The sequence below is a fragment of the Pteropus medius genome, unplaced genomic scaffold (genome assembly GCF_902729225.1).
Source record: "Pteropus medius unplaced genomic scaffold, Ma_sr-lr_union100, whole genome shotgun sequence".
Classification (NCBI taxonomy): Eukaryota; Metazoa; Chordata; class Mammalia; order Chiroptera; family Pteropodidae; genus Pteropus; species Pteropus medius.
In genome coordinates, this window is record NW_024349519.1 from 1,607,273 (window position 1) to 1,677,338 (window position 70,066).

The window sequence follows — 70,066 nt, forward strand, 5'->3', positions numbered from 1 at the left end:
GTAATTTTTAAAAGCTTGTTTACAGCATCCAGCGCTGGTGAAGTTTTAGTTTAAGAGTAATTGTTAAATCTTTCTTTCACTTTTTAAAAAGTAAGTTTTGTTATATGACTTCTGCAGGCATCCAGAACTTGTTTTGAGAAAGGTCATTTCAAATTATTGAGTCTTCATTATTACCAAAATAAAGAAATTTGAGAGAATGCCCTTTAATAAGAGACACTGTTGAATGGAGTATAAGGTAATTCCTTCTTTCTTGAAGATGAATTCTAATAATAAAACCTTGACTTATATTTGTGCATGTCACAAAGGGAGTTAGACAACTAGTTGTGACTGTCTAGCACATCTGTTTTTAAATGATCTTGTCACATAAATTAGACTAGATATTCATAGTAGTTGGGATGCTCACCCCACCTCAAATGATTTGTAGTAAATTCTCATTGTAGTGTCTTCCATTTATAAATTCTGCTTCCCAGGCTGTTGATTAAATCCTCTTCTGATAGGGTACAATGAAATTAATTTCATTTTAATAAACCTAATACTTAGGTTATTGCCTCAGTATTTTTAGGGTTGCAGACATAGCTCATTTTCCTGAAGAAATAACCTTGTCACCTTGTTTAGACATTAGATATTTTTAAAACCTTTTCGTATTTTCTGATAGTGTTATGTTTTGTTATTTCTGTAATTTGCTGGTTTTACTCATATTTTGGTTTTTAATTTTTGTTCACATTTATTTCAGAGTATTTTGTAGTTATACTTCTCTTATATACAGGTAGTATTAGCTCCTATTTATATATTATAAGAAAAAAACTGTGGCAGAGGTTACTTGCTTTTAGTCCTAAAGTTAATGATTTTATTTCTCCTGTGTATTTTAGTGGCCTTAACAGCTAATTTTTAAAGAAAGCATAATTTTTGGATTTAAAATTAGTTTGAGTATGTAATTTGTGTGTATTGCCTTTTAAGGGAAATAACTTAGTCAAAATAGAAAAAGTCAGGGTATATAATGTAGCTTGTTCTTGCTGTTTATATAGTGATCACATAAGACAAATGGCACTAAAAATTTTTTAAATTTGCAGTTTATCTTTTTAATTTTGAGTTGACTCAGGCAGGAAACAGTCTCTAGTTAAACTGCCATTTAACTCGTTTGCTTATGTGACCTCAATCACTAGAATAAATTTTTAAAAAGTTCTATTTATAATTGGCAGTAAAAGTTAATAAAGTTGATGTGGATCATTTAGATATTTGGTAATTAGGGTTGACCCAGGGTGTACTGTATTTTGAGACTGTTGTCAAGAAAATGAGCTGAGGACACTGTCTAGCCATTGTGACCAGTGTTTGAGTGCTCATGTAAACTCTAATATGTAGGAATATGTTTTGAAATTAGAAGTTGTAATTGTTTATCTTTTGTACTTTATAATTAAAATATATTAAGATACATGCTACTAAATTGAACACTGAGTTGTCCTGTTAAGTGATTTTTCTGTATTATTAGATGGAATTAGAATGTAGATTAATAAAAAATTTTGTATAGCTTCACTTTTTAAATATAATGCAGATAACTAGGAGAAATAATGAAACGTCTTCCTTGTTATCGTCGGATCATACATTAGTCTCTATTCTTAGAGATTTCCTTTTTTCTTAATAACATAACTTCAGCGATATGTGTGGAAAGATTCCTGTTAATAAGGCCATTGTCTCATCAGTGACTACTTCTTAAATAACAAACTTAAGTCTAATCTCAACTCTTTTCTCTTTTTAAGCTTGGGTTTTATCGTTGTGCTTTCTTATACTTTTCTGACTTCTCTGTTTTATTGCAGACATGCTGGTGTCTACACAGCTGAAGAAGTGGCCCTGATTATGCGTGAGAAACTAATTCGTTTACAGTCTTTGTACATTGATCAGTTTAAACGACTTCAGCATCTGCTCAAAGAGAAGAAGCGACGGTACTTACATAATCGCAAAGTGGAACATGAAGCTCTAGGCAAGTTTGATGCCTGTTCCAACAAGCTAGTGCAGGTTCAACATGTGAACCCACATGTTGGCAGTAGTTAGATTTATCTCTGTCTTTGTACTTGGAGTGGAGGAGAATTTGCTTTTGAAACTACCTGTCTTATGGCCAAAGATTTTTTTGTTAATTTGGAGAAATGTCCTTGATTGATTGCTCCGCAAATAACATCTTGAATGTTGTGACTACCCAGGTAGTAGTCTCCTAACTGGCCCAGAGGGACTTTTGACCAAAGAACGAGACAATTTAAAGCGCCTAAAATGTCTTCGGCGGTATCGTCAGCGCTATGGAGTGGAAGCCTTACTACATAGGCAGCTGAAGGAACGCAGAATGCTGGCTACAGATGGTGCAGCCCAACAGGTAATTTGTGTATATATCTCTAAGGTGTATACATTTACTTTATTTATGAAGTTAGGGTAATTGTCAAAACACTGTTGTACAGTCTTGGCTCTAACATCTGACTTATTGGATGTGGGGTATATTGAAAAGAGCACTTATCCCGAAGTCTGGAGACATGAGTTCTAGTCTTAGTTCCCTTCTGACCAGTTATGTGCTTGCACTAATAATGTGTCTGGGCCTCTGTTCTCATCTGCAAATTGAGGGCATAGATTTCTCAGTTCTTTGGTTCAGAAATTCTTCAGTTTAAAAATAGGGACAGGTTAATAAGCCCAAATTCCTGGGAGTCTTGTTTTAGAAGGTGGGAAAATAGAATGATAGGAGCAATGAATGTTAGAAAGTAAGGTTGATAGAAAGCAGAGTTAAGTGATCATTCTTAAATTTGTTTCTTAAGCTCTTGGTCTCTGCTTCACTAAGAGTAATTCTATTTTTATGTTTTATTTGTTGAGGTTTCACAGATTATAATTTTGAAAATAGTTTTGCTGAAAGATAAAATAATTTGAAAATCATTAGGCTGTATTAAAAGTTTATAATACTGACAGGTGAATTTCAGGTTAAGATTGACTTGGGCATGAGATTTTTAATTTCTTTTTTCTTATATATCATATTGGTGAATAATGTTGAATTTTTTAGCTTTTAAAGCCAGTGTCATTAGTGGCAACATTGTGAAACCCTGCCTTAGAGTTTAGCAGTTTCCAAGAATGAATTGAAAGAAATGGTTTTATTCGAGGCAAAAATACCCAATTTACAGTTGTTAACTAGTCTCAAAGATAATTGATAGGTTCTTTGGGTGATTTTTGTTTGTTTATTTATTTGTTTTGATTTATCTGTTTTCTCCATTTTAGGCCCATACCACTCGTTCCAGTCAGAGGTGTTTGGCCTTTGTGGATGATGTTCGTTGTTCCAATCAGTCTCTCCCAATGACCAGGCATTGCCTTACCCGTATCTTTTTACTCTGTTTAATTTGCTATCTAGATTGAAGGCTAGTGGGAATCTGATGGTTTGCTTAATTGAAGGTCTTTGTTTTCCTTTGGCCCTGAATCAAGGCCAGCAGTTTGCTTAAGCTGTTGGTTTCAAGCAGGAGCCTAAAAAAAGTCTTTCTATGGTCTGTTGGCCGTTTCAGATCTTAGGTAATGTAATGGTCAATTCATTAGAAAGAAACATCTGAGTCATTTGTGATAGATGTGGGTTAATATCTATTTGTAGTCAGTTAATATTGGGATTCCAAAATACAGAGATCCTTGATTTAATTTGTTCTTTAGAATTATGATACCATTTAATCCAGTTATTACAAAAATTACTGTGGGTGTTTCTATCAATAACAGGATTGTTCTAAACTGTGTGAGCTTCCTTTGAATATTATTCTTTCATATGGTCAGGGTCCTAACTTTTATTTTTAAGACTTCATTTAAATTGGAAATGTGTTGTTTCCAAAAATGGGTTGATTTGCCCTCAGTTAATTTGGCTTTGAACCATCATAGCATCTTTTGATCCTGCTATGGGACTGTATTTACTATTGGGCTATAAAACTTTTTGAGCTGTTTATTAAATTGTGAAAAGTATGTCTTTATTATGGACATTGATTAAGTTACTTTTGCTGTAAAAGCATTTGTTAAAAATGATCATTATATTAAAGGCATAAATATTGCTGGATTTCATTTTCATGGCAAGAGATAAAACATTTCGAAAGAATATTTTTTAAAGTATTAATTTATTAATGCAACAAATGTCTGCTAAAGGATTACTGTCCTTAAGATATGAAATGCTTATGCAAAGTAACTAAAAACTAAAAGCAAATGTTAAAAACATAATTAGACAAAGGCTGGCTATGGACAGATTTAAAAGTAGAAGTGGCTGATAGATGAATAGTGCTTATCACTATAAATAAATGAAATAGGAAATAAAAAGTTTTTTAATCATAAATTTGATAATTACATGTATATAATGAGAGTGAATTTCCAAAGTTGGTGACTGTAAGGTGAAATGGGCCCTTCTAAATGCTTCCAGTGATATAAGCTTTTTAGAAAGCAGTTTAACAATATTCATATTCTTTGATATGATAACATCACCTCTGGGAATTTATTTTAAGGAGCTAATCAAATGCAGACCAGTATTTTTACTTAAAATGTCTCCAACTGGAAAGAGCCTTAAATTTTTCAGAGATGGGCAATAGAGAGGAAAATTGATACAACCTAATATGGACTATGTTCTGGCATTAACTAGATTTAACAAAATTTATAAATTACATGGGAAAATATTTGATAGCAACAAAAGTAAGACATGGAAATGTGTAAAGTATGTTAACTTTACATATTTACATATTCCAAGTATGTAAAACATACATGGAACTAAATACTGGGAGAGAATATAATAGAAATGTGATTATTTTTGCATGGTGGGTTATGATTGCCCTTTATTCCTCTGCTTTGTACTTCTCAGGTTTTCTTCATTGAGCTTGAATTACTTTATAAGGCAAAAATACCCAATTTACAGATGTTAAGGAATATTTTAGACTTTCTTACGGTATACTCAAATCATTTATTAGAATATTAATATTTTTAAAAGTAAAGTTGAAAATGAAATGTATTTGAAAAGAGAAGGGAAGTGTTTTTTTCTTTCATGCTCTTTTCCTTTCCGCTTTATAGTTGCCTAAGTCACTTACCCTTCCTTAAGTCCTTATCTCAGAGAAAGATGCGACTGCCATTGGTGACCTGTTAACTCTCTTTACTCTGGTCTAATGGAGACAGCACTGGACTGAAAGTGAAGGACCCAGACTCTAGTTGTAGGTCAACCATTCCCTTCTCTTTTTCTCTGTTCCCATATGAAAAGAAAGCGGGTGGAGAAGGATTGCGGGGGGTTGCTTTGGAGAATATGTGGTATTAAATAAGACTTGTGAAAGTCTTTCAAAAAGATTTGGTTAAAACATTTATTTTAATGGATTAAATTTTAAATATTAACAATGTAAAGAAGATTGGGCTTCTTAAGCACATAGAGACTGCAAATCTGTTCCCATTAGATTCCTGTTCATTTGATTGTTCATTTTCATTCAATAAATATTTACTTTGTACTATTTACTGTTCCTTTTTTAGTTTTCAGCTGGGGGCCATTTTATTCCCCATTTGGCAATGTGTGGAGACATTTTTGCTTGTCATAACTTAGTTGGGGGTGCTACTGACATCTAGTGGGTAGAGGCCAGGAATGCCGCTAAACATCCTGCAGTGCACAGGACAGCCAGTGTCATTAGTGGCAACATTGTGAAACCCTGCCTTAGAGTTTAGCAGTTTCCAAGAATGAATTGAAAGAAATGGTTTTATTCGAGAATTTTTATTTGGTTTAAAAATTACAATGTACATTAGACTTTTTAGGTTTTAAAAATGACCTTGAAATTTTGAGAATAAAAATTACTTGTAATTTCATAATCCTGGATACAATCAGTTCATAGAAAATTGTGCTTTCTTATTTAGAAATAAGCCCAAATTTGAAGTAATAGGAAAATAACCATGTAGTTAGGATCTCAAGAAATGGTAATACTTAAGTAAAATATATTTTGTAGAGTAACTTGAACTGGAATGTTGTTGTTTTATCTAATCGTGATTTCAATTTTGATTCATCTTACAGAGCTTCTTTGCCAACTTGGAAATAATAGCCCTTTTCTGCTTCTAGCCTTAACAAAAGTCGTTAGGGCTCTTGGAGCGTTCCTGGAGTACTTTCTTTCCATGGGTCCTCATAAGCAAAATTATCTTCTTCCCTTTCTCTTTGGCATCACAGCAGGACTCCCCTACACTAACACCCCTGGTCCTCCACTTTACCTCCCCAATCCCCCCTCCCCCAAAATATAATAGCTGCTAATTACTATTACTAGAGCTTCCATTTTCCCTAGTTCCCTGCTGCTTTAAACAGATTTATCATGTAAGCGTTTTGGAAACAGGGTTGGAAAAGTTTTTGCAAACTTTGCCAGTCTGCTTAATAGAGCAGGTACAACATTGTTGTCTCTTGACTCTTGGAAAGGGTTGGTGGAGACCTCTGCCAGCTATTTGCATTTGCCATGACATGTTTCTGAACAGGTGTAGATTCCTACACCTGTTGCTGTTTGCTTAGCACTGCCTTTTCACATATTTTGTATTTTCCCCGTGAGGGAGAACAAAGTTAGTGTTTCTAGTTCAGATGGCTAAGATCTTGAAATGGAGGTTGAGGATGTTTTAAATTACTGATAGCTAGAATTAGATGCTAGTAAATGCCACTTAATTTTGAGAAGTAACTTTTAAAGATTGCTAACTGCATTTGGTTCTGTATCAAATGTAACCACAATTGTGTAGTCCAGACCTTGAGTTTTATATGGCAGACACCGCCTATGTTTTATATCTACCATAGATCCATTTTATTTCCCTTGACCATTTTTCTACAGATATTTGTCAGGACACGAATCAGGTTCTCTTCAAATGCTGCCGGGGGTCTGAAGAGATACCCTGCAACAAACCAGTTCCTGTAAACCTCTCTGAAGATCCCTGCTGCCTACTGCATTTCCAATTGCCTCCTCAGATGTATAAGCCCGAGCAGGTACTGTCTGTGCCAGACGATCTGGAAGCCGGCCCCATGGATCTGTACTTGAGTGCTGCTGAGCTTCAGCCCACTGAGAGTTTACCTCTGGAGTTCAGTGATGTAAGTTAGAGAAGCTCTGCTCTGGTTGGCCTTTGAGGCGAGGCCTTATTTATTAATGGTGAGAATAGGTTAGTCTTTTGTGGTCAGGATAGTTGATAAAGTTTTTGAAATGATATGTGTATGGCTGTATTTGTATGTTAGCATATTCATTGGCAGAAGCATATTAGCATATTAAATTGGCAGAAGTTTTTCTGAGAGAATGATAAGGGAAATTATAAACTAAAAGAAGTTGGAAAGTCAAGTTATGGTTAGATTTGGTGTAGCCAGGAAATTTGGTACCCATCCACAAGGTGAGTGATTCACTAGAATCTTAATACAAACCAGTTCTGATATCTACTCTTGACAGTGTAAACTTGATTTTCAGCTCTGTAGTAGGGTTTTCATTTTCAGATTAATGTGTCTGCCAGGAAATGACTCTGAACTTAATCTCATGTTACTGGTTTTCAGTTTTGGTATGTTATTACATACTCTGTTGTGAATGAACTGGAACAACAGTGATCTCCTTGAGTATTTTTTTTTTATAGCCTTCTAAGTATGTTTACTACCCTACCTCCTTTAGCTTATTCCTCGATTGGTCTCAGCCTATAAACCTAGCTTACATTTTATTTGTTTCTCTAATTAGCACTTACTACTATTTGACTTTAGGGATCAGTTGACATTCCGTCTCTTTCTTGGCACTTTGCTTAATCTTTAGCCTTCTGGATAAAGGTCTTCATTATTTATTCTGATGATAAATCTTCTGAATTTCATAATAAATTATTTTGTGTAAAACCACGACATGTTTAAGGTGACAAATCTAAGTGGAAAATTCAATATAGGTTGCAAGATTTTTGCTAAGGGTACAAGCAATATTTGGGTAGCCTGGAGGAGGGTATTGCTCACTAAAAAAGATATACCAAGGTAGGGTAGTATCTGAAAAATAAAAAGTGGCATTAAGAAAAAACCAATTGCAGTTTTTCCCATAATTTCTCCTCCCTTTTTGGGGGTTGTATACTGTCTATAGGTATATTAAACTTCTGATTTATATTACTTTATAATAAAATTATAATTTTTGTCGTAATCCTGATTATAATTGCTCTTTAAAAAGTTTTTTTCACACAGATTCATAGAATATAAACTAGAAAGGGACCTTGGAGATGATATATTCCAGTATCTCTCAAACTTTTCCAATGAGATTATATTGTAGTAAATGAATAGATAGCCCTAGATCGATAAGGACAGATTTTTTTTTACTACATTTTACATATGAAGAAAACCAAGGTGCTTTTTTTTTTTTTTTTAACGTAGTAATACAAGGAGCTTTATAGGGTCTAAAAAATAACCTAATAATCACTATATCATCAAGTTCTTTTCAAATATTAATGCGTTTATGTAGAAACTAGCACGTTGTATATAGATGTACTAGGTTATTAATGTTTGTTATCTGTTAATTTCTAGAGTCATTTTCTGTTTTTACCAGTTCGCTTTTCCCCCATTCATCTGTTTTTACCGTGTTGATTTTAAATGATGTTTTCTTTCTCAAACCTTTGATAATCTAGGTTTAAGAAAACATAACTTTCAGTATGTTTGAAGATTATATTCTTTACTCTTTGGAGAATATTTACACAAAATATTAAAGATTGTAAGATGTGACCATAGGCAAAACTTACATTTAAGGAATCTTAAATTTTAAAAATATTTAAAAATATGTCATCAAATTTGTTAATGCATATATGTGGCATGGATTTCTTAAAGAATATGAGAAGTAACTTTATTTTTGAGAATCTGAGAAGTTTTGACCCTTACCTTTGTTAGAAGTCAAAGTGATAAACAATCATCTCTTTATAATTGGTCATCTAATATGTTCATATTAATGTTCTTTTGATAAACTACATTGGTCATTAAAAAGTATAGTTTTATTCTTAACCTTTGGAGGTAAAAATTGTTCAGAAAATATTGAAACAAAATTCAGTTGTAGAAAAGAATTTTTGTTCTCCCATAAATTCTGGATATATTTATTAGTATACAGTTTTTTGGGAAAAAATAATTTCTTAATTATATGAATTTCACCAGGCAATCTTTTTACCTATATTTTGCCTTATATATCATTTCTATAACTTGGTAACAACTTTGGTAACTACTTATGAGAGGGCCATGTATTGGATATTAACATGGTTAAAAATTCAGCCTTTTATTCAAGATAATACACTTGCCTGTTTTCTGTGCTTTGATCCAAGGATGTTTGGCAAGTAACAACCTAATACCTTTATCCTGTTACTTTGAGCTTGCTCTTTTTATGTGTGTTGGTTTTTGAGATCAGAACAAAAATGAATTCTCAGTGTCTTGATGCTTGCGTCTCTAAACATTCCTGTTAATGGTAGGCATTTCTGCTGATTGTTTTTTCCTTTCTTATTTTAGGTATCTTTCCTCAATTTTAATTCTTATAACAGACAACACTGAACATGTGAGAAAAGCCTTTTCAGGATATATTTTCCTTTGAAAAGATTTCCATACCATTGTCATCTTGAGACTTGGAAAACTTTTGCCTCATCACTTAAATGGGTTCTTCTAAATTCCAAGTTAATTATTTATATGATAATATAATAATTGTCCATATTAAAAAAATTGGAGAAAATAGTTCACTCTCTTAACGATGTGAGAACACTATAGTGGCTGGATGTTATAGAAGTTTCTAATAAATCCAGAATGAATGTTAGGTAGCTGACTATCCTTTTCTTTCTGCTTCTGCTTAAATTGAGCATCTTTAAGGCCAGTACATTCTTGATGTATATTCTTCACCTTAATTATTGTAAAGGTGTGATTCTCATTTCTGATGATTAGCACACCAAAGAAAGGGAAAGGATTTCAAACTCTTAGAGTTATTTAAAAGAATAAAACTAAGTAAGCTTCTCATGAAGCTAGATTACTGGAAACACAGCCTCTGTAAAGCGGATTGGGTATTAGGGGAGTACAAACTCTTGGTTAATTTTCACTCTTAGATAGGAGAGGTTAGCTATAGACTCTTAGAAAGTGGTGACATGAAAGTCAGTTTGACACATCGAAGCTTTGCAATGCTTTAGGCCCTGAATCAAGACCAGTGGTTTGTTGTAGCCATTGGTTTCAAACAGGAGCCAAGAGCAATGTCATTCTATGGTCTTTGGCCATTCAGGACCACAGTGGGAATGGCCAATTCAATTGGAAGAAACAGTCTATAGAATATAATGTTTCTTTTTTACAGATCACTTGGACTATGTTAGGTTTAAGAATCAGGCACTTACTCTGTGGGGATAGGGACTTAACCAAAATAGTATTTCATAGCCATTAGGAGGGATTTTGAGTTTTTTGTCCTTCCTCATTTCTCTCCTCTTTCTTTTTCCCTTTCTTGCTCCCTGCCTTGCTTGTGGTTGTTAGAACATTAATCAAGCAATCTCACATTATCCAGTCTTTTAAGACAGTATTTCATTTTAATTTGCAGTTACGCTGATAGTCCATGTTAGAGTCACCACTGGTGAACTTAGATGTTGACTACAGTTAGTCTTGGAATATGCTTTTTAAAAAAATAAATACTTATTGTAAAATATTTAGCATAAAATTTACTATTTTACCCATATTTAAGTGCACAATTCAATAGTGTTAAGTACATTGACATATTGTGCCACCATAATCACTGTCCATTTCTAGAACTTTTCCATCAGCCCGGAGACTTTGTACCCATTAAACTATAACTCCCACTTCCCCTCTCTCCCCAGGCCCTGGTATCTACTGTTCTGCTTTCTCTGAAATTTCCTACTTAAAAAATATGCTCTATAAAGCTACTATAGTGGTCTGTGTTTTATTCTTGGCAGCAAGAAAAAAAATCTTAGTGCTTTTGGATCTTGTCCCATTTGTTGGACAATATGGGAAAGTCTTTTTTGATTCATGGTAGGTAAGGGGTGAGGGAAGTATGGGAGAATTGTTTTGAGTTTTGCTGAAAAGTATGCCAGCTTTAGCTAATTGATTCCTTTGGTATTGCTGATAGGCTTTTCTCTTTCTTTTCCTAGGACTTGGATGTTGTGGGTGACGGTACACAGTGCCCTCCTTCACCCTTGCTTTTTGATCCTTCACTAAACCTTGAAGATCATTCAATCAAAGACATTGCTGAAGGCCCAGTGGATATTTTGGCAAGTGAAGAACAACCCCAGCCAGCCTTTCCTCGTATAGTGACCCAACCAAGCAGAGGGTTCCTTGCTGGCATGTACTCCTAGGGAGTGGGCTTGTCATCGCACATAGACAGTAAAAGTTCCCCAGATGGTAGTTCTTCAGATGGGCCCTTAGAACACCTAATGGCTCTAGGTTCTCAAGTCTCAGAGAGCAGGACACAAATTTAGTTAACTAGAAAAGGTTGAGACAAAGAATCTAGGTAAAATATTTCTTTTAAGGGAGAGTTCAGCACTGGAATTGCTGCTATTATAGAGGAAGGATAAGTAATGTGATTTGGCTTCTTTCTTTGAGATTTGGATGAGATACCTACGGCCCTGACTGAAAACCAGCAGTTATACTGTAGCTGTTGGTTTCAAGCAGAGGCCCAAAGGACCATCTTCCTGTGATCTGTTGATTTTTCTGGAACCTCAGCAGAGAATGGCTATTTCATTTGGAAGAAACAACCCACAGCTCTCTCTCATTGGGAGAGCCTCAGGAATGCTGCAAATAATGACTTAGGATTTCAGGGGTCAGGGATAGTTAAGTATGGGGAAGAGTAACTGCCCAAAATTATTTTATTTCTGTTGTCTTTTTCTTGTTGCTATGATAAATGGATCATTTCTAAGTCAGATTTTTATTCAGACCACAACAAATGAATTTGTAACCAAAATGACTCTCTTTTATCAGGGCCAGATGCAGATGACCGGAGATGGGCGCAGATTGCAGGGATCTCGAAGTTCTGAGAAAGCCTCTGCACCATTGCCTCAAAGTGGAATAGCTACTGCAAATGGGAAGCCAGAACCCACTTCCATCAGTTGATAGTTTGTTTTGGGAACCATTTGACTTTGGAGGATTTGAATTTCCCATTCTTTAAACAAGTATTTCTGACCATCTCTTATTAAAGGACAACCCAGACTGCTTTGTTTTTCTTCTGGGTTATTGAGTGCTGTAATCAAACATAAACCAAATTGTTGGAGAAGGGACCAATTGTGTCTAAAAGTTGTGGATGTCTTCCCACTTGGGCAAGGAAGAGAGAAAGGTGAATCTGCTGCTGGGATTGAGCAAAGATTTGGCAATCTGTGCCTAAGAGGGGGGAGAGACATCTTTGTAAGAAGATTTCCCAAGACTTGGAACAAATCCACATAGGCGTTTTGGTGGAAGCTGTGTACCCTTGGAATATTGATGTACCTGCTTTCTGGTTATCACTATTTAACAGGCTCCATTTTAGCCTTTCCTCACCTCTCACCTAATTGGGTAATCTGAACCTCCTTCCCCCTTGAACTCTGAACTATAAACTCAGAAAACAGCCCAAAGGACCGGGCCCTCCTTAACCATCTATCTTGCCTCTAACTTTTGTAAATTTCTGTAGTGACTGTCTTATGTAAGATACCATAAAAAGTACTGTATATAGTTTCTATTAAATGTTAAAATGTTATGAAAATATGAAACAATCACTTGAATGCACGTTTTGTTTGTATTTGGGAGGGTATGTGTGTGTGGTGGGGCTGTCCTTAGGGAGCTGTGTCAATGGAAAGGGCTAAATGGGAAAGATATCCTTCCATTCCAAGAAGTAAATACATTTTCAGTAAATGACTTTGGTTTTGGTTTGCAGGATAATATAAGAACCTGTAAGAAGTAAATGGAAAGGGATCCGACTTCCTTATTAAAGCCTACCAGTTCCAAATACCTTCCTTTTTGCCCTCTTCTGTGCCCCCTATTTCCACTCTTTTCTATTTCATAATGCCTGATTATCATTTAAAATTCTCTAGGGCTAGCAGTCTATATATAACTCCCAGAGAAGTTGGGCCTGATGCTGAATCACAAAGGTAGGCATAAATTGTCTAAAATCATTTTGATGATGAAGGATTAAAATAGAAGTTCAATTAGGGTTAAGTTACCTCTGCCCAAAGTCTATTTTTATAATACTTTAAGAAAAGCCAAAAGATTGCTTTCTATAAGAAATGAATTGAGAAACAAGAGTTTAGTTACACCGTCACCTTGGCTTTAGTTTAAATATCTGTATTCAGAGAATGGTTGAAAGTAACTCAGGAGGCCGGCCCATCAGATGAATTCCTGAGATCATGTTTAATGAGTCTTACGGTACACTGTTTTTCAGTTTGTGGTTTCCACTGCTTTCTTACCTGGTAATTTTTACACTTTATACACAAGACAAACATTACTTCTTATGCAGCTATGGACAAGAACATATCTGCTCCTGTGACAGGTCTAGAAATTAGAATATCCTCTTTCTTAAAAAGCGATATGCAAACCACTTGTATCCACCCATTAGTCAAGGTGATTGTTTTGTAAATTAACAGGCCCATAAGCACTTTCTGGGATTGGGGGCAGGAAGTGGTGGCCAGGGAATCTGCGTTCTTAGCACCCTAGAAATTTGATGGCCACTTGTTTGCAAACCTAGCAGCAATGGTGAGTTTTGAGAAGGTCACATATACAGTGGCCACTCTTAAGATTCTGGCTTCTAATAGGGAAAACATGATTTGGTAGGAAGATCCTCAAGCTATACCATATCTGAGAAAGTATGTTGGCTGTTAGAAGAGATGGCCTAGTACCCCTTCTGGGTTCAGTTGTAGTAGCAGCCTGAGAGAAGTGTGGCCTTGTGACATCTTGTAGATCTAAAGGTGAGAGAGCTGGAGGCTGTTAACTGTAGTAGGTTCTCTTGAAAGGACCTTTGGGTAGCATACTCCAATGGCCTCTACAGTTCACCTCTTGTGCCAGATCAATTCTTGATGCACGTTCACAATTCCTGAGGAGCATAGGTTAGAGGATTGTTAACACCTCCCATGGCTGTAATTTGTCTTGGGGCTGCAACTTGTCACTTCCCTCCACCAAACGTTCTAAATTCCTTTCATCCTTGGTTATCACATTGGTAAGTCTTGGTAGCTTACCTGGTGGTGTGAGCTTTTATTCCTGAGGACTGTTGATAATCATACCCTTCTCAGGCCAGTTGCTGCACGTATCCAGTTAGGCAAGGGAGTACCAAGCTACACCTGTGATAGAATAATCTCCCAAGATGTCCATCTCCTAATCCCTGGGTCCTGTGAAAATGTTACTTTGGCCAAAGGGACTGTATAGATGTGGTTAAGATTAAGGGCTTTGGATGGGGAAAGTGTCTTGGATTATTCTGATGGGCCCAATCTAATTACAAGTCCTTAAAAGCAGAGAACCTTTTCCAGCTGACAGTATGAGAAGGATTTGATGGTAGTTTTGAGATGTGGGGGAACTAGGTACAGAGACCAGGGAGGGATCTCTAGTTGTTAAATATGGCCCCCAGCTAACAGCCTGCAAAGAATCAGACTTCAGTCCTATACTGCAGGAGACTGAATTTAGCCAACACCTGAATAAGGAGGAAGCAGACTATCCTAGAGCTTACAGAAAAGACCTGCCCATACCTTGATTTTAGCCTGAGGCCTGTTCTGGGCTTCTAACATGGAAATGTAATACATTTTATGTTTTTCAAAGCCACTAAAATTGTGGAAATTGGTTATGGCAGAAACAGAAAACCAATATAGCACCCAAGTTGATGACCTGTTTTTCCTAGTACTATTGTATGAAAGAATCCCTACTTGCTCCCACTGATCAATTACCTGCAAAAACAGGCTCCTTTCCTGCTAGTTCCTGGACACAGTTAAAAGTGGCCTGGTGGCAGCTCTAGCTTATAGTTCAGCTGGATCCTCGCTATGTCTCCTGGCAAGAGTGCACTGCTGCACTTCCTCCGCCTCCCCCCCCCAGCCCCACACACACTTTGCGACCAGGACCTTGCAGAGCCAAAAGCTGGATGGGAATACCCTGGTGGGTCACTGGGTGTGTTAAATAGGGCTGTTCTGCTTCCATCTCTTGGTCCTGAACCTGTTTATTCCTCTCAAGAGAATGTAGCACTTTATAAAGATCTCTGATTTAGTGCATGTATTGTACCCTGAAGGATGGCACCCCTCCTTGCAAAGTATTTTCTCTAGGCTGGTGTTTCAACTGTACCTTCAATGGGTCTCTGAGGCTAGCTACTTCTGGTTGGAGCAGTATGTGATATGACCAGTGGGTCCCTCTGCTATGCAGTGAATTTCATGGTCAGGTGCTGTTGTATGAAATTTCATGCCTGTGGTGCTGGCCTCTAATGACCATTCCTTTCCCAAAGAGGAGCTCTGTCTGTATGCAGTGGAAGTGGCTCTCATCCTATCACTACCTACATCACTACTCTACAGACTTTAGCCCCAGGTTTTGTTACTCTATTTTCTGAGATTTTATTTGAAGCATGTCATGAAATCTTAATTCTAGATGTTGCCAACTTTAGGAATAAGATTAGACTAGCCCAGGAATAAAGGCTAATCTGGATCTGCTCTAAAAAATCTTAAAAACAACACTTGAAAAGATTAAACTGAAACTCAATATCTATCTTAACTGTCTACCATTGCAAAGCCAAAACTCTTTAAAGGAAGACAACAAAATTCAGACACTCAACAACAGAGCATCCATAATGCCCAATATCCAATAAAAAATTAGTGGAAATGCAAAGAAACAGAAGTGTGACCAGTAGGCAGAGAATAATGAAGTAATAACAGCAAAATGTCAGAGTAGGAAACTTAGATACTTCTTCCTCCATAGAGACAAGGCTTTACAATAATATATGAATCAGCTTCCTTTGTGAGAAATCCAGAAAGTAAGAGATTCTTGTTAGATTTCGAGAGTTTGGACTCTTCTGCTTTAGCTACTATCTGGCTGCCCCTTTTACCACTCTATAAAGTGACAGATTTGAAACAATGTAAGTGGGTAAAGTCCAGTGCTTCACTTCACTAAAACTTGGCAAGACCCAATGGGATGGGAGACCCTGCTACTCCCAGGTTCAGTGAGTGGATGAAATATCCTGCCCCAACACTCCTGCTGGTGACTCTATGAAACTAGCCTGCAGCTTTCCATACTAGCTGGAGTGAGAGCTGCCCTGAGTCTGGGGACAGTGGCACCAACCTGCTCTCCAAATGCTTACAGTCCCCATTTCTTACATCAGAGGAAAAATGGTGGATGTTTGTAGGAATAAGCCATTTGTGGTTTTGTGAAAGCGAGCTCCTCAGACTTGAAAGCTTATGTTATTTAGGTGTATTCTTGAAAATAGATACAAACTTAGTCTAATCTTTTGAGACCAGCAGACCTCAAACATGGATAAACAGAAAATATTTATATTTTTGGCCTGGAAGTGGTGAAGGCTGTTTTGTATATAAAATAATTTTCTTTTTGGTATAAGATCATTCAAGCATGAAGCCTACTCCACTGAAGCCCAGCAGGAGAATTCTTGGCATTCATTCATGAGAGCCCTTTCTTCCTCTCACATGGCATGGCATGGCATGATTGGGAGGAAACACCCAACTCCTGACCTCTTCCTTGGGAAAGAAAAGAGTTGAATGTATACTCAATATTCTGACTTTTGGGGGGTGCTGCCAATGCACTGGTTTCTGTCTTGCTTGAATCTAAGCACTGATAGCAATGAGATGATATGTTGGGAGACCATTGAGAACAAAGGCAATCCATGGCTTGGTCCAGCACCAGAGTCTCCAATATCACAGACAGACACTAGATGGAACTCCAGTACCACAATTTTCTACAGCTCTGGAGAAGCAATGCAGACAGACACGAGGAAGTGATCTTGAGTAGAAACTGGCAAATCTCTTTATTAGGAGATTACATGTGCAAACTCAGAGAATACACATTCCTAGAAAAGGCTTGAGAAGTCTCCAGATTTTGTAGCTGGGCTGACTGGCAAAAGTTAGGCTACAAAGACTGGGAGAGAGAGCTGAGTTTTCAAATGCTGAAGTCCCATCAGAAAATAACACAACATACAAAGAAACAGGAAAACATGGCTATTAATAGGATCAAATTAAAACCTACAGAAACCAATCCTAAAAAAATGGTGGTATATGAATTACCAGACAAAAAATTGAAAATAACTATTATAAGGATACTCAATGAATTAAAAGAGAACACAGATGGACAGCTAAATGAAATCAGGAAAATGATGCACAAACAAAATGAAAATATCAACAAAGAGAAATTATGAAAAAGAACCAAACATAAATTCTGGAAGTGAATAATACAATATTGGAATAGAAAATACACTACAGGAACTCAACATCAGACTTGACCAGGCAAAAGAAAGAATCAGCAAACTTAAAGACATGAATTTTGAAATTACCACGGCAGAGTAACTAAAAAAAAAAAAAGAAAGAAAATAGCTTAAGAAACTTATGGGACACCATCATGAAAAACAATATATACATTATGGGAGTCACAGAAGGATAAAGAGAAAATGGCAGAGAGCCTGTTTGAAGAAATAATGGCCGAAAAGTTTCTAAATATGAAGAGAGAAATGGACATACAATTTCAAGAAGCTCAAAGAACTTCAACTGGGATCAATCTAAAGAGACCTGGATTAAGATGAATGATAATCAACTTGTCAAAAGTCGCAGACATAGAGAATCCTGAAAGCAGCAAGAGAAAAGTGACATGTCACGTACAAGGGAGCTCCTATTAGATTATCAGCCAATTTCTCAGCAGAAACCTTGCAGGATAGGGGGAATAGAATGATACATTCAAAGTGCTGAAATTAAAAAAACACTTGCCTAACAAGAATACTATATCTGGCAAAATTGTCCTTCAAGAATGAATGGGAAATTAAGACTTTCTCAGAAAAACAAAAACTAAAGGAGTTCATTATCAGTAGAACTACCCTATAAGAAATACTGAAGAAAGTCCTTCAGTTGGATGGAAAAGGATAATAAAGAGCAATACAAAACCATATGAAAATAATAAAACTCTCTGTTAAAGTTTAATATATAGACAAACATAGAATACTGTAGTATTGTAATATAGGCATGTAAATCACTTTGAAATCTAGTATAGAATTTAAAACATAAAAGCATAAAAAGTAATTTTAAGTATATGTTAGTGGGTACACAATATGAAAAGAGATATTTTCTCTGACTACAAAGGGAGTAAATTAGGAATCAATAGCAATAAAACATCTAGAAAATCTGTAAATATTTGGAATTTAAGCATTAATATTTTAATTGAGATATAATTGGCATATAACAAACATTATGTTAGTTTTAGGTGTACAAGATAATGATTTAATATTTGTATATGTTGTGAAATGATCACCATAATAGTCTAGTTAATATCCATTATCATGCACCAATTCCATTCTTAGGTGTTTATCCAAGAGTGAAAGCATATATTCACATGGGACTTGCCCTCAAATGTGCATACCAGCCTTGTTTATAATAGCCCCATGGTGGAAATAACTCAAATATCCACCAGCAAGTAAATAGGTAAATATATTGTGATCTGTTTGTATAATGGAAAACTCAATAATAAAAAGGAATGAACTATGTTTACACACAACAGCATTGATGAATATAAAAATACATTGAGTGAAGGAAGCTAGACACAAAACACAATATTGTATGATTTTATTTATGTGAATTTTTAGAACAGGCAAAGCCCATTAATAGTTATAGAAATAAGATAAAAGGTTACCTGGTGTCAGGGAGGAGGCAGACTGCTAAGGAATATGAGGGAACTTTGAAGTGATGGAAATGTTTTATAAGTTAATTGTGGTGTTACATGGGTATATATATTTATCAAAACTTGTCAAACTGTACACTTTAAATAGGTGCATTTAATTGTATGTAAATGTTCCATCAATAAAGGTATTTAAAAATCCTGGGTAGAGGAAAGTTTGAATTGTTAGAGCTCCCACTGTTGTCTATTCTTGAAGGAGCTCTTACCACTTCTAAGACTAGAAACCCATGTTATAGTTTCCACGGTGCCCCTAACTCAGCCACTCTGAAGGAGGTAAATACAACAGGGACTCCTGACATTTTCTGTTCTGCCCTGGTTTTAATTGCTTGAATTCAAATCTGTTACTACTTGCTGTTCATGTCCCTCTTTTGGGTTTTGATCTCTCCTTCTTACTCATATACTTCTCAACCAATTTGTGAGTCTTGGTTCTGATTTCCCAATGCTTGTCACATATCTGGGAGGTTGCTCTTGTTTTCAGACAATTTGATTCTTTGTAATACCAGCATTCACCTGTACCCCTATCTACCTTCAGAGTTAGAAGGTGGGAGTTTTATCTTTCATTCCCTACAGTTGAATATTTGGAAGTTATTCCTCTGTTCCAGGTGCTGTCCTCCACCATTTTCATCTCCATAGTTTCTGATTTACTTCACTGATGACCCCTGCCTGGAATTTCCAGGCTACTTCTCTCATTGGAACTCTTCCTTGTTTCCATGGGCATCAGAGTATAGGTTGACATGGGTGAGGACATTACATATTAGTGCTTATTTTTTTATTCTTCATAAAACTGCCATGTAAGACTGAACAGGTATTTCCAATATTCTTTTTAAAGGGCTAGTATAATCACAGAAAAGGTAGAAACTTAAATTACAAATTTGATGTTTTTATTCCTTCCTAACAAAAGCATTTAATGCCATAATTTTTTCTAAGCACTACTTTAGCTGCATCTCACAAATTTTAATGTTGTATATTTTTTAGCTCAAAATATTTTAAAAATTTTCTTAAGATGTCCTCTTTAACCAGTTTGCTATTAATTAATTAATTAAAATCATTGGGGTGACATTAGTTAATAAAATCATATAGGTTTCAAGTGTACAATTCAATAATACATTGTATGTATATTGCACTGTGTGTTCATCACCCAAAGTTAAATTTCCTTCCATCACCATATATTTGACCTCTTTTACCCCTACTTCTCCCCTCACATCCTTTCCTCTGGTAACCACTAATCTATTGTGATGTCCGTGAATCTGTTTGTCATGTTTGTTTGTTGCTTTCAGTTTTATATCTCACATATAAGTGAAGTCATATAGTTCTCAACTTTTTTTGTCTGACTTATTTTGCTTAGCATGATTATTTAAGGTCCATCCATGTTGTCACAAATGGCAGTATTTCATCTTATGGCATGGTAATATTTCATTGTATATATATATACCACATCTTTTTGACCAGCTGGTTACTTAGAAGTGTGTTCTTTAATTTCAAAATATTTCGGGGGATTTTCCATATATTTTTTTGTCGTTTTTTAGTTTGATTCTGTTATGATATTTTATTTTTGCTTGTATGTTACTCTTTAGTTTTATTTTGTTCTTATTGGAATTTATATATTTCTATTTTTTTTGTTTACTTGAAAATTTAGTAATACATTTTTAATAAAGTAATTAATATCTTAACCATTCCCCTGTAGAATACAAGGCATTAGGAAACTTTTACTCTAAATATTGCCTGACTTACATGCTCCTATTTTTAATAATTTTAGTTTCAAATATCTAATCCCACAAACTACACTTTGTTATTATTATCTTTTGTTGTAGGTAAGGTGTCCTAGGAAACAGATTCTGACTTGAAGATCGGTATGCAAGAAGTTTATTGGAGTATACTTTTGGAATCAACACTTGCGTGTGTGCAAGGTGGGGCGGGTGGGGAGATGGGAAGCTAAAGGTAGTAGGATTGGTCAGAGGGACAAGTTGAACTGTGGTGCAGCCACAACAAAGTGCTGAGCCAACCTCATAGGAAGTTGGAGCTGAGATGGCCATGCAGGGTGGTCCCCTACCGAGGCAAAGGGGCTCTCTTCCTCTGAGACTAATTCTCAGAGAGAGATTCAACCTAATGCCTTCTGTAGATAACCATCCTAGCAGCGGGGGAAATGAGTGCTTTCATTTTGTAAGGGGTGGCAGAAGTTTAGTCTGTGCATCTTATTATCTACTATAGTCTATTCTTGACTGGATGTGGCTATGTAAATGTTACTTCAGATCTCACTGAGAACAAGCCAATGATTTTATATTCTTATGAGAGAACATTACCGTTGTTGTTGTTGATTACGTTATGCCTTCAGCCATGGCAGAGGCAGATAGCTTTCCTGGTAGTTTCTCTTTGCTAGAAGCCAAAGGGCCAAAAGGGAACTTTCACATCACTTTGGAGATGATATGATTATATACTTAGAAACTCTGAAACATTACTGAAAAAATACTAGAATTTATAAGATAGTTGGTGAGGTGGCCATGTAGAAGGTATATTTACCTTTTCTCCGTGCTAGTTATAAATACCTAGAAACTGAAAGAGGAAAATATTCACATTAACAACAAAAGTGTCATATATTTAGGAATAAATTTAATTAAAAAGCATTGACTCCATATGGAGAACACCATAAAATCTCACTGAAGTATATAAAATAACATCTGAACAAAAGAAAAAATATATATTCTGAGATTAATGATTTAACATCATGAACAATTACTTTTCTAAAAATCATTATGTATATTGTATGTAATTCTAATTTGAATGTTAACAAGTTTTTAGGGGAAATTAGATAAAATATATTAAACTTTGTATGAAAAAAGAAATTAGAATATGTTAGCATATTTTGAAAAAGAAGACTAGCATAATAAGAATATATAGACTATAGAAGGAGCATAATATAGACATATTAAGGGCCATCTATAACAAGCCACAGCTAACATATACTCAATGGTGAAAGGTTGGAGTCTTTTTCTCAAAAATCAAAGGAAAAAGACAAGGGCGTCTACTCTTTACCACTCTTATTCAACATAGCACTGGAAGTCCTAGCTCGAGCAATTAGGGAAGAAAAAAAGGCATTTAAATAAAAAAGGAAGAAGTAAAATTGTCTGTTTGCAGATGATATGATCTTTTATATCAAAAATCCTCAAGACTCCACCAAAAGATTGTCAGACCTAATAAATGAATTCAGTAAAGTTGCAGGATACAAAGTCAACATACAAAAATCAATTGTGTTTCTACACACTAACAACAAATTATCTGAAAAAGAATAAGAAAACAATTATATTTATGATAACATCGAAAATAACAAAATACTTAGGAATTAATTTAACCAAAAAGTTGAGAGATCTGTACACTGAAAATTATAAGATTTTGATGGAAGAAATTGAAGTAAACACAAATAAATGGAAAGATATCCCATGTTCGTGTATTGAAAAGATTAATATTATTAAAATATCCATACTACACAGTCATCTACAGATTCAATGCAATCTCTATAAATATTCCAATGGCATTTTTCGCAGAAATAGAAAAAATAGTGCTGAAATTTTATGGAATAACAAATGACCCCAAATAGCCAAATCAATTCTGAGAAATAACAAAGCTGCAAGCATTACACTTCCTTATTTCAAACGAAATTACAAAGCCATAGTAATCAAAACAGTATGGTACTGGAATAAAACAGATACATGGACAAATGGAACAGAATAGAGAACCCAGATATAAACCTATGTATATACATTCAACTAATATTTGACAAGGGAGTCAGAATACTTAATGGGAAAAGGATTGTCTCTTCAATAAAGGGTGTTGAGAAAATAGGATGTTCATATGCAAAAGAATGTGGATTGGACTCTTCCATTGTACCAGTGACAAATATTAACTCAAAATGGATTAACAACATAAATGTAAGACCTAAAAGAAAATGGGAAAAAGTTTTTGACTATGGTCTTGGCAATGATTTTTTTTTGGAAATGACACCAAAAGCACAAGCAAAGCAAAAATAACCAAGTAAATTTATATCAAACTAAATAGCTTCTGCGTAGCAAAAGAAACAACAAAATAAAAAGGCAACTTATGAAATGAGAGAAAATATTTGCATGTGTATACTGATAAAGGGGTTAATATCAAAAATATGAAAGGGATTCATTACAACTCAATAGTAAAAAATGAACCAACAAATCCAACCAAATATCCAATTAAAAAATGAGCAGAAGACCTAAATAGACAATTTCTCAAAGAAGACATACTAATGATCAACAGGTACATAAAAAGGTGCTCAATGACACTAATCATTAGGGGGATGTGAATCAAAACCACAATGAGATATCGCCACACCTTAGAATGACTATTATCAAAAAGATAAGAGAGAAGTGTTAGCAAGGATGTGGAGAAAAGGAAACTCTGTGCACTGTTGGTTGAAACGTAAATTGGTGCAGCCAATTTATCCTGAGGAAATGAAACCACAACCTTGATGAGAAATTTAAATCTCCATGTTCATTGCAGCATTATTCACAATAGTCAAGATGTGGAAACAACATAAGTGTCCATTAATGAATGAATGGATAAAGAAAATTACACACACACACACACACACACATATACACAAAGGAATATCAGCCTTAAAAAAGAAGGAAACCCTGCCATTTACAACAACATGGATGAAGCTTAGGGCATTATGCTAAGTGAAATAAGTCAAACAGAGAAAAACAATTACTGTATGATCTCACTCATGTGAAACTGAAAACATCAAACTCATAGAAACAGAGAGTAGAATGATAGTTGCCAGGGATTGGAGGTGGGGGAAATGGAGAGATTTTGGTAAACGGTACAGTCATCCAGTTATCAGATACATAAGTTCATGGGCATCTAATGTACAGCAGTGTGACTATAATTAACAATATTGTATTACATTCTGCTATGAGAGTAAATCTTAAATGTTCTCATCACACACACACGCACACACACAAACACGCACGCAAATGGTAGTTATGTGAGGGAATGGAGGTGTTAACTAACCTTATGGTAGTAATCATTTCACAGTATATACATGTATCAAATCTTCATGTTGTACACCTTAAAACTTACACAATGTTATATGTCAATATATCTTAATAAAGCTGGGAAAAAAATATGAGAGAAAAGCACAAATGTAGCAAATTGCTGAGAGTGGGTGAATCTATATGAAGGGTATACGTGAGCTTATTATAATATTTTTACAATTTTACATAGTTTAAAAATTTTTTTTGAATGTAAAAAGTTTGATTAATTTTCTTAAAAAAGAGAATAACAAGGAAACCTTGTCATACTAGATATCAAAACATATCAAAAGTCACTACAATGAAAACAATCAGGTATTTGTATTGGAATAGACGAATATGACAAGTTGAACAGAAGAGGAAACCCAGATAAAATTTCAGGTGGATTAAAAAGTTTTAAATGAATAGCAAAACAATATGTATGTATTGATATAGATGATAAAAAATGTGGATGGATAAATGGTAGCCTGTTACTATGAGGTAATGGGACAATGTACATCAGAGAAGAAATGAAGAGCAAAACCAATTCAAAAAGGAAATAAGAAAAAGTACCACATCAACAAAAAACAGGGTGTAAGATTCTATCAAAGGTGTTGATGTAAAGTTATAGAAATAGATATTTATTTAAAAATAGATACTTTATAAATTAAAAATGAAAAATCTATTATGATTTGCATAGAAACTTTTATTACATTTTGGTAATTACATACATATCAATTTGTTTTAGCTAATATATTTTTAAAAATTTATTTATTTTTATTAGTTTCAAATATACAGCACATTGATTAGACATCTATATAGTTCATCAAAAGGATCCCTGCAATGGCTCCCTCCCTCCCCTGACCTTCCATCTAGCCAACGTATTCAAGCTAACTGCATTCCCTATGCCATGCTGCCTGCCCATCCTCATGACCATCTATCGGCTACTAATTTGTACTTCTTTAACCTTTCACCCCATTCTCTCAGCCTCCCAAAAGCCCTCCCCACTGTCCGTGACCAAATTGTCCACTATATTTGTGAGTCTGTTTTTGATTAGTTGTTCTTTTTATTCCTTAGATTCCGCATATAAGTGAAATCATATAGTGTTTATCTTTCTCTGTCTGACTTAAATACCTTCTAGGTCCATCAAAGTAATATCTTTTTCCATCCTCTTCCTTTTTATATGTAGGGGTCTTGTTTTCTTATCCTTTCAGCCACTCTGTCTTTTGGTTGGAGCATTTAATTCTTTTCCCTTTAACATACTTATTGATAGGAATGTAGTTGCTACCATTCTTTACTCCCTTTTTTTTTTTTTTAACTGTAGAAAAGAAATATTTTATTAGAAAGGAAAATACACTTCCAGAATTGGAAGTGGGCCTGAGCAAGAGAAGCGTGGCTCAAAAGGCCTATTCTTGTTTTTTGATACATGTTTTTTCTTCTTAAAGAAGTCCCTCCAACATTTCCTGTAATACTGGCTTGGTGATGAAAAATTCCTTTAGCTTATTTTTGTCTGGAAGGCTCTTTATCTGCTCTTCAACTCTAAATGATATCTTTGCCGGTTAAATTATTCTTGGTTGTAGATCCTGGGTCTTCATCCTGTCGAATATTTTTTGCCAAGCCCTTCTGTCCTACATAGTTTCTTTTGAGAAATTAGCTGCCAGTCTTATGGGTGTTCCCTTATAAGTAACTGTTTTTCTCTTGCTGCTTTTAATATTCTTTCTTTGTATTTAACCTTGGGCATTTTAATTATGATGTGTCTTGGTGTGGACCTCTTTGGATCCCTAATTTTTGGAATTCTGTGAGCTTCCTGAGGTTTTATGTCCATGTCCAACACCAGGTTAGGGAAGTTTTCCATCATTATTTCTTCAAACAGCTGTTCAGTATCTTTTTTTTCCTTCAGGTATGCCGATCACATGGATATTTGGACCCCTAATAGTGTCCCATATTCTCCTTAACTTATTTTTATAGTCTTGGCATCTTATCTCTTGCTGTTCTGATTGAGTGTCCTTGGCTTTCCCATCCTCTAGATTGGGCATGTGATCCTTTTCTTTATTCACTTTCTTTATTCCTTTATTTATTCCACTTAATATACTTCTCATCTCAAATAATGTGTTCTTCATTTCAGACTGATTCCCTTCTATAGTTTCCATTTCCATTTTTATGTTTTTTTATTCTTTGTTGAAGTTCTCACTGAATTTATCTACACTTCCCAAAAGTTCATTGAGCGTCTTTATAACCAGTGTTTTGAACTCTGCATCTGTTATATTACTTGACTCCATTATATCTGAATCTCTGTTCTCTTCTCTCATATGGTTTCTGTTTCTTTGTCTTCCCATTTTGGCTGCCTTTCCGTGTCTGTTTCTATGTACTAAGCAAAGCTCCTCAGTCTCTCGGTCTTATTAGTGTGGATTTGTGTCATAGGTGACCAGTGAAACAGGAGTTCAGTTGCAGGACAAATTTAGCCCAAGCTTCTACTCCTCCAGGGCCACCTATTAAGATTGAGCAAGCAACCCACAGATGCTGTGCTTATAGCTGCCTCAAAAGGCCACACCAGAAACTGAGGCCAGCTGCCTCCAGCTTGAATTTAAGTGCTGCTCAGTAAGAAGCACCTGGCTCGCTGAGGACATACCTGGTTGTGTCTTGGATGGGGCCATGAGTTGGAGGAGGTGGGGTTTCAGGAAATCCTCTGGGCAGAGTGACCTCTGTTATCCAGTTTGACGACGTCAGGGCTATGGCGGCGCTGTGTCTGGCGCACTGGTGGGAGGGCTCAATAGGAAACAATAGATATCGCCGGTAATTCTGTATAGAGCGAATCTCGCTTAGGCCCTCACTCCGACAATGTTTTCCTGTAAGTCCCTGGTGCCCACTGCGAGCAGCCAAATAGGCACTGGTGCTCAGAGTGAGCAGGTCCGTCACAGCAAAAATCTGCTCATGGACCCGGCCCCTTTAGCAGGTGTCTGCCGCTGCCGCAGCCTCCGTGTCACTCAGCCACTCGGGACTGGGCAGCCTTGCGTCCTCACCCTGTCCTACCTTCTGCCGTTGCAGGATGATTTCTTGGATTTCTCCCTAGTTATATGGCTTGTTCATCTAGATCCCAGGTGATTTTTTCCTTGCCGCTGCTCCTTGTTTCTGTTACAACTTTGATTTGGTCGCCAGAGTGATGAACAGAGAGCCTCTATCATCTATGCCATTTTTTTCCTCCCCCTGTTTTAGTTAATATTAAATTTACTTTTAAAAATTATTATTTATTATTATTATTTATGCCTGCAGCACCTGTCTTCCTAAGTGGTCTCCCATCCACGTACTAACCAGGCCCGACCCCGGTTAGCTTCTGAGATCACACATCGGGCTTGTTCAGGGTGGCATGGCTGTAGACCATGGGCTGTGGCTTTACTGGGATGTGAACCCAGGATCTTCTGTGTGTAAAGCAGTATGGAACCATGTCCTGTTTTAGCTAATATTAAATGAAAAAGGTAATGTTTATTTTAGTTAGTATATTTTAAAGTAATTTGTGTGTTTTTATTTAATTTGTATATTTGAATTTTTTTTGTTGATACTATTCCTAATTCACAAAAATAAATCAATGACTCATATAAGCACAAAAGTAGTTACAGAAATAGTAATGCAAATACAATGATTCAAAATAATCTTATATACATTCAAAGCAGGCCTTTGGTGTGGATATAGAATGTGAATTCACGGTATTAAATGATTTTGCAAGGATGTTTGCACAAGCAACGAAAAAAGAAAGTGCCAATAGAAAGCACTCCCTCTCCAAATCTTATTTGCCTTAAAAAACTCTCTAATTTAATTAAGAATTTGTCTGAAATTTGGATTTTGAGTTCGAGATCTAGCTTCATTGTTCATCTGGTGATAATTTACCTGAATTCTGCGAGGAAATAGAACAAGATGCGGCTATTAACTATAAAAAGTAATAATCAACATTATCGTGGCCCTTAGGGTGTTTCTCCAAATGGTTGCCTGTGCTCTCTCTATAAACTACCACTCACCTACAAACTACAGTTTCGGATGACTACTGCCAAACGTGTTTTGAAGCAGATGCTTATGATTTCTTATTCTCTAGAATTCCCCCCAAAATGATTGGTTTGAGAAACTCTGATTTTAACCACACCACCTAAGAGAATGAATATAACTTCCTAGTTTATATCTGAAAAATCCAATGTGTTGTAAATGCCTCTTCAGTGCCTTGATTCAGATCTCGGCCTGCAAGCAGAGCACTTAACTAAACCTCTCTGGAAAGGGCGATTTTGGCAGAAGCTTTTTTCCGTTAGCTGTGCTCACTTCTTTCCACACACTTCCTCTTCCAGTGCGGTGATCATTGTTTGCTGTTCTTCTTTGGTCTATTTCCAAGAATCTACATCTTTCTTTGAATGTTTGTAATTGTTCCCAGCAGACATCTTCTATCTTTTTTTTTTTTCCAGATGACCCCCAGATATACTATTTTACAAACATTTCTAGGAAAATAATGGTTCCTCTTGTCCGAGGCACATTTATTTTCTTTTCTGCACTCTGCACTTGTGATTCCTGACCTGGATACTGCTTTTTATTGCTTACAGGGATGGGCAGAGGTGCAGCTAAATTATAGGTAAACAGGCTGCTGTCATAAGTCTCGACTTGACTGGAAGTGTAGAAGTCCCTGTGATTCCTGATACGCTGGCCCACTATTTTCTTCCATCACAGGTGCTTAGTACATAGCCCAGGACAGAAGGAATTTATACCAGACTCCACTATTGAAAGACTAGTGCTCAGGACTAGCTTTTCTTATTTGTTCCTCTCTTACATGGTTCAAAGTCATCTTCTCATTCCAGTCAAATTCTCAACCATACCTCCTTAGTGTGATGGAATTTCTGTTCCTGTTCTTCATATACCCCTCTAATGCCTCTGGGTGGAATGGAGAAGAAATGCAGTGGCAGCACTTTTTCTGTTTCTGAACATAAGAAAGTCCTTTGCTATAAGGACTTTCTGCTCATCTCTCTTGGTACTCCAAGAACCTCCAAACTTGTTTTAACCATGTTACTTCATATACTGGTTATCCACAGTATAGAAAATGAGATAAAACTGAGAGGAGTTTGCCCTGATTCTGAAGAATTGTAGGGTATAACAGTTTGCAATGCCTTCAGTTTGGAAGTCTTAAATAGTTTGGATGGGATGGATAACCCCCTGAAATGTAAGAAATCAGGTTTAGAGGATGAGCCTTGGCATGAAGGATGCTAACAGCTATTGATACTATGACATGAAGTTTGATGTCAACAAGTTGAGGGAATTATTCGGAACTAGTACCCTCAACTCTGCTTACTCAGGCGCACTGATCTTAAAGCTCAGATCCAGATCCAGAATCTTGTTTTATAAGCTCCATATATATCCCAGTCTAATCTTAACATACTTAAATTCCAGTCTTTTCATTGTCTTGGCTCACTCTATTTTTAACCTACAGAGGCTAACTTTGAGGGTGTGTACAAGTTTCTATACAACAAATCTGTTACAAGTTATTAGTTTTGGATTTACAGGATGTTTTAATTAATGACAGTGTAAAATCAGATCATTTAGTAGCAGTGGTGGTTGGGGTAGGAGCCTGATAATAGCTCATAGGATAGCTAGATACCGTCAAACACACTTTTCAAGTTCTCCATTTTCCTGAAGTAAGAAGTCTCTAGATCTAAATTGTATCGGATTCTCAGAGTCTGTGTTGCCATATTCTATCCTGATTCTTGAGCCCTCAGCCATGAGCCACCATATCTAGGGACTTTTCCTGGGCTTTGTACCATATCTGGGTTGACTGGACAAGTGCCAGTTCTGATCCTGGGACCATAGCATGTGATGACATATGCTCACACTCTTTTTACGTATTCTGTATGTCTTTAGGGGAAAGGGGAGTTAGCCGTGGACTTTTATTGTGTGCTCTGATTGCCTCACTCATATTATCCCTGAGGCCCCCTTTGTTCCTGAAGTAGGCTGGGGACATGCCACTTCCTAGAACCAACCCTGTGAGAAACAAAGGTATAAGCAAAGCCAAATGAGAAAGAAGATCATGCTTGGAACTCTCTCTGGACAAAAAAACAAACAATACCTGGTATGGACTAGAGATTAGGAGGGGGAAGGAAAAGTGTGGTGAAATTACGGAAGTAAGTTGGCAGGCTCACGGTTTCTGTGTGGCACAACCAATTTCTCTTCATCCTCTTCCTGGATGTAGGGCATGATGCCAGGGCCCCTGAGGCTTTCTCCATGAATAAAAGGAGGTGAAGCTGAGTGGTGCCCCATTTCAGATTCTTGGGGACAGCCAAAATGATGTCTTTCCTCTCTCTGCTTCTGGTGGGCATTCTGTTCCCGGCCACCCAGGCCAAGCAATTTACCAAATGTGAGCTGTCCCAGGTGCTGAAAGATATGGATGGCTATGGAGGCATCACCTTACCGGAATGTGAGTTTTCTGCTGCCTTGCTTTGTCCCATTTTTCATCTGCTCCTTTCTTTTACCTTCCTTTTCCTTCTCTTTTTGTTTTTGCTTTCATTCAATTATCTAATAATCCTCTTATCTTCTCTGCTTATCTCTTCATTCTTTTAATACATTTATTCTCTTACCTTTTCCATCTTCCATTGTCTAATCCTTTTTGGAACTTTTATTTTATTTTTTTTTACATCTCATCAAGATACTCTGCTTTGCTACATTTGGAGATTTTCTGGAGAACTTTATTCTCTCTGGGAATACATGTTCTTATTTATGCTGTGCCTGGATATCTCTATGATAACTTTCTCATTTTTTCCCTCAGGGATCTGTACCATATTTCATAGCAGTGGTTATGACACAAAAACCATAATCAACAACAATGGAAAGAGAGAGTATGGACTCTTCCAGATCAATAACAAACTTTGGTGTAGGGACAATCGGAAACTTCAGTCAAGAAACATCTGTGGCATCTCTTGTGATAGTGAGTAGCCTCTTTTACCTTGCTTCTCTGTTTTTATGGAGTCTACCCCTGGGATAATCTCCTTTTTGATGTCCAGAACATCTCTGGATTCACTGCCTTTGACTCCACATCAACTGTAGGACTTGAATTGACAATACTGAGTAAGAGGCAGTTAGAATTTTTCAGGATCACAAAATCCCCAGATTATCTTCTGAAATTCATGGGTTGGTGATCTGAGCTGTCTGAGAATCTTGAAGTGTAATATCCTGCATTTTCAGAGTAAGTTAATGAAATTGATAATTCCTCCATAGATGCTTCTCACCTAGGAGGAGGCATTACTGAATTGGCTTTCTCATATAGAAAGGCAACAGACATAAGTCTTCATTTCAGAGAAAGACCAGACTTACTGGATCCAGGGAAGAAGGAAACTCATTACCTTTCTGGATAATACTTAGCACATTCATTTTGTTCCCTGTAATTCCTGCCAGAGTTCTTGGATGATGACCTTACTGATGACGTGATGTGTGCCAAGAAGATCTTGGATAGTGAAGGAATCGACTATTGGTGAATCCCCATTCTATTTTCTACTTTCTCCTTCCCTTCTTTCTTCTCATCCCTTTAGCTTCAGCAAGACTCTCCTTTCTCCCTGTCTTATGGTAATTTAATCTAGAATATAGTCTCTTAAACAACACTCATAGAGCAGACTCAGGTTTCCAATTTTAAAACCCCCTCACTCCACCCTTGTTTGGCAATTTCCTAACAAGAGTTCCCTAATAGAGGGCTGAAGCCCAGCCTCCTTTCACCTGGACTCAGACATCTAATTCTACTTGTTTAGTCCTAGACCCTAAAGCATCCTTTGGTATTACTGTATACTTTTCTAGCCCTACAATTTTCTTGGAGCTTTAAAAATAGACCCTACCCCATTAGGTGGCCCAGTGTCCCTTTCCATCTGGCTAGAAGGCTTTCTGTAATTTTCCCATATTCTTCCACTTCGGTACTCTTGGGGATAAAGCTAGATGGAAGTTTGAGCTAAGATCCAGTCAACCAACTTGCTCTGTCTCCTTTCCATTATCAGGTTGGCCCATAAACCACTCTGCTCTGAGAAGCTGGAACAGTGGCGCTGTGAGAAGTTGTAAACGCCTGTTGTCCTTGCTGCTTCTGCCCTCTTTATGTCCCTGGAACTCTTCTTCCCCTACCTCGGTTCACATCTTTCTACTCCCCTGAAGCTAATTTGTCTCTGAGACCTGTAGTGACACCACTGGACAGTTTGAGGACTATTCTCCAAGGGTGTGTGACTGGTGCACTGGACTTTTGACTCTCGCTTAGGTGCCCTGATGGCACTTTCACTACAACAATGGTTTCCACCTCTATCCTAAATAAAGGGCCTGATTTTGAGTGACTGGCTTTATTTTCTTCCTGAGGGGAGAGGGAGGAAACAGGGTAAGTGGGTGGACACTAAAGCCATAGTTCATGGTTTCCTTTTATCTCTACTACAGAGGAAATAAACTGGACTTAGAAAAATGGAGGTTCTTTTCTGTACCAATTCAATTTAACAAACTTTTATGAATCACCTAGCATATTCAAGGTACTATAGAGGTGATTCAAAGTTTGGCTAAAAGTGTTAGCAAAGGACTAGCAAGAGAGATGAGATAAACAATAAATAATTATAATACAAGGGATAGTGTCATAAGCATCATGAGAGAGGTTAGAAATGTGCCCTGAGCACTCATAAGAGGAAAGAGAATTCATATTTGGGGGTATGTGTGGGGAAAAAAGGGATCAAGGAAGAATTCATGAAAGGAGTGGCATTTAAATTGGTTTTGAAGTAAGGGTGGGATTTTGACAGGTGGAGATGTGGGATGGGAAAAGGACAGCAAAGGCAGAGGGCTCCGAGAATCTGAAATGGGTGACTTGAGGGGGCTGAGCGATTCCTCTACCTTTGAGACAAGGAAATATCCTTCACAAAGAGCTGTGAGAGGAACTGTGTCTGGTAACCAGAGGTAAGAAAAGAAGACACGGTCAGCTCAGCAGTGGAAGAATCTGAACGCCTGGGGCCCTTTGCTTTGGACCCTGCACTTTATTACTCCTCCTTGCTGCTTTGCTTGGTTTTAAGGAGGATTTTCACAGAACTTTATGCATTCTAATGATTATGAGAAATATGAAAGAAGGAAAATCAGGAGATTTGAGTCCTAACGTCTGTTTCTGCTACTTGTTAATGGTTCAAACCTAGGCCAGTCATCTTTGACTTCTATACTTCAATTTCTTCATCTTAAAATGAGAGTTTTGATCTAGGTGGTTTTTCTGAGATCTCTTCCTCCTTTGACAATCCAACATTCCAAGACTCCGATTTAATTTACCACATTTCTGAATTGCTGAGTTATCTTCTAATTTCTGTCTTCTTCTTCCTGCTTTCCTAAGATGTCTAATATAGCTAATTACACTTCTCTCGCCGCCTAAACCCGTTGGGGCTTTACGCAATCAGTCCTTACTTCTCTTGTTTCAGAGACCAGCAGCTCCCAGATGAGGCTCCCATGGCCTGTCTAGGGACCTAGAAGACCAAGCAAAGGGTGGAGAGGCGAGCCTTCCTCTATATTTAATGAAAACAAACTCTCAGGAAATAACTTGATATTCATCATATATTTTAGTGTGAATTTAAACACAATGTGATGTGTCTCTCCAGGATATTGAATGTCATTCTCTTCCTAATTATGGGACACAAGGTTTTTCCTCAAGTCTGCAGTGTTTTAGGAGTAACCCCTGTGTATGAGCGGATGGGAGAGGGAAGGGTTGGATGGCCATTCCTCTCACTGAGCTCACACATCTTTTATTATCTTGCCACAGTTATACCCTCAGGGAGTCATATGCTCTGGAAAATATAAGGGGCCAGCTCCATCATGTGGCCAGAGCAGGAATGCAGCTGAAACTAGGGTTGGTTTTTTTTCAGCCCCATAGCCCCAGCCTTCATCTTACAGAGAAGATCAAGGAATTTCACCTGTAGGTATATCATATATGAGGCTAGCTGTAATCTTTACAGGCTGAAGATTGCTGAAAGAAACTGACAATAAATTTACTTGCAGAGAGGATCTTAATATGAGAGTCAGAGGATCAAGGAAAGAGATAAGTCAAGGAGCTAGCTGAGAGGTAATCTTGACTAACGCAGAGCTCTTGGCCTTTGGGTAGAAAGAGGACTTGGAACAGCTATTGTTTTCTTCCTGAGAACTTTTTTTGGGAGCTGAATGGGAAGTGGGATGACAGCTGAGCATTCATTCTCCTCATTCCTCTAGGCCTGGAACGTCTTGAACCAGGCAGAGAACTGAAGTGGTTTAGGCTAAGGTGGGTGGTGGGGAGGCTCAGGGAAGAGGCTGCTAGATTTCACACCATTCACAGAGCTCTGTGTGAGGAGGACTCAGGACAACGCCCCCAAATATGGATTCTCTTTCTTACTTTCTATCCCAATTTTTCCTCCCTGCTGTTTTTCCCTGACATCTATATTGTTGTCAATTAAAGAATTTTACTGGATAAAATTAAATGTTCTTTTTCATATGTTCCTTCTCTCACTCCCCCTTCTCTCTCATTCAGCTCCCCCAGCGCCCCCCCCCACACTTATCTAAAACTAATTGAAAACCTATTAGGTGACAGGACTATTCTAGACACTGGGGATACAGAAGCTGTTAGACAGAGGCTTTGCTCCCAAGATTTATACTTTAGAGGAGGATATTCACCTCTTCCCATTTTCTAGGATCATCAAAGAGAAAGGACTCTTCGGACGCATCCATTATTCATTCTTTACTTTGTCAACAAATAGTTATTGAGGATTTGTTATTTTGCAAGGCTTTACTTTAAATGTTACTTGCTAAGAACAAAGACAACAGGGGACACTATTTTATTTTATTTCTTTCTAAGTTATGGAGTTATAGTTCTTGCCAGAAATTTTTTGGGATGAGAACATAGGAGAAGTTGGGTCTTATAGTACCAAGATGGGACTCTCCAAGAATGCAGTGAGATATTTTCTAGTGGTTGAATAGGTTGATTTACACTTTGTGCATAGGCAAAAATAAAAGAGAGAGGGAGAGACAGAAAGGGGAAAGGTAGAAAAGACAGGAAATGAGAGGAAAAAGCAATAGCTGTAGAAATGGCTGGTGAATCTGTGAGGATTTTCTTGTGTGGTGACTGGGCCCACTGTGGATCGGTGTTATCTGGTCTGTGAAAGTTTCCCTGTATTGATTGACTAGGCAGGGGGGCACTGGGGTCAGAAGAACTAAAGCTTTTTTTTAGGAAAGAATGAATGCCGAGATAGCTGAATGATGATAGCTCTTCCTGCCTTCTCTTCTTTCCCATCACTTTTCCTCCTGGTGAGGCAGTGGAGCCTGGGTTAGAAGGTAAGTCTGGGTTTCCTGGCCAGCATCCTCCTCAGAGCGGCCTTCACCTCCTGGTTCTTCAGACTGTAGACGAAGGGGTTTAACAGTGGGCTCACCACACTGTACTGCAGGGAGAGCACTTGCTCCAGGACTGAGTCAGACGTTGGAATCATATACCTTGAAGGGAATTGCACAAAGGAATAAACTTAGCTCAGGACAATGGCCACAATACTCTTGGCCACCATGGTCCATCCTATTCTAGAGACTCTGCAAAGAGGGTCCTCAGAGCTGAGTTGACTGTCACTGGTACAGCACCTAGAAATGACTGTATGATAAGTGAGAAGTCACTCGTTTCTGCCTTCAAATGCGTTCAAACATGAATGATCTCATGCAAAACATTATAGGAGCTACCCCGAGATAAAAGGAAGTTCTGCAGCATATCAAGTATTGCAAGTTAGAATAGAACTAATAATAATTTCATGCATTTCTGTAGCACTTCATTCTCTTCAAAGTGTCTTTCCTTAATAGTTATAATGATAATATGAGGATTTTTAAAATCTTCTTTTTTCTATTATACAACTGTATGTTTTCATCTTGTGATGACTATTCCTTGCAAAACTGTATACTTAGTCCAATAATGCTGCCATTGTTCATAACATTCACTGCTCTGGAAATTACCCTCAGAATAATAGCACATTATTTTTATAATGCTAAATGCAACAAACGTTTGTCTTTTTAGGTGCATTTTTCTTTGGTTTAGGAAAGAAGCAAAGCCTGGTAAATAAAGTGGAAGATAAAATATTAAGCACAAGATAGAAATCCAAAATAATAAGATTAAAATTTTGGATGATTTGTTAAGTATCCCTGGGAGTACTTCCCGAAAAAGCATTATTATTATTATTTAGCAATGATGCCATCATCATTGGAAATCTTCTCTGTGGGTTCTGGTGTGCTTTGTTAAAAAAGATATTCATTTTACTATCATTCTTCATCATCTAATTTATCTCTGCTAACATTTTTGTGAGGTAGGTAGGAGAAATCTTATTGTCTTCTTATGGCATATGAAGAAACTGAGACAGAGAGAAATGGGGAGATTTGTCTACAGGCTCAGATGAGCACTTCTAGACTATTCTTTATCATCCTTTCCCACCCTGACCTCTCTCTAAGTCACAAGCAGGTGAGAAAAGCATGGAGCAATTTGTACAAATCTATCTCCATTTTACTAATAGAGAACACAGACCATAATTATTGTGTCTCTTAGTAAGTGGGGACTCATCAGCTAGAGCTGTTCAGGTTTGAGAAAAGCATGGTAGGAAAAAACATGAGATTTGAAGTCAGTGAGACTTGGTTTAAATTATGGCTCCCTTAATAGCTCATTCCAGGACCTTTGAGAAATTACCTGGTTACTCCTGAAACTCAGATTCCTTACCTGACAATGGGTTTAATAATATTTCTTTTGTAGCATGATATGTAGTAAAATTGATCATGTAAAGCAGCTGGTGTCTAGTAGGTGCCTAATAAATAGTTATAGTAAATAGACTTTGGAGGCATCATTTTCTAGCAGAAAAGAAACATGGCATCTGTTTCTAGGATGACATGTTTGTTTTTTGTCTTGTACTGAATAAAACTCTACTAAAGGTTCCCTGATTTCCTTTTGAGGACTCTCAAATCATAGGTTCATGAAAGTAGGAAAATCTTTAGCCTTTGTATAAGTTCATTTTTCAGAGTAGACCACTGAAACCTCAGAAAGAAAATGGATTTTTCATAATTCACACAGCTAGTCCAGAGCAGAGCTGGAACTAGAACTCAGGCCCTTTGAATTCTAGTACAATTATTTTCCTGCTACTTTGCAACTCTTTGTTCTACAGGCCAAGACCACTTTAGACTGAGGAGTATCCTATATTTACATTCAGGTGGTATAGTATGGCATACCTGAAAAGTCCTGAACCATAAAAGATGGTAACCACAAGAAAATGAGAAGAGCAGGTGGAGAAGATCTTGCTCCGACCAGTGGCAGAGTTGATCCCCAGGGCTGTCATGATGATACGAGTATAGAAGCCCAGCAATAGGACAAGGGTGCCGAGACCCAGGATCACCATGGTGGTCAGAATGGAGGCAATGCTAACATAGGGGTAAGAACAGGCCAACAGGAGCACATGGGGAAGCTCGCAGGAGAAACCGTGGATGAGGTTGGGGCCACAGAAGTGCTGCTGAGCCAGAAGGAAGGTGTTAACTAGGCCAGTCCCCATTCCTATGGCCCACGATGCTCCCACCAGGCTGGTACAAAACTTCCTTTCCATAGTTACCACATATAACAGAGGGTGGCACACAGCCTGGAACCGGTCATAGGCCATGACTGAAAGGAGGCAAGCTTCTGTAGCTCCAGAAAATATGACCAAGGAGATCTGGGTGAAACACTGAAGGAAGGATACAGTCTTCCACTTGGAAAGAAGGTTCTCTAGTAGTTTGGGCACAATGATGGAGGAATAGAAAGCATCCAGGAAAGAGAGATGACTCAGGAAGAAGTACATGGGAATGTGGAGGTGGGAATCAGCTCTGATCACCAGCAGCATCAGCAGATTCCCCGTGAGGGTCAGGAGGTAAATCACCAGGAACAGAACAAAGAGTACTACCTGGACCTGGGGGTTGTTGGATACTCCTAGGAGAACAAATGCAGTGATTGTGGTTATGTTGCCAACTTCCATGGAGCATTCAAGTTTTCCTTCAGAGGGACAAGAACAGAAAAGAATACTTAAATGGGTTATCAGTTTCAGAACATGTCTGAGGATAAGGCATTGTGAGTAAATCTTCACGGCTGACCCAGGACAGATTATGTAGCAGCAGCAACCCTGCCATGTCAGATCTCATCAGCCCTTCCCAGCTCAGGGCAGTAACCCATTGGCCAAGATGGGAAGGAAGAGTGTACAGAACTAGACCTAGAAATGAAAGAAGAGAATAGAGGTCATCCAGACTGGAGACAGAAAGAAAGGGATTTAGGAACAGATGCCAGAGCACCGAGAAGTGCTATCTGTCCTTCAGTTCCAAAAGGAACCAAGTTCAAACCACAGGAGGGCTGACCAGCATAGTGAGTAAGCAATAAACATTTTGGTTGACTACCTGGCTGACAGACCATGATGAATATTTGAATGATCAATAAGGGGGTTGTGACACCTGATGATGATATAAGACCTTTCTTTACCACTGTAAGTCTGTGAATAAAAAAAAGTCTCATTAGAAAAACAATTTGGGAAAATTGTATGGTTTCTAAAGTCCATTCCAATTTAGAAATTCTAAGGATTGAGGGACGATCTTCCTTGGGTATCTCTGGTACTAAGCAGAAACTCCATCTCCCCTTCTGTGTCAACTCAAGGAGAAGTGGCACACAGGGTGTTGGTTTCATGGAAGCCAGGCAGGAAGAAGTCCTCAAAATAGAAGTGAGGGCTGTTGCATATCAGTTGCTCCACGGCCTTCTCATTCCAGGATTTCTGTGAATCTGTAATCTCCACTGTTTGCACTGTAATCTTAGGACTTAACATGAGAGTCCATGAAAACTGGCTTATTCTCTGAGTTGGTACCAGGAGATTTGGATAAAGCCAAGTCAAACTTAGACCATCTTCTGTACATCATAAATATGGTAATAATAATAATACAATAATATAATAATAATAATAATAATAATAATAAAAAGATAAAAGAACACTGAGAACACCTGGTAAAATGGACAGTTATAGGATTTAGTCTAGACCAGAGGAAGGTAAAGTGGTCACCCCTCCCTCCTTAACAGGTAACTCAGGAAGATGATAAATGAGTATTTGATTTCTATTCATGGCTTGTACACTCATCGGTTCCCTGAGCAGATAATTTTAAGAGAAGATGGATTTGAATGAGAAGGAGATTTTTCTTCACCTGGGCTCCCTAGGCTAAAAAGAGATGCTCTCAGTGGAGGATACCTGAATGGCATCCATTCTCCACTGGTATGGCTAGGACTCCGTGGGCTTCCCTCAACTTTGTTCTTCCTTTAGAAGATGCAACGGATGGAGCTTGCAAGCAAGGAAATATCTCTAAAGTCTTTCTGTCCAGATGGAAGCCTTCTTGATTCTGTCTTCCAAATAACAATGACCAGAGGGACTTGATCTCAGCTAGACCTTGGAGAATGAAGGAGGTCCCTAGAGAGGCTCCTAAGCAGGAGGCCTGCTCTGAAGCCAAATGAATTCTCCAGGGCCAACAATTCCTCCCCTGTATCATTCTTGTTTCAATGGGTTGCATCATACAAGAGGGTTCTCAGGGTGGCCAATAATTTCTGGAGATAAAAATATAGAGTTTTAAAGTTTCCTAGTTTAAAAGCTTGAAATTTCCTTCCTCCCTTCCTCCCTCCCTCTGACTTTCCCTTCCTTCCGACTTCCTTATGTTTTAAATTTATATTTATGATTATAAAAGTAAGATAATGGTAAATAACATAAAATGAAAAAAGATATTAAGATATTTTAAAAATGATAAGAGAAGAAAATAAAAATTTATCATGTCATCCAAAATTAATCCTTTTATTTATTGCAATTCAAATAAAATCCAAATTGATTAAAAACTTTCAAACAAATTTTTAATTGTGGTAAAAACTTTTTATTATGGACAAATTTAAACATATGCAGAAGAGGAAAGAATAGTGTGAAATCCCTCTGTATCCATCACTCAGCTGCAAGAATTATCAGCTCATTGACAGTTATTCAGCTTTGACCACAGGGGGCTGAAAAATGTCTTCTCTACATGACATGAACACTCATGTGTCTAAAACATGGGAAGGTTCTGTTGCTGAAAGGTAGAGGGAAGGATAGGTACTAGAGAGCAATTATTAGTCTTTGCCATGGGTGAGGATTGAATGGTGGTTGACTAAGTCCCTAGGAGATAACAAAGCAACAATATAGAAGGAACTTGTGCCTTTCACTCTGGACCATCCATACATATCTGAGCTTAAGAGAAAAGTAATCTTTTATTTGGTTATTCACTATATTTTGGGAACTGTTCTATAACAGCTTAGCCTTTATCTTTCTAAAATAGATTTCCTGACAAACCCAAATCACCTCCAACTTCTCATTACCGAAAATGTTTGCAATAAACCTTTTTTTTTCCTTCAGGGAGGGGTATGTTTATCGTGTTTGAGACAATACATCAGGTGCTCTCTGAGCTGCAAAGGGTAAAAGATCTTCCACAAAATAAAATAAAATAAAAAACTTATTACAAACTGACAAAGGTAAAAGGTAAAAGATCTTCCACAATGAACCACATACTCAGAAATAGATCTGGGTTTAATACAAATAACATAATTCCTAGTCATTTACAGCTACTTTCATAAGTTAATACAGATAATAAATTAGGCTAAAATGCTCTATAATATTTGGTAGACATCAGGACCTTTAGTATATCACAAAATATATTTTAATATCCTGAAGAAGCAAAACTTACAAGTAGGCATTTTAAACATAACTTACTTACAGCTAGCTACAAAGTAGATAACATTTAACTTTTGGGGGAATCTCCAAGTCTCCAAAGGATAAAAGCAGAGACTAGACACAGCGTAACATATACACAGAAGTTGTACTGTAAAGGCTATAAAGATTTTCAGCACAAAAAGAAGATTCCTTGTTTTCCTTTACACCACATACAAATTATATAGATTATGTTGCATATCATTTGGTTTGCTGTCTGGCCATCCTGTCATGTTCTGTTCTGCTGGTCAAATACTGAACGGCTATGTTTCCAAGAAGATGATTTGTAGGGTTGCAGTCTGTGAAGAGAACAAATCAACAGCAAAAACATTGGAACAGTCAAAGTGGTACTCAGTTGTCTTTAATTAGATGATTCCCTGACTGTTGATGTAGCTGAGATAGAGTCTAGTGTTGAAAGTAACCTTTGGTGACTTAAATGGATAATTGAATGAAAATGTATATTCAGAAAAAACCACACCACCTTCATATGCAGAACCTGGTGGATGAAGTATAGTTAATCTCTTCACGAATGTTGCTTCCCTTAAGGAAACAACACTGCAGCTAGGAGGAGGATCAAGGGTTAATTACCATTATAGCATAATAGCCAAGCAGATACAACACTTTACATATATGTTCTCATGATAAACAGTAACTAGTCCATTAGTAAGAGAACTCGACAGCACCATCTATCATATATATCCTTATTCCAGATTCGCCTGGTAATGGAGGTGGTCATTTGTGTTTGCTAATTGGCTTTATCCAAAGGAGAATAAATTTCTCACACCATTATGACAGGAGATAGTTTTGCAACTTGGAGTGAGGCACCTCTGAGGTTAGGCTCCTACCATTCCATAGAAATGGGGAAACGCTCTCTTCTCTTATAATTGCATTTAAAAAAGAGCATTTTAGGTCCTTGAGAAAGACATTATTGGGTAGTAAAGCTAGCAAGAGATCTATATAACTTTTAAACAGATTTACATACATTTCAAAAAGACAAAGGACTTACAATGACAAATGTTCTACAGCAAATGCTCTAAGAAAAGGGGTCGAGGGAGAGAAGTCTCTTCCCTTGTTTTCAACGGGGAGAACTAGCCACTTATTTTAAATTTATATCTGCATTTACATCATCCAATTGTTCTACCACCACTTGTTGCAAGGACTTTCATTTCTCTATTGAGTTGACTTTGCATTTTTCAAAAACCAGTTAACTGTATTTGTGTGGATCTCTTCCTGGATTCTCCATTTGGTTTCATTAATCTACATGTCTATTCCTTTACTTTCCTTCTGCAGATACAACACTGTCTTAAATATTGTAACTTTATGATAAGTCCTGAAATTGGGTAATGAAAAATCACACAATTTTGTTTTTCTTCCTAAGAATTGTTTTGGCTATTTTAGTACCTTTGCCTTTCCCCAATTTCCTCAAGCTAAGGTTTATTTTTTAAATTAATTAATTATTATTTTTTTATGGTGACAATGGTTAACAAAATCTAATAAGTTTTAGCTGTACACTTTAACAGTAAGGCATATATATATTTACAGTGTGGTTTTGAATCTCTTTCTTTCCCTGCTCTAGTGGGATTGCACCAGCACCCTCAGGCGGGCTTTGATACATTTCTTGCTTTAGGATGAGTCTTTTGTTTTGCAAGGGAGGTAGAGGAACTGGGCCTAGGAGGATTTGATGGTGGCCGCTGTTCTCCGGTCACAGCCAGCAACGCCTGGCTTCTTCCCCATCCTCCCTGTGAGAGCCAGGTAGGGTTTCAGGAGGGGTTCCTGCAAGAAGGTGAGAACCTCTCTATTGACCACAACCCTCAGGGGCCTCACAGTCTCACACTAGCATGCATTCAGCCTTTGGCAATTTGTCAACAATTTTAGTTTAATTTTCCTACTAGTTTATGTCACCTGGAAGCTCGTCCTAGGTAAGTAAATGCTCAGGTCCTGTGTCTCCCTGCAGGCACCCATTTCTCTCTGGACTTCTGTAAGGCCATCCGCTCTGTGATAGTTCTCTGATGGTCCAAGATAACTTGTTGATTTTCAGTTTGTCTAGCTTTCCTCTTTTTGTAAGAGTGGGAGTGATATCTTTCCAGCCCTATATATCTCTGAAAGCTGAAATTAGAAGTCTGAGTTATTAAATAAGAAAATTATAGCTCTTGGTTCCAGAATGTCTTATATTGTATCATATTTAAATCTCTTTATCTACTCTCACTAACAGGTATCATGTTATATATTATATTCCCAGGACTTATTTTATAACTGGAAGTTTATTTCTTTTGAATCCCTGTCCCCATTTCACACCCCACCTCCTACCCCCACCTCTGGCATCCAGCAATTTGTTCTCTGTATCTATGAGTTTTTGTAATTGAAATATATTTGATATATAACATTGTAAATTTAAGGTCTGCAACATGCTAATTTGATACATTTATATATTGCAATATGATTGCCATTGTAGAGATAATTAGTACCTTTATCATATCACATGATTATCATTTCTTTTTAGTGATTATATCGACTAAGAAATGTCTAAACCTGAAGAGGATTTTTATGAATGTATTTGAACCAAACTGACAACAAGTGCCAGGAAATAAAATCTCAATGGATTAAGAAAGTGCTCCAGATAATGGCATTTTTTGCAACTTATTTTATAAATTAGAATAAAAGGAGGAGACATAAGGAGGGTTACATGAAATCCATTGGTGGTAGATTATGGGGGTGGGAGAAAGCAAAAGCAGGGGGAATCTCTGGGATTGGATAAAAAGCAAAATAGAAAGATGTATACTTCTTTTGCATTGGTGGGTACAAGATAGTTAACATTTACAGCACATAGAGTTGGTATGCGGCCAACAAGATAACAATGAAGCGTTCCGTGGTCTGGAGCTCTAGTACCCTTGGTTGTGCATTGAGGAATCTGGAAAAGAAGATTACTCTGACATTTCAAAGGTATGTTATCTTGGATGCTAAAAGAAAATAGTCAAGTTCATTAAGGTAAAGACAGATTTGTCAAGGAAGCTACAGGTTTTGGGTGTGACTACATGCCTTGACCTGTTTTTAGTTAGGAATTTTTATGTTCAGTACACCCTATGTGGTTACTTTCGGTCTCTGAGTTTGTAAGGCCTGCAATGTAGACCTTCCCTGAGCTTGTCAGGTTTAGTATGTGGCTCCTTTTCCATTCATAGTTGGAATAATTAAGTTCTAGTCTCTTAATAAGTTTTATGATTATAATACAATATTGTTGTTTATATTCACTGTGTTGTACATTAGATTTTTTTTGGACTAATTTACTACTTGTTGTAAGTTTGTACCCTTAAACAACATCTGTCCTATTCCACCCCCCACCAACCCCTGGTAATCACCATTTTACTCTGTTTTCATGAGTTTGGGTTTTTCAACTTTCACATATAAGTGGAATTAAGACATTATTAAAAAGCAAAATGCAAAGATACACACTTTTTTTACATTGATGGGTACATAACAAGTTATTACTTGTCTTTCTCTGACTTATCTCATTTAGCATAGGTGCTCAAGGTCCATCATGTTGTTGCAAGTGGCAGGATCAACTTCTTTCTCATGGCTAAATTACATTCCATTTTATACCACATCATTAATTCTATACCACATCTTTTTTATCCGTTCATCTATTGATAAGCACTTAGGCTGTTTTCATATTTCGGTTATTGTGAATAATGCTGCAATAAACGTGGGAGGGAATATATATGTATATCTTCAATACCCTGTTTCCATTTCTTTTGGGTATACACTCAGAAGTGGAATTGCTGGGTCATATGGTTAGTTCTATTTTTAATTTTTTGAGGAATCTCCATATTGTTTTCCATAGTGACTGTACCAATTTGCATTCTCATAACATAAATACCTTACATTTGATAATATCTACCAATAATGGCATCAGACACCCTTTTCAAGGATAGCAGAATCTACCATTAGTTATCACCAATACCCTCTCTGCCTGGCTATATAAAAAGTTTGGGATTGGGACAAATAGAGGAGGGTGTTCATTTCATTGCCCTGATTGAGAATTTAGCATTGGTGGTGGGAACCCATTTCCTTCTTGTCTAATGGGGAAGGAAAGATTGATTTCCTTTTGTAGTATCCAAATGAATGAAGTCCTGAAAAAAGCACTTGCAAAAACAGAGGATGCTTGCAAGCAGAAGAGGTAGATTTCATCTCTCTGTTGGGTTTTACGCCAGCAGTAGACTTGCTGACCTTTCCTCTGTGCCTATCTGAGCCAAGATGAGAAGAACTGGAAAAGCTGACAGGGCAGAGGGGGCAGGTAGAAATGCAGCAACCTGCTCACCCACTGTTTTGCATGGCAAAGATGTGTGAATTTTCAGGGGGGATCATTGATCATCTTGGTAGAGAGCTGGCTTTGGACTCTCGCTGTTGTCACATTCAAGGTGGTTGCTGGGGAAGGTTTCTTCTGCAACAAGAGGTTCTGGGAGGTCGCTGGTACCGGAGGAGAGACAGATAGAAGAGAGTGAACAAGAGTCAAGTCTTCTAGGTCAGGAAACTGTACAGTGAGGAGGATCAGCAGGATCTTCGAAAGAACTCCCACATCCCTCCACCAGAGGCAATGTTTATACAACTGCTGACCTGAGGTCATTTTTTGATCAGCCATTGTTACCAACGATCAACAGTGAGAAAATAACAACAGGACTAATTATAGGAAGTCACTTGTTCCCTCTGCCTTCTTTTTTGCCCCCCAAATTGGAGGAACCAGACCTTGAAGAGGTAGAAGGGGGGATGTGTCTGAGGCATATGAGGCCTCTTCAAAATAGTGAGATATCAACTCAAACCTGCACTGGGGGAAGGAGAGGAAGGAGACTTCAATTAAACTGGAATACATGTATTAAATTAGAATGTAAATTTATTAAACAAAGTGATCAAAACATTAAAGATCTACCTAATAACTCTTTAAATAATAGGAAATAGAGATTACACAGCCCAGTTGAATTAAGTGACTTGGAAAAAACCCAGTTTCATTTTGTAGTATCCAAATGAATGAAGTATATATACTGTGGCATTGGGGTTGCTTAATAAATGGGTTACATTAAAGTCTTTATGTACAGGAGACACTAGAATAAAATACACCTAAATATGGGTAGTGGAATTAGTTTTTGTACTTATTTTTTGTAACATATGTACTTTCTTATTATAACTTTAAAAAATTTGAAAATACAGGTGTGATTAATCAGGACATGGTTCAGTACATGATAAATTTTACATACGAAGAAATAAAGTAAAATGGATCTTAAAGTGTTTAAATCTATTAATCACATATGTATCCTAATATTCTCATTATTGCTATACAAAGAATAACACTGAATGAGTGCCAGTTATCACACTCTAAAACACAATGAGTTTTGAGGGATATCATAAGTAGTATGGAAAATTTACCCAGAAAATACAAATTGATGAATCATATAACACATACTGCATATTTCATAAACCCTTGTTAAAATATATGAGAAGAAAATTATTCAAAAACTAAAAACCCTGGCCACATTTTGTTTATCTAATTATCTATCGAAGGACACTTTAGTTGTTTCTATATTTTGGCCACTGTGAATAACACTGCAATGAACATAGGGGTACATATATTTTTATGAAGAAATGTCCCAGAAGAAAGATTGCTGGGTCATATGAGGGTTCCTTTTTCCCCACAACCTCTCCGACACTTGTTATTACTTATCTTATTGATAATAGCCATTCTTACAGGTGTGAGGTGTTATCTCATTGTGGTTTTGATTTCATTTCCCTAATAGCTAGTGAAGTTGAGCATCTTTTCATATATCTGTTGGCCATTTGTATATCTTCTTGGGGGAAATGTCTGTTCGGGTCCTCAGCTCATTTTTAAATTAGATTGTTTGTGTAATTTTGCTGTTGAGTTGTATGAATTCTTTATATATTTGGATGTTAGCCCTTTATCAGAGGCATCATGAGCAAATATCTTCTCCTATTTGGTTGACTGCCACTTTGTTTTGTTGATGGTTTCTTTTGCTGTACAAAAACTTTTTAGTTTGATATAATCCCATTGATTTATTTTTGCTTTTGTTTCCCTTGTCTTTGAGGTCAAATTCATAAAATCCTAAGACCAAGGTTCATAAGTTTAGTACCTATGTTTTCTTCTATGAATTTTATTGTTTCAGGTCTTTTATTTAAGTCTTTAATCCATTTTGAATTAATTTTTGTGTATGGTGAGAGATAGCAATCTAGTTTCATTCTTTTGCTTGTGGCTTTCCAATTTTCCCAGCACAATTTATTGAAGAAGCTTTCTTTTCTCCATTGTATGTTTTTAGCTCCTTTGTCAAAAATTATTTGTGCATATACATGTGGGTTTATTTCTCAGTTCTCAATTGTGTTCCATTGGTCTGTGTGTCTGTTTTTCTGCCAATATCATGCTGTTTTGATTGCTGTCACTTTGTAGTATAATTTGAATTCAGGAAATGTGATATCTCTGTTCTCATTCTTTTTTTTCAGGATTGCTCAGGCTATTCAGAGTCTTTTATGGTTCTATATAAATCTGGTGGATTTTTTTTGTTCTATTTATTTTAAAAAATGCTGTTGGGATTTTGATGGGGATTGCATTAAATTTGTGTATTGCTTTGGGTAATATGGCCATTTTAACTGTTGATTCTTCTAATCCATGAACACAGATATCTTTCTATTTCTTTGCATTTTCTTCAATTTTGTAGAATATTTAGATGTGCATTAATGCTAAAAACTGGTATGTTTTCAAACTTTTGGACCTCTGTTTAAAAAAAAGGCTGCCCAATATGAGCCAGAAGAGAACATGTCATTAGTTCAGGAAGTTGGACAATTATTAATGGACGTACAGATTTAAAAAATGATTTTTACCTTCTTTTTAAATTTTTTATTCTGATATTTGTATTTTGATTACATTTAACAGATGACTAGTGCTGATGAGCTTTTTCAGGTGCTCATTTTTTATTCTGAAAGGGCTGTGTTTGCGCGCTGGGAGCGGGGAGGGCTCAACAGAGGAACAATGGATACCGCCAGCACTTCTGTACAGAGTGAGTCTCGCCTTGGCCCTCATTCTGACAAGTCAGTGTCCTCCGGTAAGTCCCTGTGCAGCTGAATTGGCACAGGCGCTCAGAGCATGCAGGTCTGTCACCATGAAAATCCACTGCCCCAGCCTCCGTCTCACTCAGCTGCTTGGGACCGAACAGCCTTGTGTCCTTGCCTTGTCCTACCTTCTGCCATTGCAGGGTGATATCTTAGATTTCTCCCTAGTTGTATGTCTTGTTCATCTAGATTCCAGGTGATTTTTCCTTGCTGTATGCTCTTTGTTTCTGTCACAACTTTGGTTGCCAGAGGGATGAACAGAGCCTCCATTATCTATGCCATTTTTTCCCCTCTTGAGAATGATATTTTATGTTAACTAAAATGACAGAAACAAAATTGCTTATAAATTATAATCATGGTTATGTATAAGAATGCACTTTAAAGACGTTTTTTATAGAAAATACTGAAATACCTAAATGTTAATAGTGATTTTCAGTGTGTAGTAGAACAATTTTTATGTATTTTAATAATTTATAATTGAAAAATATTTAAAGAAAGTATTAGTATTTTACATGAACCAATAATACTTATAATTTCAACATAGTCAAAAGTAAAATGAAAAATAATTTAAAGTGCTTAGCAGCATCTATGAAATATTTTCAATCTTGCTGTCCAAAATATGAAGAATAATAAACAGATGTGGACTTCCTTCATAAATACATGTATTGGAAAAATATGAGACAAATATCTAAAAGAAGTTACGAGTTCTTATAAATTGTAACTTTATTGAATTGAATACTAAGAATTATATATTTGATAAATACTCCTTTTAAAACACCATTAAATGAGAGAGACACGTTGGCTGAAAACTTTTGAATTTCCGAAGTAGAAAACAGATCTAAAGTAGGGCAAAATATTGGAAAGAGCTGAAAGAGGTCTATCTTATATGAAATTCTGAAGTTAGATAACAATAGATAGATAGATAGTGGAGGTGATTATTTGAGAAGATTGCTTTAGCCAAATTTTATTTAGTAAAAAAATAAACAAAAAACGAAGAACAAATCCTTAGGTGAATTTGCTGGATCAATGAAAGAGCCAGGAGAGGTCTGCAGAGGTCTGTAGGGGCCTTGGTGGGAACAAACAGCACAAGTTGAGAAGGGTACAAACAAAGAACAGAGTTCTTAAACAGCCTCTTTCTGAAGCCTGCCTGGTAATTTTCAAAGTCCCCAAGCCTCTTAGGGCTCCAGATTGCAATAGTTCTTCCTGGAGTAGAGTTATAGAAATTATATCTGTCCTTTGCCTACATTCCTATGCAATCCTGGGGACAGTTATACCACAGATCCACTTGGGCAGCCAGTTGCTCTGTGGAGCAGGTACAGATCCAGGTTTTCAATTCCTCTCTGCCAAAGTTGTCTTCTTTCTAATCTTTTCTTGCCCCAGGAATGTCACATTTACAAGCCCTACATCACGCTTATATTCTTGACTTTACATTGCTTGCATAAGCCTGCATAAGACATTTCCCTGATTCTCTTGCTAATAGGCTTTTGGCTGAATTTAGCCAATTGGAGGCAGTGGCTTGTTTGAATAACAACAACAACAACAACAACAACAACAACAATAACAATAATAATAATGGAAGAGGAGGATGAGGATGAGAATGAGGAGATGACATTGCATTCTGATTCTAGCATGAGCAGCAGAGCACTTCTTCAGCAGTCCTAGCATCATCTGTAATTCCTTTCCTAGATGGTCCTGATGCCAATGCCCCCAGCGGCACTACAGCCAACGTAGAATTATCAGCTTCAGCCTAGGGTTGGTGCAAGTTTTTCTTTCTTTTTTGCTTCTCTAGGACCCTCTTCACACTTCTCTCTTTTGGCCATCCAGTCATTTCAACAACTTAATATTAAATTCATCTTCATTTAAGATACTTAGAGTAAAAAAAATCACAAAAACAAAAACAAAAAAGATATTTAGAATAAATCACAGTGTCCATGTGGTTTTAAATTTGGATTTCTAAGATTTTAAGAATGATTTAGCAAGCAGTTTTATGGAGATGTCTAGGATGCTTTGATAAATGGTTTTATGCAGTTCTTCTGATTAGTCTTCTCTATGACCATCTATTTTTCATCAGGAAACCCCTACCTAGGATCCTCTGTACTCCATGTACTTCCTTTCTGAATCTCATCACTTTCCACAGAACAAGATCTGCCCAACTTATCCTTCTGAGCCACCGGTAAAACCTGGAAGGTGAAACAGGCAGCGCTGCTATACTACCGTAGAATGAATGGAATTCTCTACCATTTGCCGCATAGCAGATAATGCTTCTCAGAGCTTATGAGGTGTCTGTCAGCCTAGACTGTAGCTCAACAAGCTGACTTTCTCTCTCAGACACCTGCATCTGCATCTGCCTTGTCTCTAAGGCCCTCTTCAGTTAGAGCTCATCTTAAAACCACTTCCACTCACCCCTCCATGAGTCTCAAGCCTATGTCTTTCTTCTTTTAGAGACTCTGATTCTTTACTTTCTGCTTTACTTTACTTTTTGCTTTACCCCTAATTTTATACCCATGGGAATCCACGTAAGGATTCAGAACATAGTTTTTCCAAATGCTAAGGATTTTGTTAATGTTTCACAAACAAAAGGAATCGTATATCTCTATGTCTATATCCAAACTACCTGGATTGAAATAGTTATCTGATGCATTTTCTTCTGCCTGTGAGAAAGATAAAATATGAGTCAAAGGAAGCAAGTAATTTGTTGCTACTTTTTGTGTGCAATTCCAAGAAAGGAGGCTTTACAAGATTGCTTGTCATGTCTGACATGAGCAAACAAAAGTTTTTCTTAATGTTTATTATTCAGGTATTTTGCTGTAATTCTGCCCTGTTTTCCAATCATCTCCTACCTGTTCTCTGCTCCCTGAGATGTTGTTAACTTTTTTGCAACATGTTTTTCAGAGCCGCTTTACTTTCCTGTTCTTTAGGATATGGACGAGGGGACTGATTCACTAGGGGAGTGACTACACTCTACGGCATGGAGAAAACCAGCTCCCATGGGGGACCCGAGGTTGGTATGACAGAACGAAACAAACCTGAGCTATAAAATAAGGACACTATAGTGAGGTGGGAAGAGCAGGTGGAAAAGGCCTTGCTTCTGACTGAGGTGAAGCTGATGCTCAGGATGGTGGAGACAATGCAGGCATAAGAGAAGAAGACCAAGAGGAAGGTCCCAAAGGCATGCAGGAGGGCAGAGAAGAGCAGGACAGCAAAGTTATTAGAGATATTGGAACAGGGAGACAAGAAAAGGTACCTCACAAATGAAGTTGGAGATGGTTTGAGTCTCAAAGAAGTCCATATTCTAAGCTAGAAGGGTATTGATGAAAGCATCTAAAAAGGAAAGACCCAAGATCCCCACATCAGTCTCACACACAGCTCTTTGCTCATCTTTTGACTATAGAGTAGAGGGTAGCAGATGGCAGGTCATAGGCCATCACTGCAAGAAGGCAGAACTCTGTTCCCCCAGAGTCAAACACAAAGGAGGCCTGAGTCAAATAGTCCTCCACTGAGATGGTTTTCTTCTCAGACAAAAGGTTCTCTAACACCTTAGGCACAGTGACTGAAGAGTAACAGAGATCCAGGAAGGAGAGGTGACTCAAGAAGAAGTACATGGGGATGTGGAGGTGAGAACTGGCCCCGATTACCAGGATCATTAATAGGTTCCCTGACAAAGTCAGGAGGTAAATTACCAGGAAAAGCACAAAGAGTAGAGCCTGGGTGTGAGGATCAGCGGGCAGCCCAAGGAGGAGGAACTCTGTGATAGTGCTCTTGGTTTCTCAAGGCCATTTAAATAATCCTTTGATAATCCTTTGGAAGAAAATAGAAAGAGGAATGCAGCATCAATTGTCTCTTTTCAAAACCTGGAGTTTCCACTCATTCCATGTATACATACTTTTTCCCAACTGCTCATTATTGCCATAGTTGTCTAATAGCTCTCATGGCCTCCCTTGAAACATGCCCTTCCCTTTGTTGACTTCCTAGTGCCCAAGTCCTAGTGCAAAAGAGTGCAATGTACTGCACTCTTTTCATTTGTTGCTCTTCTCTTACAAATGGCTCTAGAGAAATTCACATAGATTTTCAGATCTGACCCTTGAATAGTTTTCAATTTCTTTAATTGGGGCCTTTGATTTTGTTCTTTAACATTTTGGTTAAGAGCCTACTTTTCTGCAGAAGATTTTCTAACCTTTCTTGTTCTTCCCAGGTTCCATCTTTCGCTTCCCATTCAAAACTCTGCAATAGTTTGTTACTATGTAATTATGTACTAGTTATGTTGTTTTCTCCTCTTTATTATTGTATTTCCCATATTCGGAACATTTAATCTTAGAAACAACTTTGAAAGCTGTGTGTGTGTGTGTGTGTGTGTGTGTGTGGTTGATATAGGGAGGACATTGCTAAATCTATTTTTTAAAGTTAAAAAGGTAGAGCTAAAAAATAATGTAGGTAAAATAAAACTGAATTGCTCATTAAAAGAAACCATTAAAAAAGAGAAAAGGCAAGCTGGAGCCTGGGAGAAAATATTGAACAAAGTACATATATACATAACAAATACCTTTGAATCAATAATAAATATGTCAATGATAATAAATATTACAATAACAAAAATGTGCCAAAGAATAGAACAAGGCCTTCACAAAGGAAAGTATCTCAGTGGCCAGTAGGCTTATAAAAATATGTGCAACATCATTAGTCATCATGAAAATACAAAATAAAACCACTAAACAGAGGTACCACTAAACATTCATCAAAATGGCTAAAATTGCCAAGTGTTGGCAAAAACTTGTGGAGCAACTGGAGTTTTTCCCGTGGGAATGTAAGATATAGTATAATCACTTTGTAAATGTAGGCAATTTCTTACAAAGCTAGACATACACTGAGTCTATAAGCCAGCAATTACACTCTTAGAAAAATAAATGCATATGTTCGCAAAAAACTTGTTCAAAAATATTTATAGAACTTTTCTTCTCTAATTGCCATAAAATGGAAAAAAAAAACAAATGAGTATCATAGACAATAGATAAACAAAGAATTTTATTTTTAAAAAAGCAGTGATATAGTTATACAATGGAATTCTATTAAGTGAGAAATTAACAAACTATTGATAAATGTAACAATAAGGGTAAATAGCAATAGAAACCATTATGTATGTACATTCATTTAAGCGCAAAAAATTTTAATGCATACATATTGAAAAACTTTAAAATTTGAAAAATAGTCATATATCTTTGTAATCATCATACTTTTTTTAAACCCCTACAGCACCTGGTCTTCCTAGGTAGTCTCCCATTCAAATACTAACCAGGCCTGACCCTGCTTAGCTTCTGAGATCAGATGGGATAGGGCTTGTTCAGGGTAGCATAGCCATAGACTTCTTCTTTTCTTAAGTATATCTGCTTCTCTCCACTGTGTGTCTTATTTCAGCAATATATTCTCTGAGCCTTTTTGTGCCTTCATTTGGATATCCATCTTACTTTGGCTTTTAGTAATAGGTGTTTTTCTTTCTTTTCTTTTTCAATTAAACTGCCTGCTCCTTAGGGATTAAGCTCTATATTACTTTGAATACATATTGTAGTACGAGGCACATGATGAATCTTTAATCAAGATTTGTTAAATGTGGAATGAATGGGAAGGAGAAAGCAAATAAGATAGACTATGTAGGGCCTCTCCTTGAGGAATTTCCCCAACTTGAATTCCGTTTTCAAAAGAAACTAATCAGGAAGGAGACTGGAAAGAAAAATCAAAGCACATGAGTGTGGAGTTCATCTTCTAGCTGTATTGCTCATCTTCTAGCTGTAAGGGGTTGGAAGAGGACTTATATGATAACTAACCAGTGCCTACAGAACCCTGATCCATAGACAGCAGATCACATACACTCATTAATTTTTGTCCACATCAGGGAGGTTGCTTAAAACCACAACCTTTAATCATCCAACTACTCACTCTTTCATTCTATGTTATTAATTATCCATCTAATTTTTCATTATTCCACTCCAGCATCATCCTATCTGTCCATTAAGCCCTCTATTCATCTATCCATCCATGTATCCACCCATTCCTTCCCTCCTTCTTTGCTTCCCTCCTTCCTTCCTTCCTTTTCCTTCCTTTCCCTTTTCCTTCTTTCCCTTTCCTTCCTTCTTCCTTCCTTCCTTCCTTCCTTCCTTCCTTCCTTCCTTCCTTCCTTCCTTCCTTCCCTCAAAAATCAACAGATATTTATAGATTACACTGTGTAGGGTGTTACACTTAAAGTAGATTGATTGATAGTCTGACATAAACCTTTGGTAAACTATTGTATGAATGAATGCACTATTTGTCTTAGATTTTAAATAATATGCTCCCAATATCCAGAGCTGAATTCCTTGATACTAAATTTGAAATCTGACCCATCATTATACACTCACAGTCTGCCCTTTCAGAGCTCTCTTGCCTGGAATGATAACCTCTTATAGTAATCCTAACTTGTTCACTGAAATTCTGAATCAGCTGTGAATCCTTTGGCTTTCAACTAACATGAAATTGTCTGATGTTGGTATTGCCCATAGGACTCAAAATAAGTTCTATTTCTGCTGGGACAGTCTATGAATTAATCCTTGTTCTTTCTGGCTTTCTTCACTTATGCTATGCTATATTTAGGCATCTTCCCATACTTGAAATCCTCCTCAGATATCAGATACAAATTACCTCTCAGTTGTGTCCTGAGCAGTGTGCGATGTAGGGTGGTGTTCCAAGTTAATTCACTCTGCAGCGAAGAAGGAAAATCAAATGGAAAAGTCAATTATAAGGTGTTTTTTTTTTATCTCTGTGCTCTTAAAATCCTGTTGAAATAAACATCCTCTCTGACTTCTACATGAGCAAATTAAGTTTACTTAATTCAACTGAAAAAATTTCTAAGTACTTCCAATTTGTTGCCTAAATTTGAGCTGATAATTGCTTTGATTCTATCATATTTACATACAGTGTAGATCTGGCCCACAACCTATTAGTAAGGTGGGTAGAAGCCCATATTGTGGGATTCCAGATTTTCTCACTCCAGACCCTAACACAGATCCTTTGGTGACAAAATAAGGACAGGTTTATTTTAACTGCATAGTAAAAGATAAACACAAATCCCAAATTCTGCTCATTTACTTTTGAGGAGGGAAGTGGATTCATTGCACACTGATATCTGAATGACTATATTTGAAATTCAAAAAAGGAGGAAGAGGGACAGGTTTCTTTGTTTACAGAGAGGAGTGGCAGATCCAAAATTAGAGCCCAGTGCTTTCCTGTTATTTTTTCTTCTTATTTTGCTGGTTTGCCAGGGATAGCTCTGCTTGAGCACTTCTCAGATGGCTGCCTATTGTTATTTTGTCTCCATTTTTTCAGATTCTATCTTAAAGAGAGGTGGAGCAGGAGGTTGATTTTTTTTTTTGAATATTTTAAGGAAAATATTCAATTCATTTTAAGAAAAAATCAGACAATTTATGGCTGGAATTTCACAATTGGGAATTCACATTAAAAAATAATTTGTGTCTAAATTTAAAATTCACTCAGCTCTGGGAGACATAGCACATTATTTTATTTACAAATTTTAAATCCTTTAGGTCCAATAATCTTATCCTATTATTTCCAAAGATATAGGTAGCTGAGTCCTACTCTATATCTAACACTTAATTTGCTCAGTGTAATTACACAGAAAATATTAGTAATTTGAAGGAATGCGTGGGAAGATGAGGATAAGAGGAAAGACAAGTCTAGTGCTACAAGGCAGCACTTGTCTGCCCCTAGTATCTTGGGGGTCACCTGAAGTGGGGAGAAATAGTCAGTGTGTTTAAAAGTTACACTTCACATTTCCCGCTTGAATTCTTTTGTCTTTTCCTCTTTCTCTTTCACCACCTCCATTACTGGCAGATAGAATTGATAGGGAGGGGTAAAAACGAACTCTCTCTTTAGCAGATGCGATTAGACTTTTAGAAGAGGTGGGCGATTCTAGGTCTCCAGGAACACTCCAGCTACTACTCTGATGTGTTTCCCCCATGCCTCTCCAGAATAGGAACCTCTCAGCTGCTTGTTTCAGCTTCTCTTAAACCTAAAATTTATAATTAATGCAAAAATTGTAGCAAGAATGCAAGAAACCAACAAAACCAATTTTCAACAATACTTTGGAAGCATGGAGAGACATTATTGAGTAGATACTAAGAGTAGCTGATGACAAAGTCCTCGATGGAAAAAAAATTCTTAAAGTCCTGTTGTAATTGGTACTTAGAGTCCAGAGCTTAGCTCCAACACAAGGAAATACTGACGAGAGGGTGTGGTTGAGAAGAGTGGCCCCAGAGAGCCAGGAGTAGAAGGTCAATGAAGAAGGACAGACATAACCTGGAAGTCTCCCTGGGGGTGGCAGGTGGTTAAGACCATTACATCATTACATAAACTATGGAGGACATTATCCAGCTCCTGACACTTCCTGGCACAGAAGATGGCTTTTCGCTCTGGTCTTTCCATGGGGTGAGGAGTCATTCACAGTCAGGTGCTCTTTTTGCACGTAAAAACCAATACTTTTAGAGCCCAATTATGAAAAAGTAATCAATTTTTTCCCCTTAGGCTTGAAGTCTCAATGATGGCAGGAAAATAAAATGTCTCTGATGAAGAAGTTTTGAATAACTTACATGGTTAGGTCTTTCTCGCTAACTCACCACAGTGGAAAAACATTCAGATTTTTATAAGCAGTATCTGCAAAACTTCTCATCTGATCTAGATGAAATCACATGGCATCTGTTCCTTTAGTTGCCTTTGTGATTCTAAATACTTGGCTAAAGTATCAGTGAGGCAAGCAATTTCCAGATATAATCTGACAGAAAGACAATTAGTAAATTGGCCAACTGGTGGCTCAGGAGACAGATGGGCCCATTTTCTGAATCCCCTGAAGTTGCCACCAAATGCCAAACTTTAATTGACTAGTAGAGTTAAAATTTGTGAGAATTATAGGTCATTCTCTTCAATAAGGTGTGTTCAGAACTTTTGGATTAAAGCAAGGGCCTTGACCTTTAGGTGGATGTCTAGGGCTTTGAAAGGTGGAAGACTGGGTAGCAGTTTCCTGTGGACCTGTAAGGAGATGGATACTTTATTTAGGAAATCACAGGGTCTCATCGCTTACTTCTAAATTATTTTCCTTCATCCATAAGAGTTGGGAAATATAAACACCAAGTTTATAAATTGTGATGATCAAAGGAGTCAATCAACAGAAAAGATATTTTTATATGACTAATCAATTTTGCTCATCCCAGATCGATAAAGCTGTAATGCTTCAGCCCACTTGTGGTATTGTAGTCTCGGGTCCATGAAATTACACCAATTAACATCCCCACCATCAGTGGCATAGGATTCTTATTGTTGCATACTCTCAACAACACTTAGTAGTTTGCCAATATATGAATACATATATAGTTTTTCCCAATATATGAATACATATATAGTTTTTGCCCTGTCCTTCTTTCTCTGTCTCTATCTGATCCTGAGTAGTCAAGCCTCACGATTCTCCCAGTGATCCCTGTGGAGGCGAGACCTGAGTGGGCCTCCCAAGAAGTGTGCTATAACACTGGGGGAGCTGGATGTCCACCTTGGGCTCTATTTTTCCCACTGGAGAAACTGTAGGCCTAGGGGGACCCTCCTGGGGTGCACTGTGTTGGCCTGGTGGAGAAGTGATCCGAGGGTAGTAGCTCCTCTTACCCTTCTTATGTGGTCTTTCTCAGTCTCTGAGTTCCTGGGGGTGCTTCAGCCTCACCCTCAGGTTCTGGGGTTTTCACAATGGTGTCTTGTCTATGGAGGGTTGCTAGTTGGTCTTCTTGTGAGTAGGAATGAAGTTGGGAACAGCCTATGTTGCCATCTTGATGACATCACATCTGTTTTCATTTTTATTTCGATTCTTTGCTTACTTTGGATTTAATTTGCTCTTCTTTTCCTTGTTTTTTTTAAGATTGAAGTTCAGATAATTTTTGTTTTCTAGTACAAATATTTAATGCTATATATTTCTTTGTAAGCACTGCTTTAGCTTCTCTTCACATATTTTTATATGCTACATTTCAATTTCCTTTGATTGAAAACATTTCTTAATTTCTCTGGTAATTTCTTCTGTGACCAATTTGTTATTTATAATTGGTGGTTCAATTTGCATATATTTGGGAGATTTTGTGGACATCTTTCTGTTGTTGATGTTTAGTTTATTTCTAGAATAAACTATAATTTCTAATTGTAGTCAGAAAACATAATTTATATGACTTCATTTTTTTTCATATTTGTTGAGTTTGATTTTCCCCTACAATAAAACATCTTGATGAGTGTTCCATATGTGCTTGAAAAGAAAGTATATTATGCTGTTTCAGGGAAAGTATTTTTTAAATGTTAGCCAGGTCAATTTATTTTATAGTGTTCTTCAGGTACTTTCTACATTTATTTCCTATAGTCAAGTTACAGATTGTTTTTCTACTTTCCTCTTGATTATTGAGAGAAGAGTGTTGCAATCTCCAACTACAATTATGAATTTGTCTCTTTATATTTCAGCTGTCAATTTTTGCCTTTTTTTTTGAAGTTTTGTTATTATGCACATACATTAAAAAATATAATACCAAGTGTGGGCAATGTTGCAGAATAACTGAATCCCTCATACATTTCTAGTGGGGATGTAAAATCGTACAGCTATTCTGGAAAACAGCTTGGCAATTTGTTTTTATTAAGTTAAACTGACACTTACCATATGCCACAGCAATCCCTCTCCTGAGTATTTACACTTAAGAACTGAAAACATATCTCCACACAAAACCGCTAGGTGAATATTTACAGCAGTTTTATTTGCAATAGACAGAAACTGGAAACAACTCAAATGTTCTTAACCTGGTAATAGATAAATAAACCATGGAAGAGCCATACAGTGGAATCCTAGTCAGCAATGAAAAGAAACAATCCTTTCTTTCATTTTTGATATTTATCTGGGTAGCTCTATGAATCTCTAAGATTCTTTCTGCTTCCAGTATGTGAAGCAATCAGGAAATTCTCTTAAAGTCAACTTACCAGAATGCCTTGCTGTAGTAAACAAATTCTCTATCATCCTCTGACTCTGGTCAGCTACCTGAAATATTGGAGATATTTTCTATAGGTGTTTCTCACAGCTGCTTTTACCTTATTGCTGTTCAAGCTATAGATGAGGGGATTCACTAAGGGAGTGAGCACACAGTACTGTAGAGAAGTGATGAGCTTCAACAGTGAACCTCAGTTTGGTGTGAAATAGCTGAGGAGAGCCAAATCATAAGACAGGAGCACTGCACCGAGGTGGAAGGAGCACGTGGAGAAGGTCTTGCTTATACCTGAGGATGAGCTGTTCCTAGAGATGGTGGAGACAATGAGAGTGTAGGAATTAACAATTAGGACACAGGTTCCAAGCCAATGCTGGAGGCTGGAACAGAGAAGAACAGTAAAATTGGTGGAGACATCAGAGCAGGACAGAGAGAAGAGAGAGGGCAGCTCATGGCTGTAGTGGGGGTTGGGCTGATCCTCACAGCAATCCAGTCTTATAGCTAGTAGGATGTTGATGAATGTGTCCTGAAACCCCAGGCCCCATGAGTCCCACGCTAGCCCTTTACAGAGCTTGACATAGTAGTCGATACTTAGTAGCCCGATACCTCATGGATGGATTCCCTAGGAGTTGTGTTGTGCACTACTCCTTTTTTTCCTTATTATTTTCCTGAGTTCACATGAGCTGCATTTCTGAATGTAAACAATTTGATGATAAAATGAATGAAGCAACTGGGAAAACAAATTTTTAATGTGGATATCTTTTGGGCAGAGTGTGTGACCCCTCAGCCTTCACTATGATACTGAAAACGGCTAGTGTGAAGATCAGCCCTTAAGCTAGCATTTGTTTTCAAGGGAAGCTTTGTGTCTAGGAATGAATTGTCCTAAAAAATGCATCTACATGGCATCATAAAAAATATTTTTAGAGTTTTTCCGAGATAACTGTTTTGATAGCAGAAATGTCAAAATGTATTTTATATGATTTATATATAGATCCATATGTGATAACACACAGAAGACTAAGTGGCTGCTATTGCTTAAGAGAGCCAAAGGAAGATTACTTTTTAAATTGTTAACAAAAGAAACATTAATTTTCTTCCTGACAAATTCTAAGTACTGAGAAATAAATTGGAGATTCTCAGTAAAATAAGATACTATTCTCCTTGTTCCTGAAAAATTTATAATCTAGGCAAAGGACTTACCTACATCTCTAACATGCTCTTTTTCATGAGAATAAATCCAGTCCAAATCCGTTGTTTTAATGCCTGATTTTTCTCATGGTATTGACTGAGTGGATTAGTTCAAAAATTTTTCTATAACTGTTTTTCTTTTTTTAAAATGCTAACTTGAGGTGAATTTTACATTACTTGGTGATGGTACTTTGGAGATGGTATACTTTTATAAAGTGTGCTCTGCAAAATGGCTATTCTTCTCTAATGCTTTTGGAAACTTTCGAATAATTGAACTTGTGATAAGATTGGTCTAGTCCATCTGAGACTTTTCAGTGAATAACTGGCTCATAAGAACTTGTGAGGGATGTTTTGGAATATTGATGTAATCAACTTCAAAGATAATCCAGTCTAACTTCCTGTTCAAGTCATTCAAGTAAATATCTTGGATCTAGAGAGAAGAAATGACCTGCCCTAAGCTATATAGTAATTTGTAACAGAGCTAGGACAACATTTTCTTACACATTTTTCTAATTTCATTATACTCATTATATGCAAACATCCAGGTATGATATTTAGCTGCCTCTAAGTATGTATGTATGTATGTATATATGTATATATGTATGTATGTATGTGTTTATATATATATATATTTTTCAGCAGAAAAGAATAGCTTTATTAGAAGTGATAGTACACTTCCAGATGTGGAAGTGGGCCTGAGCAAGAGAAGAGTGGTTCAAAGGGCTCAAAAGCTCGTGGGCATGCCTCCGAGTATTTAGATGTATAAACTTTGATATACTTGGATGTATAAAACTAATTGTCAAGAATTTGTGATGAGTTTTCTTGTTACTAGTGAATATTGCACTGATAGACACTAGAGGAAAGGGGAAATACTAAGTAAATATTTGAAAACATATAAAGAGAGGACATGTATAAGATATATATATATATATGTATATATATATACATATATACACAGATATATATCTTTTCAGTATATATTATCTTTACCACAGAAAATATTATCCTTATTATAATTAAGATACTGAAAAATTTTAATTTAAGTATATAAGTATAGTTGGTATACTCTTAGATACTGAAATTTTTATTGGAGCCAAATAATACAAATTTGAACTTCTGATGTCATCCTTAGATAGTAGATTTTTACAAAACTGTTTGATTCATGGACTTGAATAAATTCACAAAGGGTATACAAAGTCTTGATGGCTTATAAGTATGCCAATGAGAAATTAGTCAGGAGTCATAACAAAATATTGGGGACTATCATTTAATATTATAATAAAATGTGAAACTACTGTATTAAGAGAATTGAAACTGGATTATAGATAATGCAATATTTTGCTTTAATAACACTTCTTTTTAAATTCATTTATTAATAGCTCTGTAATTGATATAAAATTAGAGAATTAAACTATTATTTAGAAACATAAAAATGTATTTTCTGATTCATATGTGTAAAAGCAACTTTTTCCCATATCCTGTGGCCTCCAGGATGTTGTCCTGGGCATCTGCTTATTAAACGGTGTTTTAAATGCCCGAAATGCACTACAAAAATAATTATGACAATGATTACGGAACAGTCCCTGGCCTACAGAGAGTTTGACAGTCTAATGAGGATCATATCAGTGACAGGGCAGTGATGGAGCAATGTGTTATGTACTGAAATGGCAGTATACGAAAGGCAATAGTAATGTAGACAGAAGATACCTCTTATCCAGCATGCTTGAAGATGAGTGGTCAATTGGGCAATTTGAATACATTTTAAGTAGATGAAAAATAGCATGACTCATGTGGGAAAAATCACAAATGTAGTGACTTTAAACTGAGATCAATTAGAGATGAGGCTTAGAGGTAGATTATGTGTGGTTTCATTATGTCATGCTAAATAAAGTAACTTGGAATTTAACTTCTTGAAGCACTGGGCAAACAGATTTTAAGCTTTGAAGAACGTGGACATATAAGCATTGTTGTATGTAACATTGTATAATTTGCATAGAGGGCACATTTGAGGGGAGTAGAGCCTTGGTCAAGGGGATAAATTAGGAGAATATTTATAGCAATTCTGAAATAATGAAGATCTAAACTAAGACTGTGACAAAAGGGAGAAAAAACTCTTAAGGAGTTAAGTTTTAATCATTTCTGGATGCTTACGGTAAATAAGAGAAAGGACTCAGAGTTTTGCCTAAGTTTTAAACTTGAGAGACCTGATGGATGCGTATTACAAAGATTGTACCTAGCAAAGTGGTAAACTTAAAGTCCCCAAACACTACTGCTACATAAGTTTTACACTTGGTCAATCAAATATGAAACTAAAAAATTCTTAAATAAATTGATAGGGAAAGTAAAAGAAATAAATTGAAAATAAGTAAATTAAAGTAAAAGGGTCAGTCCAGGGAAATAACTGAGCACTAAAGCATCTGATGTCCTGGAGCATCTGTGGATCTACATGGTCTACAGCAGAGGTTGGCAAACTCTGGCCATGGACCAAAGCTGGCTCACTGACTGTTTTTGTAGATAAAACTTCATGGGAACACAGCCAAGCTCATTTATTTATTTATTGTATGTGATTGCTTTTGCAGAAAAATGGCAGGGACTGTATGTCTCTCAAAATCTAAAATATTTACTGTCTGGCCCTTTACAGAAGAAGTTTGCCAACCTCTGGTTGAGAGCTGCACTGCCTAAAATGGTAGCCTCGAGCTACATGTGTTCATTTAAATTAAAAATAATTAAAATTAAATAAAATGAAAAATTTAATTTCTCCTTTGTGTTAGATATATTTTAAACACTCCATAGGAACATGCAGATGGTGGTGACTATACTGCACAGTGCTGATATAGAACACATCTCTAATTGTTATAGTTCTATTGGATGACTCTGATCTAAAACTTAGATGGTCAAGTAGCACAGGACACAGAACCTGAGTCTACATAAGGAGAGAAGATGTGTCACCTTCTTCCTTTTCATCTCCTTTTCCACTTTTTGATGCCCCTTTTCCCACCTAGGGATCCAGTGTCCCCAAATGAACCTCTGCAGAACTCCCTTCTCAACACCTCCTCAAATTTTCAGAGGCTGAAGAAATCATCTAAGAACAATTCGACAAGAGAAAATTTTTTGCAAAAATTTCTTCATTAGATCCTCCAACAGTTGCTGCAAATCATTGGTTAACTTACAGAGTTCTGAAAATTTGATTCTGACCATTTTGCCTGTCCTCTTTGTTTTCAGAGAGTAAAGAATTTTAGGAGGTCCTTACTCCACCATTTTTGCAGAATTCCCTCCTCAAATGCTTTTTGTATATTGCTTTTGAATTCATTGACTTTGGTAAATTCACTAAGTAGTTCCAATAATTTATAAATTTCTTTGGATTTTATACACACTCAACAGTATCATCTACAAGTTAAAAACAGTTTTATATTTTTTTCACTTTTATGCTCTTCAATGTTTTTCTTGCCTTATTAAACTAAATCTAAATGCTAGTACAATCTTTCTATCTACCCTTATCTATGACTTTTCTCTCTTGCAGATCCGTGACTCTACATTCTTATCAAATGTATGATTTTTAGTATACTCCCCCAAATCAATAAAAATAATGATAAATTTATAATTTAAAAAATAATTTTACCAAATGGGAAGCCTAAAGCGAATGTTTTAGAATGAGAAAATGAATCAATATGTTCAGGACAAAACTTTCTAGATTATGGTGATTATTTAATAATTTGCTTTGCCTTTGGAAGGAATCAAAGTCAACTATCATTCCTATAATAATTTTATCTCATTCTCTCACGCACTTCTAATTTAGGTTGCAGCATCTGAAACTGTAAGTGATCAGGAATACTCTTTACTACCGTAAACTCACCTAATGTCCTTTTATATGCAGATTTATTCCATTTCTCCACCATACTCTTTTTATTTTAGTATCTGATGTGTTGCAGATACTTTTCCAAAGTTCTTTTCAAAGCCGCCTTCATCTCCTTGTTTTTCAGGCTGTAAATGAGGGGGTTCAGCATAGGAGTAATCACAGTATATTGCACAGAGAAGATCAACTCCATGGGGGAACCTGAGTTTGGCATGAGATGGCGAAGCAAACCTGAACCATAGTAAAGTGTCACCGCAGTGAGGTGGGAAGAACAGGTGGAGAAGGTCTTGCTTCTGCCTGAGGTAGAGCTGATGCTCAGGATGGTGGCGATAATACGGGCGTAGGATAAGAATACCAGAAGGAAAGTTCCCAGCCCATGCAAGATAGTAGAGCAGAGCAAGGCAATGAGGTTTCTGGAGATATCAGAGCAAGACAGAGAGAGGAGAGAGGGCATCTCACAGCTGTAGTGGGAAATGATTTTGGCCTCACAGAAGACCATATTCATAGTTAGGAAGATATTGATGAGTGCGTCCAGAAAGCCCAGTCCCCACGAGCCCCACACAAGCTGCATATACAGTGATTTACTCATAATCTGCCCATAGAGCAGTGGGTGGCAGATGGCGGCATAGCGGTCATAGGCCATCACTGAGAGCAGACAGGCTTCAGTTCCTGCAGCAAAAAACACAAAGAAGACCTGAGCCAGGCAGCCCTCTACTGAGATAGTTTTCTTCTGAGATTGAAGATTCTCCAGCATCTTGGGCACAGTGACCGAAGAGAAACAGAGATCAACAAAAGCAAGGTGACTCAGGAAGAAGTACATGGGTGTGTGGAGGTGGGAATCAGCCCTGATCACCAGCATCATAATCAAGTTTCCCATTATGGTCAAGAGGTAAATCCCCAGGAACAAAACAAAGAGCACAGCCTGGACGTGGGAGTTGGCAGACAGTCCGAGGAGGATGAACTCTGTGATCGTGCTGTGGTTCCCCAAGGCCATTTACAAAGGTGTTTCCCTAGAAATAATATAAAAAGGCATGGGAGTCAAAGGTCTATGATCTTTCAAGGAATTTTCTCGTTGCATTGATTCTTGTTTCATATCACTGTTATTCAGGAAATATTTTTGCTCTCTATTATGACCTAAGTTTTGTGACTGCCATTGAAAACAAAAAGATGATTAAGATATGGTCCCTGAGCTTAGTGTTGTCCATTGAAGAACATGGATATGCAGGCAAAATACATAAATATAATTAATCCAATGGATTCTCAAATTGTAAGTTAGTGAGGGTCAATAATGATACTACGTAGAGTGAATTTGATAAAATTTTAAGAAAATGTGTGATTGCTCTTAGAAACATGTTTCTGACAGATATTTAATTTGCACTAAGAATGTGTTCAAATGCTCAGGATTGAGAAAAATGAAGCCATGTTTGGTAAAACATGGGTAGTTCTGAAAACTGATGCCTAGGGAATAAGTGGGCACCAGAGATCAAGTGCTAAACATGTGGCTCCTGTATCAGACTAGGTTCAAATCCCAGTTCTACCATTAATTAACAATATGACTTTTTATAAGATACATAAGGCCCTTTGCCTTGATTTCCTTATGTATAAAATGCAGGTAATAACAGTACCACTTAGTGTTTTTAGGATTAAATGTGAGATTAAATATAAAGTTCTTCAAAAGCACCTACTCCTAACTATTATTATTGTTATCATTTGAGATTATAAGATAGGCAAAATTCACCTGAATTCTCACATAGGGTGAGATACTATCAAATACCAAAGTTTTTGCTGCTAATGCTGCTGTTGTTATTCATATGTCTCTATGAAGAGATGTGTGAGAAGATCACATTGAAATCACTACTGGTGGCTGCCCTTCTCTGCCCATGCTCCAAGCTGGAAGGTAAACTAGAAGTTTAGGATTATATTGGGGTGGAGCCTGTCTCCACTTTGCTATTACTGTGGGTGCCTTCACTTGGAAAGGAGAGCATGTAATTGCTGCTGATAGGCATAGCTGAAAACTGCAGTCATGCCAAGGAAGAGAAAAAGTAGCAGAGACTCAGTGAAGGCCCCTGGGCCCGCCCTGAAGGGCATTCCCAAGATGGCTGTGTATCTCAGAATGGGGCGAATCTCTATAGAAAAGTAACCAAGAGGAATGTTTGAAAGAGTTTCATGCTAGGGAGTATGAGAGTGGGTATCTTGGCAGTAGAAGCAGCTAGGACAGAGGACTCTGCTCAGTACTACACATTCTGGACCACACTCCCAGACAGTATAGGAAAAAAGTTTAGAAATTCATCCTATAGGACAGTGAGAGTTTAACTCACAGCTCCTAGTTTCTGTTGGAAACACCCATTGCTGTTACCTCTGCCCCCACAGGAAGAAGGTTCCCCCCACCAACTTTACTCTGCTCAAACTCAGAAGGCTGTTTCTGAACAGAAATAGAATATTTAAACCTTTGTATTCTTCTGTTGTACAGATATATAGACTAAATTTCTGACTGTCATCTTAGTTTTCATATCTCAGCTTTCTCCTTCATGGTCAGATTGTGCTCACGTTCCTCAACTCTGATTCTCATAAATCTACAGGTCTGGATTACAATGCTCTATTTCCTCAAACAATGTTTACCCATGACTTCCAGCTGTGGCCTTATATCCTGAAATCTGACCTTGAGTCACTCACAGGACTTGTTAGGTTGGCTGGGTCAGTTTCACGGTCCTGGCCATTCACAATGAATCCAAAGTTCAGCCAAGAGACACTTCTAAATCCATACATTTTAACTCTTTAGCCATAAACCCAGCCTCAAAATCCTTCCCATACCCCAAAACATATTACCTGTACATCCTGTCCAATAAAGCAATCTGCTCTCCAACTTGGCAGCAGGAATTTTATTTAGATTCATCTACTGAGAAAGAAGATGATCTGGAGAAAGAGGCTTCTAAATCTTGTATCATGGTATGGTAGATTATAAAATCCTATTGATAATGAAATGTTTTATTGAATTCTACACTAATAAATTTATATAGTCATAGGGAAGTTCCTTTTTTCAAAAGATCTTAAACTTTTTAGTTTTCCTTGTTTCTAATATGTCTCAGTCATACATAGTATTGTTTTGGTTGAATCAGCCCCAGAGTAGCTATGGTTAGGCAGCTGATTGGTTCGACTCTTTGCCCTTCACAGTCCAGGACATGGTAAGGGCAACAGCTTTTACATTATATAGTCACTTGTGAAATTGGACTCAGTAGTCAAGAACTGTTTTCAAAATTGAATTTTACAAGGACTAATAGGGATCTGCTATGTGTGGCCTTTGGAATGACTAGATGATGCAATGACCTATAATCATTAATTCTAAACTCTTCTTCATCTAATGGGAGTTGAAATAAGAGAGAGTGGCCAAAGTATTATTTGCCTGGCTCCCTAAGCAGGAAAGGAGTATTTTTAATTGCCACTCTAAGGGCTGAGTCTTTTCTCTGGGACATTTCAGGGAAAATCACCTCCAGTTAAGTTTACTGGGTAAAGTGACTTGATGATCAAATAAGTAAAAAGACAAAAAAAAAAAAATTAGAAAGCAAAAAAAAGTTATTTGCCTAAACTGTCTATTCAAATTTAGTTGTTTTCTGGATTCATTTAGATTCCTACACAGGGCTCTGTTACAATTTGAGTATCCCCAGATTTGGGAGTATTTAGGAGAGCATTTGTTTAAAGGTTTATTATAGTCTTAGGTACAAATAGATTGTTATACAAATAAAAATTTTCATTTACTTATTTATAATGAACTATAAGGTTTTCAGTCAAACTAGACTGTTCTGGCATATTTCCTCCCAGTTACTTGTAAAAGAAATAAACAAAAGAAACACAATTCATAGATGTTTGACAAAATGAAATCTACTTTTAATTTGCTTTATTTATTACTCTATATAGAATTTAAAGTATTTTGTTTTGAATTATTATTATAAAATTTATTCACACATGTATCCAAGGATACATGTAATTAAGATACAGTCATACATGTAACTTAATTATACATATGAATGTGCATATTTAAGGGTACCATGGGAAGGTCATGCAAGAAACAATTGTGTTTGGAAGGTTTATTTTAATCTTTCTTTCTTCCAATAGATGAACCCACTTTCTTCAGCATCTTCAGATCTTTTTGCTTATATCCAGTTCAATTCTGTTGAAGTTCATTATTCTCCTCCTAAATTCTATTACTGATTTTACTTAACCATTCAGAACCTTTTCTTAAGAGTAAGTTAAGGCTTTCATTGCCTTCTCCTAAACTCAATTACTAATAATGATTGAAGACACAAATATTTTACCTAAAAGAAGAACAAAGTGAATATTTGGGGGAGTACTGAAAGTCATGAATCAACACTTTTATTACCACATTTCTGAATTAAGATATTTATTCTATTTTCCCTCTGTTTGAACTAAATTAACACCTTTTTAATATCTCTGAGTTTATTTCCTATGCACTGCTTATTTATCTTGGAACATCTGATGTTGTATAGAGCCAGGAAGTTTTCTCAATGTCAACTCTCATAATGTGTGGTTAGTATCATATTATCCAGATTCTCTCTTATCCTCTAACTTTATTTTTTTCACTAGGAACATGGCAGATACTTCCCCAGTGTTCTTCTCACAGCTGCCTTTACCTCCTTGTTCTTCAGACTGTAGATGAGAGGATTCAGCATGGGAGTGACCACGTTGTACTGCACAGAGAAGATCAACTTCAGAGAGGATCCAGAGGTTGGCATGAGATAGCAGAGAAAACCTGAGCCCTAGAAAACAATCATTGTGGTGAGATGGGAGGAGTAGGGAGAAAATGCGTTGCTTCTGCCAGAAGTGAAGGTGGATGCTCAGGATGGTGAAGATAATGTGGATGTAAGAGAAGAAGACTGAGAAGATGGCTGAAGCAGTGCCTGTTATTCCCTGCAGTCAGAACTTGAAATAAGAGGTTGTAGTCAAGAACACCCATGGGCTTCTCTTAAGTGTGCATTTAGAACTTCTGGGTTGAAGCAACTACCAAAACCGTCAAATGTGAACACTTGATAAGAAAGTTCATAGGAGACAGAGAAGGCAATGGGTATTTAAAATTTTCCTTTTAAAAAAGAAATATTTTTTAGTTGATACTCTAAGCCAAGTCCACCCAGGTAAATCTGCTGTGTACATGTGAGTTGGAGATAAAAATGAATGAAAAATTATAAGTTTAAAGGAAAGAAATTCAATAACCAGTCATTTTCATAAACTGCCCAGTATGTGTATTTATGTGTGTGTATATATATAAACATATATACATTTATTTCTATGTATAAACTATAAACTTGCATTTTGCTGATTTGCACAATAAAATATACCTCAAATGCCAATGAATTGGATAACATATTTGTTCATCTCACCAATGTTGGCATTCAGAAACATGGGGAGGACTATAACCACATCCATGGAGGCAATGGACTACGAATAACCTGTGTCTATCAGTAGAGCACCTGTGACAAGGAGGTCACCATCAGGCTATTTGATTAAATCAACTGGATCATTGTGTTGTCTGTCCCTGAAGGCAGTGGCACTGGTGATGAACAAAGACAAGCACTACTTTGAATGCTATTGCTAAAACATCATTGTAGGCCATGAACTGAAGTCCTGGCTGATTGTTCTTAATGTGCCCCCATCTCTTACTTCTAGCATGGCTAATCAGCCAATCCTTAGGTATAACCTGATTGATGATATTCTCAATATCGTGGTCTCTAATGGTGAAATTCCAGATAGCAAATGAAACAAGTCATTCCCAAAGGAAGTTCTTGACAACTACGAAATTCTGTATGATGAAGAGGTGGTATTACATTGGCCCAAATATATGGAAGAGAGATGATGCATGAGTAGAGGATCTTGTCATTACCAGCTTCTAGCCAAATATTGGACAAGTGTATCCTATTCCTGATTCTAATTGTATGCTAAATGGGATCTATTAGCATTTCCTGAATCCTTTTTTATAGTAATTATTGAGTAGTACTTGAATACGAGAGGACAGTGAAGCTCAGCCCTTATCAAAAAATAGAATAAGAAGTGCAAGCCCCCTCTAAATCTCTCCATAATATTCCTATGTGGTTTTTGAAAAAAATTGCACAGCTGATTGTTGACTATTCAATTTTAAAAGTTCTTCCCTTGATAGCCTTTGCTATGCCAGACAGGAGGAAAACCTTTCAAGAGTTCAGCAGGTTACAGGTGAGTGGTTTGCTAAAGGTGACTTGGCTTTTGAATCCCATTCTGGAAAGCAGGTCAAGCATAGTACATCTCCGTGTAGATAGACTCTG

At 36.9% G+C, this 70,066-nt stretch overlaps 4 protein-coding genes, 3 non-coding genes and 2 pseudogenes across 10 annotated transcripts in view; 5 read left to right on the top strand and 4 right to left on the bottom strand.

Annotated features, from left to right (window-relative positions):
- Window positions 1-12,666, top strand: part of KANSL2 (KAT8 regulatory NSL complex subunit 2) — a 16,770-nt gene extending 4,104 nt beyond the window's left edge. For 2 of the 4 annotated variants that reach the window (XM_039882179.1, XM_039882180.1), the window contains exons 5-10: window positions 1,812-1,975; window positions 2,193-2,359; window positions 3,241-3,337; window positions 6,801-7,054; window positions 11,074-11,193; window positions 11,900-12,666. In XM_039882179.1, coding sequence (XP_039738113.1) covers window positions 1,812-1,975; window positions 2,193-2,359; window positions 3,241-3,337; window positions 6,801-7,054; window positions 11,074-11,193; window positions 11,900-12,031 — 934 coding nt within the window. In that variant the 3' untranslated portion in view covers window positions 12,032-12,666. Of the gene's footprint in view, window positions 1-1,811; window positions 1,976-2,192; window positions 2,360-3,240; window positions 3,338-6,800; window positions 7,055-9,451; window positions 10,955-11,073; window positions 11,194-11,899 lie in introns of those variants that run through there. The other 2 variants (XR_005657165.1, XM_039882181.1) reach the window with 2 other exon arrangements.
- LOC120618801 (small nucleolar RNA SNORA2/SNORA34 family) lies at window positions 3,426-3,561 on the top strand. The gene has a single exon (XR_005657302.1). It is a non-coding gene; the product is annotated as a small nucleolar RNA SNORA2/SNORA34 family (small nucleolar RNA).
- Window positions 10,111-10,243, top strand: LOC120618802 (small nucleolar RNA SNORA2/SNORA34 family). The gene has a single exon (XR_005657303.1). It is a non-coding gene; the product is annotated as a small nucleolar RNA SNORA2/SNORA34 family (small nucleolar RNA).
- Window positions 11,542-11,678, top strand: LOC120618803 (small nucleolar RNA SNORA2/SNORA34 family). Its single transcript, XR_005657304.1, has one exon. It is a non-coding gene; the product is annotated as a small nucleolar RNA SNORA2/SNORA34 family (small nucleolar RNA).
- A 17,287-nt stretch (window positions 12,667-29,953) lies between the features above and the next one.
- LALBA (lactalbumin alpha) lies at window positions 29,954-31,887 on the top strand. Its single transcript, XM_039882840.1, has 4 exons — window positions 29,954-30,265; window positions 30,614-30,772; window positions 31,240-31,315; window positions 31,827-31,887. The coding sequence occupies exons 1-4, from the start codon at window positions 30,133-30,135 to the stop codon at window positions 31,885-31,887; spliced, it is 429 nt and encodes a 142-aa protein (XP_039738774.1). The 5' UTR covers window positions 29,954-30,132.
- Window positions 31,888-35,123: 3,236 nt separating this feature from the next.
- Window positions 35,124-37,814, bottom strand: OR5BS1 (olfactory receptor family 5 subfamily BS member 1). The gene is made up of 2 exons (XM_039882853.1): window positions 37,042-37,814; window positions 35,124-35,286 (listed from the first exon to the last, which is right to left on the bottom strand). Exons 1-2 carry the CDS (start codon window positions 37,812-37,814, stop codon window positions 35,124-35,126), a joined length of 936 nt encoding a protein of 311 aa, XP_039738787.1.
- A 12,741-nt stretch (window positions 37,815-50,555) lies between these two features.
- LOC120618584 (olfactory receptor 8S1-like) lies at window positions 50,556-51,889 on the bottom strand (annotated as a pseudogene).
- Window positions 51,890-52,928: 1,039 nt separating this feature from the next.
- LOC120618713 (uncharacterized) lies at window positions 52,929-53,047 on the bottom strand (annotated as a pseudogene).
- A 10,769-nt stretch (window positions 53,048-63,816) lies between these two features.
- On the bottom strand, window positions 63,817-64,755 carry LOC120618585 (olfactory receptor 8S1). The gene has a single exon (XM_039882854.1). It carries the CDS (start codon window positions 64,753-64,755, stop codon window positions 63,817-63,819), a length of 939 nt encoding a protein of 312 aa, XP_039738788.1.
- Between the last annotated feature and the right edge of the window lie 5,311 nt (window positions 64,756-70,066).

Bases quoted from the DNA above. Each gene is read 5' to 3' on its own strand.
- OR5BS1 (XM_039882853.1), bottom strand. From the start codon at position 37,814: ATGGAAGTTGGCAACATAACCACAATCACTGCATTTGTTCTCCTAGGA. The intron at 35,287-37,041 runs GTATGCCATACT...ATTCCCTTCAAG, and splicing joins TATGGTTCAGGACTTTTCAG to GTATATGATTCCAACGTCTG.
- LOC120618585 (XM_039882854.1), bottom strand. From the start codon at position 64,755: ATGGCCTTGGGGAACCACAGCACGATCACAGAGTTCATCCTCCTCGGA.
- LALBA (XM_039882840.1), top strand. From the start codon at position 30,133: ATGATGTCTTTCCTCTCTCTGCTTCTGGTGGGCATTCTGTTCCCGGCC. The intron at 30,266-30,613 runs GTGAGTTTTCTG...TTTTTCCCTCAG, and splicing joins AGGCATCACCTTACCGGAAT to GGATCTGTACCATATTTCAT. The intron at 31,316-31,826 runs GTGAATCCCCAT...TTCCATTATCAG, and splicing joins AGTGAAGGAATCGACTATTG to GTTGGCCCATAAACCACTCT.